At 33.1% G+C, this 72089-nt stretch overlaps 7 protein-coding genes and 1 long non-coding RNA gene across 9 annotated transcripts; 4 read left to right on the top strand and 4 right to left on the bottom strand.

The window, feature by feature from the left end:
* Positions 1 to 7321: 7321 nt before the first annotated feature.
* LOC111031428 (lipoamide acyltransferase component of branched-chain alpha-keto acid dehydrogenase complex, mitochondrial) lies at positions 7322 to 9160 on the bottom strand. Its single transcript, XM_022311350.1, has one exon. The coding sequence runs from the start codon at positions 8973 to 8975 to the stop codon at positions 7467 to 7469; it is 1509 nt and encodes a 502-aa protein (XP_022167042.1). The 5' UTR covers positions 8976 to 9160; the 3' UTR covers positions 7322 to 7466.
* Positions 9161 to 32093: 22933 nt separating this feature from the next.
* LOC111031425 (protein obstructor-E) lies at positions 32094 to 44726 on the top strand. 2 transcript variants are annotated; one of them, XM_022311347.1, is made up of 5 exons: positions 32094 to 32342; positions 36697 to 36909; positions 37405 to 37593; positions 37756 to 37969; positions 44634 to 44726. In XM_022311347.1, exons 1-5 carry the CDS (start codon positions 32294 to 32296, stop codon positions 44692 to 44694), a joined length of 726 nt encoding a protein of 241 aa, XP_022167039.1. In that variant the 5' UTR covers positions 32094 to 32293; the 3' UTR covers positions 44695 to 44726. The 2 variants fall into 2 exon arrangements, with proteins under 2 accessions (XP_022167039.1, XP_022167038.1); XM_022311346.1 differs by lacking the exon at positions 44634 to 44726 and adding an exon at positions 40902 to 41801 and having other exon boundaries at positions 32095 to 32342.
* A 723-nt stretch (positions 44727 to 45449) lies between these two features.
* LOC111031424 (dual specificity mitogen-activated protein kinase kinase 7-like) lies at positions 45450 to 48573 on the bottom strand. Its single transcript, XM_022311345.1, has 10 exons — positions 48438 to 48573; positions 48163 to 48314; positions 47960 to 48073; positions 47660 to 47887; positions 47421 to 47600; positions 47130 to 47344; positions 46926 to 47060; positions 46705 to 46806; positions 46456 to 46641; positions 45450 to 46342 (listed from the first exon to the last, which is right to left on the bottom strand). Exons 1-10 carry the CDS (start codon positions 48571 to 48573, stop codon positions 45898 to 45900), a joined length of 1893 nt encoding a protein of 630 aa, XP_022167037.1. The 3' UTR covers positions 45450 to 45897.
* A 355-nt stretch (positions 48574 to 48928) lies between these two features.
* On the top strand, positions 48929 to 50295 carry LOC111031426 (ADP-ribosylation factor 2). The gene is made up of 2 exons (XM_022311349.1): positions 48929 to 49062; positions 49210 to 50295. Exon 2 carries the CDS (start codon positions 49235 to 49237, stop codon positions 49772 to 49774), a length of 540 nt encoding a protein of 179 aa, XP_022167041.1. The 5' UTR covers positions 48929 to 49062; positions 49210 to 49234; the 3' UTR covers positions 49775 to 50295.
* LOC111031427 lies at positions 50088 to 52371 on the bottom strand. Its single transcript, XR_002604204.1, has 2 exons — positions 51571 to 52371; positions 50088 to 51458 (listed from the first exon to the last, which is right to left on the bottom strand). It is a non-coding gene; the product is annotated as an uncharacterized LOC111031427 (long non-coding RNA).
* Positions 52372 to 53525: 1154 nt separating this feature from the next.
* LOC111031418 (integrator complex subunit 12) lies at positions 53526 to 54920 on the top strand. Its single transcript, XM_022311338.1, has 5 exons — positions 53526 to 53941; positions 54006 to 54202; positions 54281 to 54443; positions 54514 to 54607; positions 54670 to 54920. Exons 1-5 carry the CDS (start codon positions 53726 to 53728, stop codon positions 54819 to 54821), a joined length of 822 nt encoding a protein of 273 aa, XP_022167030.1. The 5' UTR covers positions 53526 to 53725; the 3' UTR covers positions 54822 to 54920.
* On the bottom strand, positions 54854 to 63243 carry LOC111031417 (elongation factor-like GTPase 1). The gene is made up of 17 exons (XM_022311337.1): positions 62544 to 63243; positions 62340 to 62479; positions 62107 to 62238; positions 61842 to 62047; positions 61325 to 61529; positions 61107 to 61242; positions 60612 to 60799; positions 60232 to 60540; positions 60029 to 60170; positions 59756 to 59949; positions 57092 to 57177; positions 56407 to 56518; positions 55884 to 56229; positions 55631 to 55811; positions 55423 to 55559; positions 55173 to 55360; positions 54854 to 55096 (listed from the first exon to the last, which is right to left on the bottom strand). The coding sequence occupies exons 1-17, from the start codon at positions 62785 to 62787 to the stop codon at positions 54908 to 54910; spliced, it is 3135 nt and encodes a 1044-aa protein (XP_022167029.1). The 5' UTR covers positions 62788 to 63243; the 3' UTR covers positions 54854 to 54907.
* LOC111031419 (IQ and ubiquitin-like domain-containing protein) lies at positions 57441 to 59749 on the top strand. The gene is made up of 2 exons (XM_022311339.1): positions 57441 to 58207; positions 58268 to 59749. Exons 1-2 carry the CDS (start codon positions 57541 to 57543, stop codon positions 59611 to 59613), a joined length of 2013 nt encoding a protein of 670 aa, XP_022167031.1. The 5' UTR covers positions 57441 to 57540; the 3' UTR covers positions 59614 to 59749.
* Positions 63244 to 72089: the final 8846 nt, after the last annotated feature.

Here is a 72089-nt window from a genome sequence, read left to right as displayed (position 1 = left end):
CGCTTCCTTATAACTTCACCATGGAAATACGTGCTGGATGCCCCCCCCCCCCTGAAATATCAAACTTACTAAACACTACGCTCAATAAACACCTTCTTACCTCCAAAATGACAGCAACATTTTGCTCCGATTATCAGAATGATTAGAATCCCGAATCCTCGCTCTATAAATCACACTTATAGTTAAATAATAAATATTGTGGGTATAATTTATATAATAATAACATAGTATAATTTAATCTGTGATATTATATTAGTAAAACCATATTGTTATTATTTAATTGATTATAATAAAACCTACCCATTGCCCATTGGTCCCTTGTTCTGGCATCCACTTAGGGCACGATTCCACAACGTGAATCATATAGTCTGTTCCGTTTCCCCGCAGCATCATATCGCACTATTCTTATAGCACCTTTTGAACAAGTGACGGGGAGTTTCGTCGCAGATGAGTGAGTCCCGAGAAAAAAAAAGGTCATGTTTTTACCCAGCCGAGTGCGTCTCAGTTTATTTAGAGTTACCCGGGGTCGTAACGAGTTTGTATGCCGATTAAGATTGTTCAAAATATTTTCCATAATATACCTATGTAAATATATTAGTAAAACTTTTAAGACTCCGAACACAACTTCTTGATCCAGCCACGATTATTGTCGTCGTCGGTGACGCACTATCTGGGTAAAATGTGACTTCGATTTAAATGTTTTGATTTGATATCATAGTTTTGTTGTTTTACGACAGACCTTCGGCGGTGGACCGCGTGCGGACATGCATCGCGCACATCATAATATTATATTATACTGATGGATACGTCAACGTCATATATCAATATTATATCACTCGGAAACACTACAAAGACGATGTGTCAAAATAATACCGTGCCTACATTATCTTCTGATGACGTGCGTATTATATACATATTATAAGCGTATTTTAATAAAGCCATCAATTTCAAATACGCGAATCCGACATATTATATATACGTAGTAGCCCAGCGATATCATATATTGTTATATCGCCTACTTATTAACATTGGCAGTCACAGCATTGTCCAGCACACAGAACGCCCGCGGAGCGTGTTACTATTAGTATTGTTATTATTGTTACGACGATCGTATAATTTATTATTATATCAGTAAATGTATCGTGTGTCCGTATTATAATTGTATTGTAACAGTACGTTATAAATACGGGGTGATCCATTTAACACAAGCCTCTCTCGATGTCATTTCAGTAAACACTAACGTTTTTGAATACATTTCTTATCAGGGACGGAGCCAGGGGGAGCCCAGGGTAGGGGGCCGCCACCCCCCAGACACATTATTTCCAAAATGTATTTAGCAATTCTACAGATCCTGATATTACTATACTTCAAATTACATGTATGTCCGATGATATGATATATTATTATACGGATCATTCCGGGGTGCACAAACTAAGATAGTTCATGGTGGACAGTGATTCCAATGTTGTCATCTTACATTAACAAAAAATTGTTCCCCCTTCCCAGATTTTTGGCCTGGATCCATGCCTGTTTCTTATACGAAATGTTGAGACTTAAGTCGTTTTAAATTATTATTAATGTTGTCTCAACAGTTAAATTTTCACTCTATTCAACGACAACATTATATACATTTTTGATTTCATATTTCGAAGCAGAATATTTTACGGAGTACCTGTTTTGATCGATAAAAATTCAAATTTCAGACAAATAGTTTATTAGTATGATGTAAGTGTTTAGAGCTTCTATGAGCGGTGTAATGGTCCAACATTTTGAGGAGTACCCTTGTACGCTGTACTACTCCATCCATTAAAACTTTAAATAATTACTTATAAGGTTATAACTTCTAATTTTATAAGTCACAAACCCATAGCTCATAAACCACTAGTTAAAACTTCGATTTTTGTATGTCGCAGTTAAGTACTCTAAAAAGTATTCTGCTGGAAATATCCTAGAATCAGGAATTTAAAAATATGAACATTTCAATTAAAAAAATTTTAAATTTAAAAAAAAACTGTAAAACTATAGTTTTTTTTTAACTATTTCAAGTCATGAGAAAAAATATTTTTAAAAACTTTAAATAGTGTTTGAAACAATGAGTGTCTTTCGTTAAATGGATCACCCGGTATATAATACATAGATAGGTATCACAAATTTGCGCCTATTATGTATGACGTGTGATAACATCGTACTATGGACGACGACGACGACGACGACGATAATGATTATATTATATTGATTAATCATGGGATGACGATCTTCATTCGGTGGGAACTTCCGACGGTTAGCGACAAATATAGCGACCATCGGTACATCGGACTCCGCCATCGGCACACGCAGAGTGCCTATCTATGTAGTGTATACTGAAAAAATATATATATATATGCATACTCATATATGTTTATATTTGCACTCGTATGTATAGGTGTATATATATATATATAATGTATATAATATATATACCTATAGATGTAGTGTACCTAATATATCTTATAGGTGCCTCCAGTGTATGCGTCGACCGGCTCTGAGGACTTCGAAGGTCGATGATCTATCGTGACGGGACATTCGTATACATATATTTAATATCATCGTTATTATTAATATATTATTATGATATTGTGCACACACATCAGAGAAACGCTGCCGACGAGACGGGAATATCAAACAAAAGAACATTATAACACGTCCGATCGACGACACGATGACGACGACAAAGTATATACGACGAACGAGCGACCGAGCATTGCGTGTGATGGTACCCGAGCAACAGTGTGACATCTTATGGCAGTTTGAATGTTCTAAATGTTTTAATATTATTGTTTATTTGTTTGTACGATAATAATATAGGTATTATATTATGCACTCGGGAGAAAAATAAAATGAAATAAGAATATTTAATATTTATGAAATGTTGATATTATATATTGCAGGCAAGTATATTTACGAAAACATAATCTTTTTCGGAGTGTCACTTTTGGGCGAATCTAAAATTGTCTTGAGTGGAGTATCCGACTATTTGAGTGTACTCGTATATCAATTGAGCATTTGGTCAAGAAATCAACTGATCGTTTGCTGGGTGAACTTTTTTTTTGTAAATACACCAAACGACCTACCTAAACGTCCTAAACATCCCAAAGTCTACAGGATTGGATCAAATAACGAGTACTCCTATAGCACAATACGAGTGAAAAGAAAATCAAATATAGATTTAAAATAAATCAAGTTGAATTATATGTTTAATTTTACACGCTAAACAGGGTGACAAAATCATCTATTCCGTTGTATCTATTAAACAGTGTTCAACAATGTTTTTTTCCCACCTAGCCGAATACCCCGCAGAGGCCTAAAAGTAGCGTATAAACATATCATTTTTAAGGATGAACTACAATTATTTTTTATAGGTTTATTAAGAAAAAAAATATACTAATACAATTAACATGTTAAGCTAATCTTAAATTGTTGTATGGTTCTAAAAATGGAAAGGAACTTATTGCATAGACATATTAATTATTAGGTGTTTTTGGCCAAACGATATATTATACACATAATAATCTCGCCCAAATGATTTGATCAAATCAAAAAGCTATTTGATTTTTGGTCATTCACAATATTGAAGACCACCTGTTTTTTAACCTCCGTCCAGGTTCCATAGTCAGCAAACCAGGCACCAGGACTACAGAAATATTTATACAATTTTGATATAATAAAGTATTTGATACAATTTCGTTCGAATGTTGACACTCAATACGTCTAATAATTCAAGTATAGCTGAAAACCTGTTCAAGAATATTTAAGAATGGTTTAAAGGTTTATCAGTTGTAATAATTCAGCTTTGCCAGTTCATTTGTCAAAAAATACAATAAGTTGAATTCGAGTTTGCCTTAATACATATTACCTAGTGATAACGTGTACCTAGTTACAAAACTAATTAATGAATTAATTTTTTGCTCAATCGCAGACATATTTCTGGTTTCATTTAATAATTTTATTAGTCAACACAAACGTTAAACATATACGTGTTATAACGTATACTATGTGATTTCCTAAATCATTACGGCTATAGTGCGGAATATAAGAAGGATTTTTAACAAGATGATGATTATAGTTAAATATTTTTAGCTATTATAGTTAGGTATTGAAAACAAATTGAAAGTTGCAGAAACACTATAGTATTGTGTGTGCATATCGAAAAGTCCCAGAAATAGATTATAATATAATATTAACTATAATACATGTCCCATGTGTTAGCAGCTGGTAATTAAAATTATTAATTAGCATTTATTTGTATGAGTGTTAAGGCAATATTTTTTCATATTTTTAATTTTAAATATTCAAAGTTAAATATCATAATGTTTGTTATAACTATCGGACTGTCAACGTTCAACACAACTTAACTTATTCAACTAACTATTTTTCAGCCACCTTCGATGTAGAGTAGTATCTCAACACTTGTTTTTTGTGTGTTAGACGTATGTCGCATAGTAATATAGTATACTTATATATATAATAATAAGACATCAGACGGTGCAAAATTTATTTTAGTGTATGAAATATAATGGCGTCGGTCGTACACTATCGTAGCAACTGCGAGTTATCGGGTCGACAGCAAATGATCATCTCTGAGATAATATTTTATCATCATTGTCTGCGAATGCGAGGACGACCTTGACGAGAACCCTAAAATTCATGGTTTAATCGAGAGTGTATTGTTTCAGTTGTCCTGATGTCAGCTTTAGAAGATTTATAATTATATACACTTTTTTTTTATAGATCGAATTAAGTACCTGTTGATTAAAATCGATTGATCAGACACAAAACGGGCTAAATATTTATTATTTGTCCAATGCTACAGGTCGAGCATCCGACTGAAAAATGCAAAAATGTATGTATAAATGTGAAAAAAGAGACGTTCCTCTGACTTAGCTTTCCATTATCACTTACCTTTTGACATCCAGGGGCGTTGAACAGCTTATTTAATTGTAATGTCTAATACTAATCTCATACTAATAATACGTACAACGTACAAGAGAATCAGTGATTTTTATAATATGCATTTACACACTGTTTGTTCTCAAGGCGACCAGCGAACGAACAATGTCCAATTATGATTTGAAAATTATTTCTCTTCAATATTTCTCTCTACACTCATTGCGGCAATGCTATACATAAAAAAAAATAATACTCAAGCCACGTGCTCTATTTTAAATTCTGCTTCTATTTTGTTGATTAAAATTCATCACCCCATAATTGTATAGTATTTTACATTTATTATTATCTTATCTCTTATAGGTGATTTGTTATACCAAATGTAACTATATGTAAAATGTATTTTTTTTTCTACTTATTTAGTTCATACTTCACACATTATTTATAATTTTACGTTCACGTTGTGTCATTAAGATAATATAACTGTCCTACAGGGCCGGATTTGATTGGTCATAAATGTAAAGAGAAAATGTAATTTGGATGTAGTTTTATTCCCAATGTCCCATCATGTCGTATTCGAAATCTTCAAGTTGTGGTTGCTGGTGTAAATCCTGTCAATATTTGATGATTAAGTAAAATTATTTTAATATTGTTAACTAAATAAGTTCTTATTTTAAGCTGATTTGATTGCATTTAAATCCGAAAAGTTAAAAGGTTATACCCATGATGAAATGTGTGTAAGACCAAGGCGTTTGGAATTTTATAAACAATAACTTTAATAATTAGCGGACATTACCCCTCGAAACCTTCGTTTGATCACCGCGAATGATCCGAACAGAAAATCTCAAAAGTTCATCGACACGTCGACTTCAAATCGTATTTTCTTCGGTGCTCGCGAGCGTTGGCGAATCGGATTATCAATTCGCACACGTCACACACATATATCTAACGACAATAATTATTATAATTATTATACACTTACGTCTTACGGCTATTCGTGCGTGGGACACATTAGAAATCGTACGGGAAGAAATTATATTGTTGAACTCGTTACACTTATTGTCACAGACGGTGTCTGTAACAATAGTTAACCAACACGACTTTTGCCGGGTAGGTGTGTTTGAAAATGGTATACTATAATAAAAACGGTCAAGAACCTCAGTCCCTCCGAGTGAACCTATCACATAACATAATATTATGACAATACGATACACGTATAAACGTGTGAACACGTGGGTAAAAACGTGTAAACACGACACACACGCGGCCACCTGTTGCGTAAAGACTTATTATTAGAGACAGGATTTTGCATTTAATGTTTCGCATTATGAATGCAGTCAATGGATTTTCAACGATCGTAAACGCGTGATCGAATAAAACATTTTTGGCATATTTTCGGTGTTAGTGCAGATTATTTTCATACAGAAATGATGCACATTTCATCTGCACGCTATACGCTTTAAATGAATTATAAGAAAAAATTATAAGAAAATTTCAAGCTAGATCGTAGACCGTTTGTGACGACCGGAATCGGATGATCCGTTTTATGATAATATATTATAATAATTATTAAATCATGGTTTAAGTGTATGTGTGTTTCTGGTCCCGTGACTTAAAATCCACCGATTGACGATAACACCTGTCTGTAAATAATATATTTAGATTTATTTAAATTAAGTTGTACATTGTATTACTATAGCACCGACATTTAACCTTATCTAAGCATATTTTATTAGCCATTCTCATCAAATCCTCAAAATGTGTATGTCTTAACAAAATCACGTCACGTCACAAATCACGTCATCAGCGTAACAATACATTTTTCCATAGGAATGTGTGTATTTAAAAGACAATTTATATATATTATAAATAATATAGGATCAAGAACAATGCTCTGAGGAACTGAACAAGTATTACAATATATAATATATATATATATAATCATCACCGTATTCCATTATTTAGTCTAACTTTCTGTGTTCAATAAGAAATAAAAAATTAAGTATAAGTGGTGTTGTACCACAACAAGAAAACTTTTTAAGGCGCACTTAATGATTAACGGGATTGAAAGCTTTTTTAAAGTCTAAAAATATGCCTCGAACCTTAAACTTGTTGTCAAGATTATTATGTATAAAATGAGATGTTTTGTTCTAAAGGATCAGTATTCGACATATTTGAGCGAAAAACATATTGATTGTTATTAGGTATTTATTTGAAATGTATATTAATTTGAAAACTGGATTAATCTTATTTTCATACATTTTTCAAAAATGTCCGTTGAAGTTAATGTGCACATCATGACAAGTGACATAACATTTTTTCCATATTGATATCAAATACCTGTACGGCTGTAGTAATACTATTATTTTGAATTTTTTAAGTGCATATTATATTAAAATTTAAAGTGCGTGAAGATCCGGTCTTGGTTTATTACACATTATATAGTAATTTATTTATTATAAAAAACACAATAGAAATCAAAGTATTATAATATTACAAAAAAAATATAACAGTGGCCGAGATAACATCGTTAATTATTACGTCTACGACGAAGTGTCAGACTCCAGCTGAACGTCGGCCATCACAAGCGACGGATTCTCCACGTACGTCTTCCAGTCCTTGAAGAACTTGGCCACCGCGGCGCCGTCCAGGATCCGGTGGTCAGCCCCCCAGGACACACCCATGACGGGCGTTCGGACCAGTTGATTTTGGTCGTCGTACCGTGCCCGGTAGTTGATCCGGCCCAACGCGCCGATGGCCACCTCGGGCGGCAGGATCATCGGCTGGAACGCGGAGCCTGCGATCGAGCCCATGTTGGACAGCGTGAACGTGCCGCCCGTAACGTCGGCTGGCGCCAGCTTGCCAGCCGCGGCCTTGGCCCTGAGTTCGGCCAGTCGGCGGGCCACGTCGACCACGGATAGCGTTTGCACGTCCTTGACGTTGGGTACGGCCAGCCCGAGAGGCGTGTCGATGGCTACGCCGATGTTGTGGGTCCCGTTGGGCCTATACGAAGTGAAATCGGGGCTGGCGGTGCTGTTGATACGCGGGTGCCGGGCCAACGCCAGTGAGGTGGCCTTCAAGAGGAACGGCAATAGCGTCAGCTTGATGTGTGGTGCTAGCTGTGCCTTCAGTTCCATCAACCGCGTTAGGTTTACCTCGTCCGTGATGACCAACGTCGGTATCTTGTTGGACGCCTCCATCGTGTTCCGCATGGTCTTTGCGTAACCGGTGAGCGGCACGAAATCCTGCAGCGGCGGCGGCGGCGGCGGCCGGCTGCTGACTGCTGCTTTGACAGGGTCGGGGGTGGGGGCTGACCACTGGTCGGCGAGCCCGAGTAGGTCCTCTTTGAGCACCCGACCGTCTTTGCCGGTACCTCGGACCGCGGTCAGATCGATGCCCTTTTCGGCGGCGATCCTGCGCACCGCGGGAGTGGTCAGCACCTGTGCTGATACGCCTGCTCCGGCGGTGTCCCCGGCCGCGGGCTCACCAGAAGACTCGGCGATGACTTTCTCCCCATCTGCAACTACTTCCCCTCCCGTCGCCACTTGCTCTGCGGCCGCCGTCTCGCCGTCCTCGTTCACCTCGATGTCCACCAGGGCGCTGCCCACCCGGGCCATGGCGCCCGTCTCGTAGTGTAGCTTGGTCACGGTGCCCGAGTACCGACTAGTTATGGTCACGGTCGCCTTGTCGCTCTCCACCTCACACACATCGTCGAATTCGGATACCACATCACCCACGTTCACGTACCACTCCTTGACGGTCACCTCGCTGATGCCCTCTCCGATGTCGGCCAACACGAACGGTACGATTTTTTTGTCGGCGCGGGTACTATAGCCGGCGGTTGCGGAGAAGTCGGTGGCTTTGCAGGGGCCGCAGCTGAGGTGCACGAACGACCGCCTCGGTCTGGGCGCCAGCGGACGGCGCGTAGACCCGACCACGCATTTCCGGTCGTCGGTGGACCGATGACGGACGCCGGCCACGAGGATCCTGCAACGCGGTGTGGCCGCGGCGACGGCGGTGCGTCTCGCCGTCAACACGCCGGCCGGGAACATGGTCGCCAATCAGCCGCTGTTTGCACGCCGTACGCGGAAGACGAAATATGATTTAATTTTATGCGGCTGCGTATTATCGATATGGTGACTATACGGTGTTCGAGTGCAGTACACGTTGCCGTTGTTTACACGCAGACGCATCACCGACCGCGGTATAGACTGATTACCATCGGATTCCGCGAGTCCGGGCCGATGCGTGCGCGCATGTTAATCAGCTGAACTCAAGGTCAAAAAACGAACGCACGCGAGTGTAGGTATAACGACCGCCGTCCGATACGTTGCAGTGCTTTTTAAAATGCGATAACGCGCTTGTTGCAGGTGTCTATCGGTTTGGTGGGCACCTGTATATGGCTACACGTATATTGTATTGGACGTGTACGCTCTGTAGTGCGCATCAGACACGTACAACAGGTACCTATTATAACAGTAAAAACGTCATTTACGCGACTAGACAGTAAAATACTAAAATATACACAACATAAAAACCGAACGTCTATTACTATTGTGTGACTTACATCATAATGCCGTGTATAATATAAATTATTATACAGTAAACAATCGCTGTCGTGTCACAACGCCGTCCGCAGAGGAACAGACTGAGTTCTGGACATCGAAAAATTCGAAATTTCGTGTTTTATCGTAGATCAAATTATAATTGTAATCATAATTAGATACCCACGTATAATAACGGTAGTAGCTTCGAGGGTATTTCAATTATTTCGAGATAACGACGACGTTCAACGTAATAAGAACCTACTGTGTACCTATATATAAATATAGGCATATCGGCATAGGAGTTCGCACACCTTGCTGATAAGATTTGAGGGGGGGGGGAGAAGTATTTTGGATAACGATACGTTATTTATATTTTTAAAGATAATGTAAATTTATTGATATCAGTCACGGATAGAAACATAGTATGCCTTATACTTGCAATTTACACAGGACCTAGCTATTATATTTTGAGAAAAAAAATTTGCCCACTCCAGGAGCTCCCTGCATGTGATCACGCTTTTGGGCATATGATGACTTGTGTACAGTTATAACGAAATGTAACAGGGACTATGTAATATATATATTATAGTTTTAAATTTGTTCGTTTAACTTGTAAAATTAATAACCAATAAAATATAAATAATAACACCTAACAATAACAACATTTCAAGACAGATAAAAATGAAATTTCTACACACGTTTAACATGTCCAACAAGTATAATGTATATGATTTTACTGATTTTAGTACTCTTGTTTCATTCAATATGATTTATGTGTATAATTACTATACATTAAAACTGATATTTATTTCCAATATTACATTTTGTTTCCACCTTAAGACACCTTGATCCAATTTCAATAGGTTCCTATATAGTGTAGGTTCACATGATAAACGTTGATGATAAGTTTATTACTGATGAAATATTAATGTAAAAAAAATAAAAGGTAATAAAGTTTTATCAGTAAAAATGTTATCTCTGTCTCACACACGTAGAGTATGGTACAAATCTCGGATCGTGATTACATATTTGAAATGAACATATTTTCATACAATACGTACAATAACAATGATTAAAGAGATTAATAATATCACCTATCTGTGTTTTGTCAGTAGCTTTTATTAATATTTTTGTTACTTGTTTAGAATTTTTACTTTTTTAAAAATATTTTAAAAAGCTCCCGCAAAGATTGATATGTTATTCATATTACTCGTACAATGAATTGTTTTAATTTCTGTAATTATTTCATAAGTGGTCAATGTTTTCAAAATTATTGATGAATTACCTACTTTGAGAGTTTCAAACTATACATTACAGGTAGGTATGAAAAAAATTGAGAAAACGGCGTACGTTGAATGTTGATGTAGTTCTATTATACAGCGTCCGTCGTCCCCGATAAGATACACATTGACATCGAGCGTTGGATGGACAGCAATGGAAATGAGGTGCTATAAAAGTACAACGCATGGAACATCAAAAATATTAAGTTTGTAGTTTTTAGTGGTTTTACGTTGAACTTTGTTTTTAAACATATTATGGTAATAAACATTAAACAATGACTCAATTATCTAAATCTAATCTTCAACATTATGATAATATAGGATAGTGTTATTACTTATTACTTATTACTCAGCCACTCAGGTACTAAGTTAGGTAAATATTATATTATAATTTTTTTTGTTCATTTTGGTAACCATATTATTGTAGGTATTAGAGATTTGAAGCCATCGAAGGTGGGTAGAAAATGAGGATTGAATATCCATTGAAAAAATTGCCACCTCAAAAATGATGTGATTAAAATTACCTCACTGATGTTGGAGATATTCCGGGACTTTCGAAATAAATACCTAGTTTAGTTATAATACCGATATGCAGTTATAACTGATTCCGCTATAAACGATGTACGCTGAAATGTTTGTTTTCTTTGTTTCTGGTGTTTATTTTGTAGATCAGATTTTGCATTAGCTATATCATATCCACTGTCAAAATATATAACGAAATGCCTGACCGTGCCTCATATTTATATACTGTATATAACAGGGATGGCAAATCCATGGCACGCGAAAATATTTTGTGGGCACCTGAACATTTTAATTATTATATATTATATAATATTATAGGAATTATAATAACCTGAACTAACCTTTTTATACTAATACATTAATTATACAACAAATTATAGTATAACAAAATATAATATTTTTAATATTTTTTTCATGGCACGCTCTAACAAAAAAAAAAGGTAATTTTGGGCACGCAGTATTCAAAAGGTTCGCCATTCCTGGTATATAATATACAATATCCGTGTATCATATTTATTATTATTATTATATCGTACAAGACGCATTATATATTTTTGAATTGTTCATTCTACATTTTATATAATAACGTAATAAACCAGTTTTAGTTCGTCGGCCGCTAATGTTATTACGAATATAGGACATAATATAATTGTATTATATATATTTATATAGGTAGAAGTGCGTCCCCATTTAGAAGCTATTTGCATGCGCCCGACGTCGGCAAAGTTCACGGCGTCTAGATACACCTATTACATACCTACAGGGTGATTCTCGGCAAGCGTTTTCACCCCCATTTTTCGGTAATGCAGCTTTTCAAAATCTGATTTTTGGAATTTTTAAATATACCAAAAGGCTATGTTTTCAAATTCTTGAGAATTTTTGTACTTTTGTAATTAGCGTGTCTTTTGTGCATACAAACTTTTGTTTTTTAAATGAAAATACGCCCCTTCTGTGCTGAAAATTATTGAGCTGATTGTTTTTCTGAAAATTATGACGTATTAAAATCAACATTTGAAAGATTAGTGGTCGAGTCATTTCACTATGTGTACTAAGCCATTAAGGATAGTATGTTCATGGTAATGGGTTTGAAAGATTTGAGGGCTATGGTGAATTGAAATATTTCTTAATATTTGAAAGACAACTCGTTATAATTAGGTATATTAAAATTTAAAAAAAAACATACGTTTAAAGTAAAAATAAGGATTCTCATTTGAAAAATTTAAGTTTGTATCGTCGTTGTAGGAGTGTCCTTATAGTAGCATAAAAAATCTCATTAATTTGGAAATATAGTCTTAAGATGACGCCACACCTGCAGCATGTGTTGGTTTTTTGCGATAGTTCAATTTTTTAGCAAGTTATAAGTAGATTATAATACATCCTAAATTAAAAATGCCCATAACTCACTTAAAAACTGAACTATTGTAAAAAACCAACATAGGAACACCGATAATATTCTTACCATCAAGTTTCATAATGGGTTGATTCAATCTAATTTTTTAACTAATGGATCTGCTGAGCGTAAATTTGTATTGTTATACGCACTTGTAAGACGGAGACAACACACGCAGGAGTGGCGTCCTCTTAAATTGTATTTAAAAATCATTAGATTGGAAAGGAAAAAACGGTGGTGACCATACTCGGTAAATCACCCTGTATAAGGCAATAATTCGATATCATAACGACGAATGATATGTGCGTTGAATAGATGTACCTACATATAAACAACCGCTGTGAAACGCTGAGCACTCGAAACACGATAGTAATTATATTACTGTTCCAAAATCAAACCTCAAAATAAGAAGAAATTTATTCAGTGTGAATGTCATAAATTTCTCTTGTTTATTTTTTTCCTTTCAACTCGGATGACTATGCCACATTAGTGTGCACAACGTTAATAATACACAACTCAGTTACAACACAACGGAAATATTGTTGCAGTAAAAGCTTGCTATACACGAATACCATTTAATTTTTCAGGGGTGGGGAGGGGAAGTTCATCAGGAATGGAATTAAGAAGGCAGGCTATGCGAATATTAGAGGGTAAAGGTTTAAAACTTGTTTCGTGTGCAATCATTTGCAGTAATGACTTGCAAGTTCGGTAACGGTATTGGTTTTTAAAATTCAAAACTACACGTTTGATTTTCCATCACATCACTGCAGTTGCCTGAAACGTCATAGATGTATATAAATTAACAATAATTATTTTATTCCACTTGTGTAGTTACCTATAGCTAAAAAAAAATGTTCGTGTTAAATAATTAAGTCAAATATATGATCGTCTGTTTTAATTAATTAGTACAGTTAAGTAGTAACCATGATGACGTCTGGTAAAAAAGGTAGGTGGAAAAATCTATTTATTATGTTGTTTTAAAACTATCTACATGTACTGGTGGAATCGATGAGAAGCCCCGAAAAACACTTACACTCAAAGATATCACATAAACGAGTTAAACAGTTGATATATTTTCAGCAAATATTCATTGATTTTTTTGATTTTTCTAGCTGTTACTTTATATTATTAAGTAATTTTGGGTAAACATTTTTTATGACCGTTTTAAAGCTTAAATTCCGGAAAAATGAATTATTCATTAAATATTTAAGTTTTCAGTTCCAACACCTTAAATATATTTCTAAGTGGTTAATCATATATTGTATTTCTTTTGATCTAAATTCTATAAAAAAAATTGTACAAATTGTAAAATGTTGAGTAGGTAAGTATATAAACACGTATACAAAGTTGTTATAATTCTAACATAATTGTTTTCGCAATTTTATAGATGGTCATTGCTCTTAAATTTGAAGACACTCGACTCAGCTAGTGACCCACTCAAGCACTTAAATAATATATTATTTGTAATCGTATTTTTTAACCATTACATGAGCGTATTGGAATGTGAAAAATATTTCTTGTTTACCTACTTGTGACGTAATAAAGAAATTTACAATTTATATGTCTATGGATGATATAATGTACCTAATATTTTTTTGATGTAAACGTTTAATTTAATAAGTTAATTTTGAGGATCAATTTGAATTTAACTTATTTTATACACATTTCAAATTACTATAAGTAATTATTTGATAACATTAAAAATAATTAAAATTAAACACATTATTTTCCGGTTAGGTAATATGAAAAAACTTTAACAGACGGTGAAATGAGAAATAAGTAATAACCTGAAACTTTTTATAATAACGTTATAAAAGAATTATAGACAAACGCATATTCGGCTCGGATACCATAAACTATCATTTGTACGTGTCGGAAATTTATTACATAAATCAAAATATATAATATTATTATGTATACTGTATAGGTGCGTTATTCGTTGTAATCAAATTGTATTTATAGTCTTCGAGTGTACGTATCCTGTAATAGGTCATCAGTCATCACCAAAGTTAATGTTATTTTTAATAAGATTAGAATTTTTTACGCTATACATGTTCATTAACAATTGGTTGCGTTCAAATAACAAAGCGTATTATACATTAGCATTAATTAATTATGACGCAATTGAAAATACATTTTTTTTTAAACATCAATATTGATTATTTAGATATTCGTTCTAAATACTAATTAAAATACAGATATTGTGTACAAATCGTATGGATTAATGTGTGCAATATACTAATATATACTTATTAAATCGTACCATCTTGCGTTAATTACGTATCGTATACGGCTTGGTACGTCTACTCCAGTAAAAAGTGTTTGGACAGGAACAGTTTCGTTTAGTTAAGGGTTTGAAAAATAAGTTAGAGCCTTGCGTGGGCTCGTTAAGACGACGTTAATCGCTTATTGACCTATTGACAACAACAACGAATGAATGCCTATATTATGAAAAAAAAGGCACGAAAACGCTCGGACAAAAGCTGCAGGTAGACATCTGTATAACCTAATGTTTAAATGATTGTGAGTGGTATTATATTATTATTTTATTCGTGCACATGGTTGTATCATAACTATGACGAAATCACGGCGCCGTACAGATATTATTTTACTGACCATCAACAACAACGCGTGTCTAATACAATATACCTGCAGCAGTATAATATGATAACTACATGCCGAATCACTGCGGTATAATAACATTTACGTGAATAAGAAGATATATGGACCAAGTATCTCATTCACAAAACAGTGTGTAGAAAATATTTTATGTAAATCCGATGACTAATCGAAATCGCGTACCTACATATTATATATCGTATAGCCGCATAGGAACCTCCTCTCTACAATTTATATTATTGTATACGCACTGCAGAAACGACAAGGTCTTCGAGAATATTACATAGTATTATTATTATTATTATTATTATTATATACCATATTATATACACTCGTTGTTGCAGGAAATCGATGACTATGACGACGACAAAAAATATCGCCACAGTGTACGTCGATAGGACACGTGTCGTAGCAAGTGGTTTTGAAAACTGCGAATTCGCGTATATATTATAATTATTATTATATTAGGTTTGTACAGGGTGATTCACCAATCATGCTCAACCCTCTCTTTTCTTCAATCATCCAGTTATTCAAAATATGATTTTTAGAATTTTTAAATATATACTTAAGACCCGTATCTTCAAATCCTTGAGTTTTTTTGTAGGTACTGTCTACTTAAGGAGTGTCATGTGGAGATACAAACTTCTATTTTTCAGATGATACCTCCTATATTTTCTACTGTAAATTATTTAGTGGATAATTTTTCTGAAAATGTTGACGCGTCAGAATCAAGATTCAAACAAGTAGTTTTTAGTTACCTATTTTACTTTGTATACTAATATAGAATAATAAGATAATAAGGATAATAGATCCATGACAACTGATTCGGAAGAACATTTTAATAATTAATATTAATTATTAATTTATATTCATTAGTAATTTGTTAAAAAGCTCCAAGTATAAAAATACTAAAACCGATATTAAATTAACTTTATATTTAAAAAAACCATTTTGATGTATGTTACCCTTATATATTGTGTACTAACATTTTAATATCTGAGAATTACTCTTTTGGATTTTGGATTTTTAAAAAAATTCTCCATTAAATAATTTACAGTGAAAAACTGGGGTGATCAGGAAAACAGAAGATTGTATCAGAACAGGACACTCTTTAAGTAAGTAGTACAAACATTTTAAGAATTTGAAAATATTAATACGTACCTATATTTAAAAATTTAAAAAATCAGAATTGGAATGAATCCAATATGAAAAAGGGGGTGAGCGTGCTTTGTGAACCATCCTGTATATTATATCGGTGTTAGCATCCATAGTCCTCCACGAATGCAGCGGTCGATGACGGTCGTCCGGCGGACACCCTGCAGTTGTTGTACCTATGTACATAACACGTATTTGAATATTTTCTCCTAACGTCGGTATATTATATATTATGTTACTTTTAATTTGAATATTACGTCATCCACGGCGGATGTTTATAAATTAAATGTATACCTCATTCGATTCGTTGATCGTTCAATCGAATTATACGCTCATATTAATATTATAATATTATATTACGTACGTCTTAAACAATAAATAGATATACCTATATATTATACCGGGGCGCGATTTCAATGAAAAAACTGGGAGCGCTGTTTTATTATTATTTTATAGGGCGGAATCCAACAAAACAATAAGTGCATATATTATGTCAATAGTAACAACACCACAGCGGTGTAACTTATTTAGCTAAAAACCCAAAAATTAAATAATAATATACACGCGCGCTTAAAAAAATAAATTCGAGTTCTCGATTTCTGCAGTCGCATAAGACTTGTTTTAGGAAAACAGTCAACACAATATAGAATGCGACATTTTTCGATTTTCGTCAGATGAGGAAGCACTCTGAAATTAATTCGGGAACGAGGAAAGCATTGGAATACAAACATTACGCAATGAACTGAAACTTCGCCCCATTCCCACACCCTCCACCCTTCATTAATCACATATCGAATGACGGCTTAGTAGTACAGTACATAATAATTTATTAATATAAAATAAGAACTAATTATAACCTTCAGGCATGAATATGGCATGTACATTTTGAGCGCTATGCAGATTGCAAAACTGGGGGCGCTGAACCAAATCCCCCTCCCACGCACGAACGAATAGCACCTATGAGCCGATATAAGATATAATATATTATTAGGTGTCTGAGAGCGTATAGGTTAGATTATCTTGTATGTTATAATGGTACTATGTAAGTGAAAAATAGTTCACTTAACGACATTGGTCGTTAAATACCAATGCGGTCAATATCCACATACAATTATACCTACATATACATACTATACCTATATGCATAAAGGACAGACGAAAAGTCACACGAACCGTTATTATAATATGGGCGTCACTGTCACTGCCACGGCAATAATAATAATATCAATATGGCGTAAATATCGTGACGATTATACCTATTGATAATAGATATATATACACCTGTGTGTATATCCACATTTCGACCTCCATCAAACGCCGCCGCACAAAATGCCCGTTGGTAAAAATGTTTAAATGTCATCCACTTTCACATTCCGACCGAGTACATTTATATGATTACGCGGTATAGGATTTATTTCCGATTCCGCATTTGGATGTTATATTGATTATAATAAATATTGCGCGAGTATATAGAATAAGCGCCTCCCGATAAAACGTTTGATGATACGTTTGATGTGTGTAAAACGATCGGCGAGCCAGCCGCAGTAGTACATCGACGGAAAAACCGAAGTAAAAAAAGTTGTATCCGTGGGCAGGTACTTACGCATTTCCAAAAATGTTTTAAAACATATACCTACCCAGCTGCGGTTACCTAAACGAAAACGCTGGCCTACACGTGAACAACATTACGCATCGATCGGTGTGGAGCACACAACTCCATACACGTGAAATGGATATTATATGGCCTATGGTCATAGATATTCGACGAATACAAATTAAGCGTCCTCTCCTCTACAGCGGTCCTCTCCTCTACAGCGGTCCTCTTCCTCACGGCCGGCCGTGCGCTGCAGATCCGACGCGAACTGTTGTGTGTTTCGTCTATATCCCCCCGCTGGAGGTAGGTATAGGTGTTTCGGTTACCGGCCGGGTACACCTATATTTTATAATTTGGTTACCGTCGATATCATGACGTTAAGTAACGCTATTATATTTTTGGTCCCGTAACAAATATTTTTTTTTCCGTAATATAAACGGAACGCGTTTCGAATAAATAACAATTTCTAACGACGATATTATATACTAAACCCGTTTTCGTATTCACGCGCGCCTGAGAAATAGCTATTTAGTAGTTTATAATACATTAATATTATATGGTATTATTATTATTATTATTATTATTATTATGTACAAAACGACGACTTCCACACAAGACCATACTACACATTACTTTAAAAACTTTATATATACAATATGCACATAATACGACCGTCACTGCAGCACGTCTGTATATCGGCGCGCATACAAACGTGTGGTTAATAATATTCAATTCGAATCGTATACACTGGTATTGAACAGGAAACTGGTCGGTTTTTATTAAATTCTTGTAAAAGTCGCACATTGAAACACAATGGCAGCTATATTAATAACAGTAATATATTTGTTTGCAAATAATTTCCATGTTGTACGTAGATAGCGCACTGTACATAAATAAAATTTAAAAAATAAGGTATTAATAACTATTGAAGTGAGGGCCAGTGAGGGTTTGTAATACTTGCAACCCTCCGATAATTGCTGATAGCTGGTGATAGACTCTATCACCAGCTATCAGCGGTTCCCAACCTTTTTCATTCTACGCCCCCCCCCTTGTGAATTTACTAAATTCTCATTCGCCCCCTTAAATTAGAATTTTGACGAATTATGTTTTTTTTGTGTGTGGTACAAATAAAACATACAAAATAACTATACAATATACAACTATTTACTTTTATTATTTTCATCATTTTAAGAAATGCATTATAAATAATCAACTTACGGAGTAATAATATTAAGTATAAGAAAAAAAATATTGAATATAAAAACAAAAATATTAACATAAAGTATAAATAATATCTTGGTCTATCGACTCTATCGTTAGACCTAATATATTATTGTTATCGATGCAAGATAATCTGAAAACTAATAAAGTGATTTCAATTTTACACATTGTAAAATAACATAATTATTTTCGTAATTCCATCATCATTATATCCCCCCCCTCAGAGCATACTCTAAATTCCCCCTGTGAGGGGGGAATTCCCTCCTGGTTAGGAACCGCTATGATAGAGAAACGTATAGAGTTAGTAATAAAACAATATTTTAGAATCAAAAATGTTATAACTACAAAATAATTTAAATGATGTCTTTCATCATTAAAATCAAATAGGTGAACTATTAATTGAAATAATAAATGCAATTAATATATATTTTTAAAACACAAGGATTTGTTGTTATAAACTTTTAATTCTTGATGCACATAATAATTATTACTTGTATATTTTTTGTTTGTTCACAAAAACTTAATAAGGATAAATTTTAAAGAATCGGTATACGAGTCATAAGCCTGTCTCATCCATAGTTAAAATATTATTGAATACAAGGGTTATATAATTTATACATTCATAATATGAATATAACAACATGTATTATTTTTGTTTATTTATATATTTTTTATTAGTTATTTTAGGTTATTATTTGGTTTGCTTAAAATTTTATTTTGAGTTATACGTCTGTGCTTTTGATGCATAGTGTGTAGAATCCATCTTATTTTTGTTGTAGAACATCTAATGCTCCTTTTAAATAAAGAAAAATGTTCGTTGTTTCACATCTGCCGGGCTTGATATTTCCTGATGACTTACTTATTTTATTCAAAAATATAAATATTAAAAACAAATCAATTTCAATTTAATTTTGAACTTAATTCTTTTGGAAAATTACTACATAACATACTTAAAAACTTACTTTACAAACAACGTCTACTCTGATAATTCTAGTTTATAGTGATGTTTAATGTAATAGATCCTTTGTTTTTTTCTACCTACTGCTAATGAAAATGTATTAATTCTGATATATGAATATTAATAATATACAATATATACATATATTTTTTGTAAGTCATTTAATTGTATATTAAATAATTTGTTCACATCGTTAAGATACAAAAAAATTGACCATAGGTAGTATTTGTTAATGCATTTATAATAGATATAATAATGATTTTGATGTATCATGTACGTATGGTTAGCCTTCGTATCAATAATGGTACTGAAATTATAAAATCGAATCAATATCATTTACCTACCTGTATGGCCATATAATATTATGTATTGCACATTATACAGTACCAATTAGCATAAATACACTTGGTGGGTGTTGTGTGCTTAAAAGGTTATTATAAGCAGCATTTTCCACGCGAATTCTAACCAAACCTTTCCCCGAGGGTGTTCTACATTTTGAGTGTTTTTATTATTTTTATATCCTTGTTACCATTATTATCATTATTAATATTCATAACCAGTAATGATTCATATTATGAATCTGACTTCCTTTAGGAATTCATAATTTTCAACGAATTAAAAATAAATCAAATATTTTTATATTTTTATAACTACCAATTATTATTATTATTCTCGTTAAATCAAAGAAAAATAATAACACTATTAAATCAATTATAGTTATAATTTATAACATATTAACACTTATTATAACAATTTAGATACTTAATTATGATTATAATAATATATACTATACAATGTATTATGGTATTATGGTATTATGTACCATTCACTTTTAAATTTTATTTTTCGTATATTTATATATGTTTTTATTTTTTAAACTTTATTGGGTAATTGGCATGAATCAAATAAATTATGATCTTACCAACACATATTGTACACCTGTTATAACTTAAAATAAATAATTATATTATATTCTTGTTTAAAAAAAACATAATGAAACGCTGATAATAACAAAACATGGATGACGCGATAAACCACTTTTCACATTATTATCTATAAAAATATATTTTGAAAACAGCCAGTATACAGAAAACAGTACCTTAGTACTTAAGTTCTTACACCACCCAAAGTGATCAAACTATATTTGTATGAAAAGGGAACTGTCTTAACTCGAATAATTCTGCACAGATATACAAATCTCAAAGTTTCTGCATTTTATAGTTAAGTGGCACATAGACTGCGGTGTCATGTATCCTATACGTAAGTTTGGTTAGGCTACACAGAAAACCGCAATAGCCATGTCATTAAATTAAATTGCTGTGGAAAACACGAGTGAAAACACTGAAAACTCAAAATCACTTATTACAAATCGTACGAATAAAAAAAATGTGAAAATGAATTATTAGCTAAATAGTGGTTCTTTTTACACACTCAACTAGTTCAACCAAATCGAGATCCAACATTTTCTATTTGTTTTGAAAGCTAATTTACTGTTTGCACTCGATTTACTCTTAATAGGTTGTATACATTTTAAATACAATTATTCATTAGTCTGTATTATTTTATAAACACTTATGACTTATACACTGCAATGTTGTATAATAGTTAGTACTACGTACCGCGATACACCCTGAAGGGGTAAATAAATAACAATGCACATTGGAACGTAAGTAGAGTATCGTTTTAAGCATAGTTCTTATTACGACACATTTAATTTATAAAATTTATAATAATAATAATAATAATAATAATAAATATAACAGAAACTATTAACACGAAAATATGTCAGTACGACCTATTTAATATATAGTATAATACCTAAAGTAGTTATAAATAATATAAAGCGCGCGTGTATATAATTATACTTTCATTATTCTTTTCATTGTTCCGTACCTACTGACATATCGCAGTAAATAATAAAATATAGAATATTGATATAGGGCGAATTATGTTAGGGTCACAGAGTGAATTTTAAAAATAATTTATGTAGATCTAATCGTCTGAGTTTTAAAAATAAATTATAATTTATTACAAATGTATATCATGCGTATGCGTTGCAGCTTGCTAGTCGCTTGCTTGTGCCTACACTGAATTAACAAATATTCATATATTATTATTAACATTTAGTTCCATAAATATTTCAGTTCAAAACTAAACCAAGCATGGGATCACACTGCACAAACGGTTAGTTTAGAAATGTCATCTTTAATTTGAAAAGAAAATAGCCAACCTCATATTTCATATTTTTCCGTCCTCTTTTCAGTCCAATCTCAGAATCAAACTACGCTTGTACAACGCCCGGGCCCGGACCCAAATAATAATAACCTATCCACTGGGGATCCATATGTTATAGGAAACGTACTATCATCCAAGGGCCAACTTATGCCCCCTTGCCAGGGCTTGAATACCGTGATGGCGTGATCTGACCTATATACTCATATATCTAGTATAATATTTACTCATAATATGGTATAGATACAAATCTGAGACCTTGCAAATCATCTGACAATCCACACAATCCGCAAGCTTTTCATAGTAATAGATAAATCACTCTGTATTATTACTGATGCCCCATAGTATTCAACTAAGATAACATCATATACAAAGATCTGAAAAATATGGTGACTGTCAATCACCTTTTCAAGCATCATAATAAATGCTTTCATTTATAATTCATCTCCAACGTTAACCTTTTAATAAAAATAATAATATGACCTCCTTTTCTATTCCTGGTGAGCCTCCTCCTCGCCGGCTAAAACGCTGCGACTTAAATCGATACTATTAGCGATACTAATCAATAAATACTTAAATGAGGTATTATACCAGCCAATAGGTGACTTCCTCCTCGTACCGCTCACCTCATACAATTATTTATCATCAACGATAAAGTTTACATTCTATATTATTATTGTATTCAACTAGTTCAACTAGTCTATACAAGGAAATAATTATATTCGATTCGTTATTATTGTCATTCGTATAAGAACCTACGCGTTACTTATTCGACCGTTTTCCGACCTCCGATCATACGCCGTTTTCCCTAATAATTCTAAATTAATTGGACTTTATATTACATTATCGATCCGATTCGTTTTCCGCTGCTCAGTGTGCCGCATACCATAGACGAATATTCCGTATGTGTGTACCTACTAAACACCTCTTATCCGCGTTATCTTAAGGTCAAAAACGTTACTACGAACACGCAACGCAGTCATCGCTGTGTACATATATATGTAATATACATACGCAGTACGTGATAGTATTATATTCACACAGACGTGGTAGGTAGGTATATAGAAAACACCGAGGCCTGGGGTCGTAAAACGATTTGTGCGCGCCGCAAGTCTTAACAAATTCGTCTAAAGTGAGAGGAGTATCTATATATATATATAATATATACACACATAATACTATTATACAGACCTATATCTATATACCTCCGTATGATTAACGACAAATAGAATAATATAATTATACACATTTACATAATAGCTCGAAAACTACGAGCGTGCTGTAGTGCGTGCTACTCGGAACTGGGTGGGTATGTGTGATGATGTTCGCGGCTCGGATACCTACTCGTATATCTAATATTATGAGTGTATGTGCACATATATCTCGGTACACATAATATTATGTGCACTGTAGGTGCAGCGTTTGTATATGTGAATTGTGTATTTGTGTATACCCACATTATGGGGCAATCTCACTATCTCAGAGGGCGCGAGACACCTCGTCGAGAGTCGTGTACTCATGCAAGTAGGTACACATACAGATATACAGGATGATTTTTTTTCAACTTATCCTATAACTTTTATAAATTAAAAATGTACGATTTAATAGCACCCATTGTTGCTGACCGGTCAAAATCTAATTCACAATGTCTCAGTAAGGCAAAAGTTAATTATACTTACCCATATGGCATTGCGTTGAACTGCATGACAAAATATTTAACTTAAGAACTGTAACATTATATAATACATATTCCTTGTAATGCGTTGCTGCTTCAAACCTAATTATATCAGGGTGCAAATAACTCATGTAAATGTACGTCTATGATCAATACATTTTGAAGCTGTCTGACTCTCAAGGCATTCATTGATGGCTTATATTGACATTTTTCCAGTAGTTTTTCAAGTTTCTGAGATTAGCGCTTCAAACGTGCAAATGTATTTGTTAAACAGTGAACCCCGTGCATCCCTCTCAGCCATGACCCTAAAAGAAGGGCGCAAATAAGTTCTAAATATGACACTGAATGAGACGTTTTAAGGGGTAACCCTGCACGTGCCACACAACTCCACTCACGCGAAAGTTCTAACTATAGTTAACTACTTATTCCATTTTTTTGTATCGAAATACTCCAAAAAATATTCCAGGTCTGAGTACAATATTTAAAAATGTATGTTGTCTTTCAAAAAAAGTAAAAAAGAAACATTTTTAATAAAAAACGAAAACGATAAAAACTTTAACCCAAAAAAATGTTGTCTGGTTGTAGTGACATCGAAATTGTGAAAAAATAACATTTTAAAATCTTTGATTTTTTTATAATAACGAGTGTTATTATTGTGCGATACAACATAAAATAAACGTCCTGTATGGCTGTATATATAGTATATATATTTACATTACATGTATATATTTAAGTATAGGTATAATGAATAAATGACGAATGATCGTTTCGTATAGGTGTTTATGTATACTCGCATATTTATACGTATTAATTTGCAACGAAATATACTTCCTGTAAATATTAAATTGATTATTTATTTAATATACCTACACGTACTATTTATTTAATTTTTTTTCACTTGGCTCGAAACGCTACCGCATTTCTAATAGTTGATCGATTCAAAAAAATAAAAACCGACAAAACCGGTCTTGCTAAATACCTTTCGTCAAAATACTATATTATATCCCGATGACCATAATTTATTGTATATAGGACATAAAGCGGACGGGGAGTCATTGCGGTGGCGTGCGTTGGAGGAAGCGTTTTCGATTAATAGAAAAACACATTTAAAAAAAAATATATTCGAATGCTCCGAACGAGAATTGACCCAACATATAATATATCACATAACCTGTACGGCTGTACCCCTTTAACCTACGTAACTGCTGTCGTCGTCGGTACATGTCAAACATAATATAGTACATTAGTATAGGCACACTTAAATACTCGTGACGGCAGACAACCTCCAATGCACTGGCTGACGTGTTGTTGCAATCGCCAGCTACAATGGTATATGTGTAGGGTATAGCCAATTTTTTTATAATATTCAGTTATTAGTTACCTACGACAAGATAATACCTAATGCGCTCATCATCAAAGTTTAATAGATAGGTATAGTATAATTTATAAGTGTAGTTAATTACGATATCATGTTTTTTACCATTACTTTCGTCTGTCCGTCCGACAACTTTATTGTACAATTTACTCGAATTAACACTGCGGGTCAGGTGGATCGCTGTTTCTTCTACGGAAGTAATAATTATGATTGCGAACAGAAAAAATTCCATACAATATTATGTGTATATTATTACGTGATATCATACATATTTAAATATTTATATAACATAATATATATGTATAATACTATAATGTATATACAGGGTGGCTACTACCACTTGCATCCTTTAACAATATATGTTATACTTACACTTGTTAAATATCATATTCTCAAATACTTAAACATTTTGATACCAATGACAGAATGTCCTGTTGTGATACAAACTTATTTTTTTCAAAATGAGAACAATTCTTTTTACATTTTAGATTATTAAACAGATTAATTGTTTTTAACGTTTTGATGTTTGGAAAAATAAACTTTAGCGAACAGTTTTAGAGTTATTTACTTTAAAAATTCTATACTAAGGATAATATAGGTCCATCGTCCATCATAACAGGTTTGGGACTTGGGAGATATAAGAAGCCTTGAATCTTGATAGTATGAAAAAATTATAGTAATTCATCTATTGCCACTTTATAATACGTTAAGTTATCTGAGTAATAATAACACCAAATTAATGTTTCTGTCACCTATTTTATACTTTATAAAAAAAATTACTAAAGATTATTATTCTGCAGAGTAATGAGTATAAATACATTTTATTAAGTCAATAACTACTCTTTCAAATTTTGATTAAGATACATAAGTATTGTAAAAAATCATCTGTTTAACAGTTCTCTAAAAAAAAGGTTACTGCAGATTCTTATTTGAAAAAAATTGTCTTATATCATCACATAGAAATAAACTGCCTCTAGCTGTATCACGTGACACTATACTTAAATTATATAAATAATCTAAAACCTAAGTAGCTTAAAATTTAGTCATGACTCCATTAAGTAGGAAGGCATACTTAAAAATAAAACCAGAATAAGATTTGAACAGATGCATTATACTACATTTTAAAAAATGAGGGTGATGAGTTTGATCGTTGCCCTGATGTATACTTATATATATTATACATGCGTATCAATTGTGTGCGGGCGACGCTTAGAAACACATTCTTAAAGTGTATTATAAATTATAATACTATCATTTGTTACCCCATTTGCCGGAGGGCTTGCCATATTATTTGTTTACCCGGTATAACATACGCTGCAGAATACGTGTTTTTTGACATTTCCTACGCTGCGATCGACAACTCGTTATGTATCTACTGAAACAAATCCGCATACATCGTTTATTGTATGAACCTACATAAATATATGATAAAATACTGCACCTGCAGCCGTCCGTCAAGGTCGTCTCCGTCAAGTCCTGTACACATTATAATATACGAAAACGCTGCAACATTATCTCGTGTTGTTATTCCGCGTCTCCTACCTATATATACCTATATGTTATAAACTTTTAGGCGGAAGCGTGAAAATATATAACACGCGGACGTAATTACTAGATGACTTAAACGGCCATAATATAGTGTATATGTAAAATATTGTAAATACATATAATAATAATCATAGGTAACGATTCGGATTGTCCTTGCGATATATATAGGTACCTACTTACATATATTATAAGGTACCTATTTGTATGATTCACTCGTTGTACGATATTATGCAACAGTTGTAGGTATATAGGTACAAAAATTTGAGTACCTACCGATGTACCAAGAATTAAACGAAAATGATCGATCGATCGATACAACTTTATGTCTCTACATTACTTTTTAGGAAGGCAGTATTATACTACCAGTATATAATATATTTCGGCCGATTATAACTCACGTATCCGTTGAATAAGATTTGGGGTGGTATATATATATATGTGCCTATTGTGCACCATTGGGATTATTATTGATTGACGTAGCGCGCGATCGTAGAAAGTTTCTACGCGTTAGAAGAAAAAATAATAATTTTCCGAATCCTCTTCGTGCTGCGTTATATTATTATGTAATATTCTATAGGTACTCATACTCATATATAATAAAGTGACCATATTATATTATTTTTAAACGCCGTTTACGTCGTATACCTATCATGTAGTGAGAAGAAACCATAACGCTAACGTGCTCAGCACACACGTGTGCAGTGTAGCGTATGTGTGTGTTCAGGTACATACCGTATACCGTATACACCTAAATAGTTAATGACCTTCCACGGCGAGCGCGCGCGCGCACGTAGAGTCGGTCCACTGCACCGCTGCACTGCGGTCGTTGGGCAGCAGAATAGTAATCGGATGCATTTTGCACTCGAGTGCACACGAAAATCATATTACTTTAAAGTACCAACGACAACACGCTATACAAATACAAACGTCATTATAATGATATAGCCATACAAGACGGTACCTATGTATATATATACCTGAATTATATTTTAGGTAGGTAATATATATATACTATACATACTTATATACATATAGGTAAGTGATATTGTACACCGCAGCGGACGCGTGTCCGCCTTATATATATATACACGTCCGGTAACCCAACTTCGACACGATATCGCGATCAGAAAAATTATTCAAATGCGCGCAAAAATTACGGGCGGCTGCGCGCTCTCGATATATATCGATCACTTTCACTGGTCCTGCTTTCACCCGCGCGGTTAAACGCTAACACACACGCGTACGCATATCATTACCGTGTGCCGCACACAACACCTCTGCGGGCGACGAAAATCCAAACGACAGTAATAATGATAATAATAATAATATTGTTGTTACAAGCACATGCATAACGCGACATAACAATCATAAAGCCGCAGTGGCGTAATTTGTTGATTTCTGAGGTGTTGGGAGGGATGACATTTTTGTACATTTCACCAATAACCCACCAAAAAAAACGGCTAAAAGTTGAATTGGCTATACTAAAAAAGTTTGACCTAACCCTTTAAACATGTCTTTTTTCATAACTTAAAGTATACATAGTATATACTATCATAAGAAGCCGGCTAGTCACTTCTTCAAGGTATGGTGAGACACGTTGTATATAATATAAATAATGGACAAGATCTAGATCTAACAACGATACTGATAATAATAGCGATGATAATGATAATATAATATTAATTCGAAAGAATCTTGCGAGCGGTTACCAAACGCCTGTAGACACCGAAGAATCCTCGTCGAGGATACACATTAGGAAGTATATAATATTATAATATAATTCATAACATGTTCGTCATTTACCACCGTTTTTCATCGATTTTGTCCCATATGGTAACGATTTATTAAGGTCCTTACTCCATATTCGAAGAAGAATGAGACTTTTTAAATGAATAGAATTCCCGTTACCAGTGTTTCTTGACAACCGTTTTGGAGGAGAAAAGGGAAAAGGGAGAGGGTTATCTAACGTAAGTTGCGTCCCGATAACAACATAGGTAAGTTGCGAACCATATTTCTGTCAGGTGCACGTTAATTTAGTCAAACAAAAATGCTTTGCTATTTTAGATTCTGAGCGAAGCGATGAATGTATTGATTTTACAATAATATGTGTTTTTTTTTTGTGTCTGTCATCGCCTTCTGGGACAGTAAAAATGCTTAAAGTGTCTTTAACATCATCTTTTCAGGTAAGAAATTGAATCTAGTTGGAACTTTGAAGGGGTCAGAGGTAAAAACATCCAATAATTTTCAAAAGCGTCAGGACTAACAAACAAAAAATTAAGGAAAAACAGATTTTTACGCTAAACCAGTTTTCGATTTTGTTTAAAATTAAAAATTAAAAACGTTACATTAAAATACATTTCATAATTTATTATTGATAAATAATTACGAAAAAAAACGCACGTACCTATACATCTATAATATCATTAAATTCCCATGCGTCACACTCCACTCAGATACTCCGACTGAACGATTTTTCACACGGATTATATGGCTGTTCCCCCGTGTGCATGTGCTGATGTACTGTCAAGTGGCCACTCTGACTGAAAGATTTGTCACGTACGTGTCCACCAGTATATTGTCTCTCGCGCACACGACTTTTTCCGCCATAAGTGAATTGGTTACTTGGTTCATTTGATGCCATTAATTCTACCGCAAATGTCACCGTTGTTACAAGTTTTTTCTCTCATCTTGCTAAATAATAATTATGTATATCGGTTAACGGGTTATGAAAGTTTGACTTTATTGTTTTATGTTATAACAAACACTTGTTCTTTTGGTTACTAGACTATTTTAGTATTCAGTCTACAGTAAATTTGAATTTATTGATATAAAGTTAGGTTTGTTCTACCATTTAAAGTTATACATTTTAGGACCAAAAGTTTGAATAGTAGTTAAACTATTACCACGCCTAAGGTATCTGCTTAATGGTTAATCATCACCATATAATTTGAGTTTAATGGTACCATAACAATTATATATTACATCGTTACATGACACCTATTTAAATATTATAATGTATAACTATATGAGCTTTATATTGCACACAATAATCACATCTAAATACCGTCATTGAGATATAAGTGCACGTTTCATGTATGAATATTTCACACATTATACTTCCTCGCTTAATCGCCGAGAAGTCCGTGCAGTTGAGTCGGCGGCACGTGACGAATTATTCAGCCAGATGAGTGGTCCCGGTTAGGGTAGCGTACCTCACAATACATTAATTGTTGTCGTTCGACGAGTACGACCAGTCGAGTATTCAGCAATCTAATATATTATTAACACTATGGTCTATGTTGATACTCCGAAAAAAATTACAGGATAAATAAGTGCCAATAATGCAAAAAAAATATACAGTTGATAAATTATTTCATTTATTACATTATTTATTATATCACTACCGGAATCTGACTATTTCACGAGTTGTACTACAAACACGTTGGAGCAGGCACCCTTAGCAATTTTTTTTCTTCAAACCGTTACTACCATTTTTCTATTGATAACAATATTATTTATATTATTATAATAAAATTACTATTATGGGAGAAAAAAGCGTCTTCAATACTGAAATTTGTTTACCAGTGTTATAAGCTAGTGCTCAACTCTTGACTAATTTATTGTGATACATAAATACACACATATATATAAATATGGTTTAAAACCTATGTACATTGGCATAATCCAGCACATAGTACATTTTAATGGAAGAATACAATTGAGCGTACCTATATATACTTATTCAACGCAATAATACGATTAATATGTTGCGGTATACACGCTACGAGGACGTGAAGAAAACTCGACGTCGGTGGAAAGGATGGTAAAAGCCAAGGGAACTGAATAATATTATATATTATTATATTATTGTTTGAGCACGTGAAACAACAACAAGGAGAAAAGAGAGGAACTTTGCAAAACGAAGCGGTGGCGTAGGAATCCTCTGGAGGACGTCGCGTATATATATTATGTAGAAACTTGTTGTGTTATTTTTTGAACGATTTTTCGGACACAAAATACGATACAATATTAAATTAAACACTATATATACGCGTGTATACGTCTTCGCGTGGGAAAACCAAGGACCTGTCGCCGCCCCGCGATGGGATGTACATCATATTATAATATATGTATATGATATCCGTCGTACAGCCTTGTGCATAATACGAATGTAATACGCTACTATAATAATATATTCAACGTACTTTCGGACGACGACTGCGGCACGGACGACGACGAATTTGTGCAATATGTACGATTTTATAATAAAAAGAGAATATTATTATATAAATACAATAATATATTATTATTATAGACGTATAGACCGTTTTCAGGTCAACTGAGCGGTGTATATGCGCTTAAAATATAAATTCTTGGACGAGCTCCGGCGAGCGCGATACCCGAGGACGATGACGACGACGACAACAACGAAACGACAAGTCGACAACGAAGGATCCCAGTCGCAGGCGACGAAAAATATGTAACGTATAGAAAAAAAAGTAAGTCGTATACAATCGACCGTCAAGGACGATACGTCGATGACTATACGTACAACATGTATATGCAAACGGCGTAAACGCCCTACTCAACACCCCATATACGACTACGTGAACTATACAGCAGCGACGACATTACAGCGATATATATTAATAAAATGCATTTAATCGTATCGTGTGCGCTTTACTATAAATTTGTTATTGTCTCTTTTCTTTTTTTTCTCGCAATAACAATCCGTAAAAAACGTGTATAGGCGGTGAATAAGCAAAGCTCTGCGGCGGCGGTCCCGCTGGGCGTAGTCCAGATTTTAAAAAAATCACGTATAACAATACGTGCGTATGTGTGTGTGTGTGTGTGTGTGTGTGTGTGTGTGTGTGTGTGTGTGTGTGTGTGTGTGTGTGTGTGTGTGTGTGTGTGTGTGTGTGAATGCATATACGAGCGCGTGTGAGCGTGCGCGTTGTCTCTTATTATTTTTTTTCATTTTGGATTTCGAATCTCACACGACTGGAATACTCAAGTGGGGCTGAGGTCGCGCCGGGTAGGACGTGCATATAAAACAAGAGGCGAGCACCGGCCGCTCACCAGTGCCGATCATCGCGTCACCGTCCGCGAAAGTGAACTCGATTTTATCATTTCATAATACTATTACACTATACTATAATTGTTGTATTTTTCTAAAGTGGTTTACACGTCTCCGTATCTTAATAAAACACATCTTGACCAATATTAAATTGTATTAGACGCGGTCCTCGTCAAGATGAAGATCTATCTACTCGCTTCCGTCCTGCTCATCGCCGCATACCAAGGTAACAACTGCGCGCCGGTACAAATATTATAAATAATAGAGTAAAATAATTTAATGTATACACCGAATAGTCTTAATGTGCTGTAACATCTCTCCCTATATATGAAATCCTCCGAAATAAAATGTACTGTTCGTCGTTTTATTATGTCTTAAAAATCGACGAGAATTCGATGAGATATCGACGAGAAAAAAAACTTCAAAAGTTCGAATACAATTACCGCGTCAATCGTTTGATAAAGAGTATTTACTTCGAACCGTACCGAAGTCTTGAAAAAAATCTGCTCCGCGCATCATGTAGTCCGCTCGTATATACGTATGTATATGTGACAATTACGAGTATCCTAATAATATTATACAAGCTATACGACGAGTATACTGCGATTGGTTATGTGTTTTTCGACATATTATTTTCCTCGGTTCATGTAACAATAAGGAGTTCGTTGTGTTCGTGTTCTCAAAAATCCATCGGTATATTCAACGCGACACATACGATGTGTTACATCACGAAACCCGGACACGCAGAGATCGGTGAAGCAATATAATATACGCGTATATATGGGTAAATAATACAATATAAAATAATGCGTTCGTATATTAAATTATACGTCGCGGCGGTTAATGGTGTGCCTTATACATATACGTCGCGCGTACCGCAAATTATGGCGCATTAAAATAACACTATACAGGTAACATTGTAATGTACCCGACATATTAATAATATATTGTATACGTAGTACCTGCCTATACAGTAATACAGTATCATTAATGTGTGTATCGCGCATAAGAACGGGGAAGAGTGAAAGAAAAAGAAAAAAATTTCAGTCCGACTGGTGGCTATAATACCTATATATAATACCATGTTTGTGGTCTGCCGGCGGTGTGGGAAAAGTGAAATTTTGACAAGTTTCTTCCTCCTATGCCTCGTTATATATATATAGGTACGTATAGAAAATTCCGTTACCCGCGCGAAACGTATTTCCACACACGCGTAACGCGCACACAAACAACCCGTCTGTAACGTACAGAAAATGACGGATTGATTAAGTAAATGTGTATAAAGATTAAAAAGATAAGTACGTGTCATAGATTTTTATATTTTTTGCAGTAGGAATGTTTGAAACATTTTCCTAATTCTGAACTACATGCATACTCCGTGTATTCAGAATTTCCTCAATCGAATGCCAATTTTTATTTTTGCTCACACCCCCTTCTTATAACTGAAAATTGTTGATAGTAAAAGTTAATTTCATTCATTTCACAACTTGATAAGAAAATCAAATTCAACAATGAAAAATTTATCATAAACGCATGTTGCCCATTTCAAAAAGGTGACGTAGAGGGCAAACGTTTCATCTCACTCTACTCAGCGAGGCCCATAAAAACTTATTTGCCAATAGTGCATGCTTTTTTTCCACCCGGGGTAGTTATAAATTATAATAATATGTGACTGCACATATATGTGGCGCACTTACGGTCTTACGTCCATCTGTATTCTGTATAGATCGCATGAACAGGTCATCAGACGCCGTTCGCTTCCCATGCACGTAAAATATAATGTAATATTGTAATAACAAACAGACGAGCCATTAAAATCAAGAAAATAATAAGCAAATAAATAGCTCTCGGGGTGCGGTCGGACGAGAGTGAGCACGTACCTGCTATAATAGGTTTATACGCGTGTGACCGGTGGAAAAATGACGATGGAAGATACGATAATTAAAAGTGGCCACATCAAACGAGGGCCCGTGTAGACGTTCAGTGACTTGTGTGTAATGTTTGTGAGGTAACCTCCAGGCGTGATGAAGACGCGGGGTGGCAGTGAGAGGGAGAGATTTAAGACTTATAAACACGCGTATTCCTACTCGATTTTCATGAACCGGAAGACTTGGTGTGTGTTGTGTGTGTGTTACATAATTGCCTAGACGTTTTCGAACCCAAAGACGGAGGAAACGTAACGCCGCTGCCTAACCCTTTTTTCTCTCTCTCGGTCACTCTCTCTCTCTTCTCTCTTCTCTCTCTCTCTCTCTCTCTCTCTCTCTTACTCTTCTCATTTCTATCTACTTATACACCGACTGCAATGGCACGGCCACTCACCTCTAGCGACGACGGCCACTCCAAAATGTGACGGCGTCTAATGAATAATGGATCGCCGATAATAATAATATTAAAACGAGTCGAGACACGATCGGTGAGCTCACGGAAAACGCGCATATATTATCAATTACGCAACATAATACCGCTCGCACGCTGCAGTATACATATTATGGTATACCTATTGATATACCTATATAGGAATAATACTAATAACAGTAATAACTAATAAGCATATAATAACGCGTACACCGAGATAAAGAGTTTTGTCAACTTTTAGGCACGCCCAAGGACGGCGATAACCTATATTTTTTTATAATAAGTGTGTTTTGTGTGTGTTGTGTGTATGTGTGTGTGTGTGTGTGTATTGTGTTATGCAGACAAATAAATATATATTATACGACATAACACAGTGGCTGTATGATATAATAATAATATAATAATATAATTCCGTTTTCTCTGCCGAAGAATGTCGTATGTAACGAGATTATGCAGCGCGCGCGTGCGTTTGATATTATTATTATTATATATTCGCACCCATTGCCTAGGACCATAAAAACGAGTTCGCTTTCTATAATTGACGATGGCGATGCAGCCGTATTTGCTTGGGCTTGGTCCGACCACAGTCCGGTTTTCGTCTTCCTGTAATACTTCCATCCGCGTCGTATCATATGATATAACAATATATAATTTTATAAAATATTTTATTATTATAATATTGTCGGACGGTCACAAATTGCAAATTGGTAATACATTCGCACTCTACAAACGCATTTGTTGACTAATGTCTAATACTGCTATTAACTACTACCAACTAGGTACTAAGCACTCGGGGCAAGGGTCTTGTGCTTACGTATAGTTTATACGTTTACGCAATGCACGACGAGGGCGATCGATAGTCGGAGATCCATAAACGCGCGTGGTTGCAACACTTCGCAGACACATCACAATATATTGAATATATTATTAATTATAATATAATGTACACAGAGAAAAAGAGAGAGAGAGATTGTGTATCTGTCGTTTTTTATTATTAATAAATTGTCCTTCTTCGGTTTCGTGCGTAACACAGGTGACCTATACTGCAGAAACTATACATTATTACATATAACAAACTAAAATAACGAGCTGGAGTGTGGAAATAAAAACAAATTCGCCTATACGGCTAAAACCGGCTGCGATCTTCATCTGATCCGCCGGCGGGACACCGCGTGCGTGACCCACACGAGTGATCGCCGACACCGCCGGTCGTACCTATATAGTCAAAACCGGATACAACTACGTATATTACATATTATTATTATTATATAGCGCGCACGTATTAATATATTATTATTACCTATATACGACGTATGTCATAATAATAATTATCATCATCATTTTTGACCCAGAAACCCGGGGCGAGTTCCATTCCCGGTGTTTCGCAATCGCCGGTGGTTACAGAATATCTACCGCTACAATGCGGACACCATAAAAAAAGTACTTATATAAAATACGCATTTATTGTACTTACGTAGGTATACATCCGTCGCAATATAATGTACGGACGCGTTACGCGTACAAACTCGTAGGCGGGCTAGGGTAGTGCGACAATTGTTTTCGTACACCATTGTATGCACACGCCAACGGACACGTTCAACTAAAATATAATATAACGACGGAGCATAGATATGGGGAGAAGCGAGATGGAAAAAAAGCTGCAGAATCATACTCGCGATCATACCCGGCTAAAGGTCATCAAGCGATAGAATCCCACGACTCCGGAGGCGACTACAATTGTATAGGTACGCGTTTTCTGTATACATCGCGATACGCTGCAATGGTCCGGCCCCGGCGTATGTGTTATTATTATTATTAAATACAATACGCGTATTTTAATAACTCGTGTGAGGAGGCCCGTGCACTTGTGTGAGAGCTCAAAAATATTATAATTACATAACGTCGTCGGCGGCGGTGGCTACCATGTTTTGAATACCTCCGCCGCTACCGCCGCCGTCTTCGCGACGCGTTGCATAAGACGACCGGACACAATGGGGCGCGCCCCAAGGTCCTGGGAAATAACTATATAATAATAATAGTAAAGTAATAGTAATAGTACCTATAACAAGCGCCGCGGTATGTTTATTAACATCATAATTGTCGTCATCGTTATCGTCATCGACCACCGTCGTCGTGCCTATATAATATATATATATACCTATATAGTAATATATAATTATTATACTTGATAAATAATAATACGCTCTTCGTATTTATATGCGCAGTTCAAGGCCAGAGAGAAGAGTTCAAGTGCCCAGACGACTACGGATTCTACCCGCACAGCATATCGTGCGACAAGTACTGGAAGTGCGACAACAATGTGGCTGAGCTAAAGACTTGCGGTAACGGTCTGGCGTTCGACGACACCGACCCCAAATACCTGAAAGAGAACTGTGATTACTTGCACAACGTTGACTGCGGCGCCAGATCACAATTGGGTAAGAATCGGTTGACAATTTTACAACAATTGCAAAGTATTGACTTCCACAAAGTTTTCTGCGACTATAAGTTTGCATTTTTTGATATATATATTATCTTTTCTTTTTTCCTTTACTTACATAAGACATAACTTAATATACTACTATCAATGAGTTTCCATCTCGATAACTACGCTTTTCCACCTGTATCTATAATATCTTCAACTGCTTCTCCAAAATGTTCGATTCCCAAACTTCATAAGCGTTCTTCCATTATATCAATTCATATTTTCCTTGGTTGGACTCTAGGTCTTCTTCATTTGCTTTCTATTCTATTGTCACAGCCTTACTGTTTCATATATTTTCCTCTCCTTTACTCCTCGAATGAAGCCAATTACAAGTGCTATAGCTTGTAAATGAATGTATGGTTTATATATATATATAAGATATAACAATAATTATTATATTATATTACCTCGTTTCTTGACAATAACTCGCTTAATTTACGCGCTGCAGAACCTGCCGTCGGTGGACCCCACTGCCCAAGATTATACGGAATCTTCCCGGACGATGTCAAGTGCGACACTTTCTGGAACTGTTGGGGAGGAGAGGCTAGCAGATACCAATGTTCTCCGGGTCTGGCTTACGACCGCGAATCCAGGGTGTGCATGTGGGCCGACCAAGTACCGGAATGCAAAGTCGAAGGTTAGTATATTATATACTAGGTACACTATACAGTGTATATTATATAGTATTTTGGTCAAGCGCGTACAAATAAATTATACGCAATAACGATATGAATTTTGCAATCAAGTGGATATCGATTTAAATAACGGAGTGTTTATTTTTTTTCGTGGTCCACCGTAGAAGTAGCAAACGGTTTCAGCTGCCCGGCCGCCGGTGAATTATTGGCTTCCGTTGGATCTTTCAGTAGACACGCTCACCCAGATGACTGCAGGAATTACTACATTTGCATGGAAGGCACACCCAGAGAATACGGTTGCCCGATCGGCACAGTTTTCAAAATCGGAGATTCCGAAGGTAGCGGAAGCTGTGAGAACCCCGAAGACGTTCCCGGATGGTATGCAAACACTATATTTTTATTTTAGTTTTTATCCATTAAGTATTTCGAAGCGTGTACTCACTACTCACTCTCTGCAATGTGGGTAATAGTCGTGAATTAATATGAACGAATGTAACACTAATTACGTTTGTAATACATACATCCCATAGTAGATATACTGCAGAGTGATTTATATTCAAACACAATGATCCCTATTTCCGACTATTTTCAGTAGTAGCAGTAGTAGTCGTTTACTGCAAATGAAAATTTTATGATTTGTCTTGTATTGATAGTTTTCATTTCGTACGGTTCTACGCTACGATATATTTCTAAAATATTTTCCCTATAAATCTGCATTAACAGTTTTACGATCGCGTAATGTAATAATATGCAGAAATATAGAGCACAGATTTTACATTTTGCTCAGATGTTTATTAAATACTTGATATCCATAACAAACCATTAGCGATTAGAACAAGATCAATTTATCTTACGGAGTCTATTTATTAAGTTACAACTTGAATCTCCAGCACATAAACGCATTAACGTGTGCATGTGATCATCTGATAAATGAATTTTTCGGTTAGTTCTGCGATGCCGATTTGTCATTATTATAACCACCTAAAACCCGTAGACCGGATAAAGCCCCGATATAAATCGTAAGGCCTTTCCCAAAAGAGTTTGTGAGTACGCGTGAAAAAATTACTTATAAACATATTATATACCTACGATTAACATCTCGGCGTGCATGATGTGGCTGCATGCGGTCTTCAAACCGTTATCGTCGTGAGGGTTGAAGCGTGGTGAAAACCGAAAACGCACTAGTGCATGGGCCAAGCGACGGACGAGGGTACTTCTCGGACGGTTTCTTCTGTATAGTACACATACGGATAGATATAAGCCGTTATTTTACTCTTTCGATTCGTTTAAGTCTCCGAAATGCAGATATCGCAGTTACTATACTCTGCGTATGCCGTGTACACACAAATTATATTATATTATTATTATTATTATTATTATGCCCATTAAGTTGGTACGGAAAATATCGGCTATACAAAGGTGCCACCCGAGTGTTTAGTATAATAGTATAATTTATATTATCCCATCGTTTAATATTTTAATGTGTATTCTTTCTTTCTTTTTTTCCTCTTGCGAAAGCGCTTTTACGAAAACAAACAGTATACAACAATTAACAATTATAGTATACAGGTACAAACGTGTGTAGGTACGAAATTATAAACCACCGCAGCAGAGAGAGGCATATATATATAATATATAATCATTATCGCGATAGTCGAGTATGAAAACGCTTTTTAGTGCGGTGTATACCTACTAATTGTTATACATAGATAGTTTCACGGGCCAAGAGCTGCGTTCCAGACGCACCGGTGAGAACCAAATATCACCACCGTAATCTCCGCTCCACAAGATGTTAGATATGTATAACACGTCGTTTCAATAATGATATATAATATAATATAATAAACACGCACACAACACATACAGCATAACTATATAACGACCGGGTGAGTGCGTGCATAACGATATATAGGTATAGGTTATAATCGTACAAATCCCTGTATAAATATACGTGTGTGTGTATGCGTGTGTGTGGGTATACGCGTGTGTATAAACTGCGTGGTGTGCGCCTACGACGTACATTATATATATATACATAGGTGCACAGACGTGTCTATACAAATACAATTATATATTATATCGTCCGAAATCGTAAAAAAATGTAAATGTGTATTTGAACCACACAAAAAGTGAAAGCGATACTATGCTTCTATAATTCTATATATTATACTACACGGACCACTGTACATATAGATATATATAAGATATAACAGCCAACAGTATACAAATATTTGTTGTCCCGCTTACCTACCGATTTTAACCCGCGGCGGGTCTGGTCTCGTATGCAACGTATACATATTATAATCTATAATAACAATAATTCAACGATTTTACGACCGCGTGATATTCAAATTTAAAATACTACGCGATAATTGATTGCGATCCAAATGAAAAAAAAATGACGCCATACCGAGGAGTAGGAAAATCGTCTGTTCTAGGTTTGTACTCTAATGTGTACCTACCGCCTTACATCTTAAGGTAAAAAATTTAATTTAAATACCTGCAGAATGAATGCCTCTGAACGATGTGTATATTATGTTGCACGCGCCGCGTGTCTCGGCCATCTTTCCGGTGATGCAGGTTTATCGCCCAGGGCTAGATTTTTTATGTGGTTATAATGAAATTTCTCACAAATTCCGTTTCATATTTGGCCCGAGTTCAACTGCAGTCGTGCAGTGCTCAACACCTAACCCACTGCAATTTTTGTTTGATATGAAATTCAATAACGTATATTAACATAATAATATATACGTGAAATTACATAATATAAAGTATACCCAAGTTCCGAAGCGATGTCGCATATTATATCCGCGGCCGTTCTTGACGACGCGGCGGCGGTCCTCAGGACCAAAACCTGTTAAATCAATAATTATTGTTGTTGCAATTGACATTTCGACATTTATTTTTTCAATTCTCACAACCGACAGCCTCCCCGCTCACCTACCTTGGAATCATATAATCAATGACGCCGTGTACCTATGTATATTTATATTCGTATCACAGATTTAATGTTTTTCTTGATATCGTGCGGAATTTCCTGTCTCCGCCGCATCCTTCAGGTTTTTTTTGACTATTCGCAAGACACGCACACAAAATGTAATATGCATGCCCTATGATATTATACACGTAAATGTTTATGTGTACGTAAAATATAAGTACATACCTAGGTTGACTTTTGTATAGGTAGTGAATAGTGATACTTTATACATTTAGTAATATACATTGGCATAATATTAATATAAACGACTCGGCGACGACCGTGAACGGGGTAAAAAAAAATCAAAACCAACCTACCTATATGTGTACGCAGTGAGGACTACTACGGCGACTTGGACCTGAAGGCGATCAGGAAGAGCGAACTGTTGTCCGGGCTGGACAACAAATCCAAGCAATCGTCGTCGGCTGAATCCAAGTCAGCACCCGCGGCACCCAAGCCACAACCCCAAAGGCAACAACAACAATCTAACAGGCCACAACCCCAACAACAGCAGTCCAGCAGACCACAACCCCAACAACTCCCGGTCTCCTCGCAGTCATCCAAAGACTACGAAGATGCTTAGACGAGAAGACAACGGCGGCGGTGTAACTCGCCCTCGGTGAAGGACACACACACACACTTACACACAAACACGCTTTTGAAAGTTTTTTTGTATAACTTACGGTTTTTGAATTGCGTGAGCACCGTATTTGCTCTTTCTCCCCCTACCCCTCTACTGTATACTACCCCTGTCCGACACATATAAATATAAAACAATTTGTATGTGAAGAGGATTTATACACAGGTGCTCACACAATTTAATACGTTTTTTTTTTAATTATTATTATACCTATTATTATTTTGTTTCCTTTTTTTATACGCTTTTTTTTTTTAATCAACGTCGTATTCGAATTTGATCGATTTTCCGTCCGATCCCCTATGTAATTTATCCCTGTTCCGTGATTATTTTCGAAACAGTTACGATAAAAATATATAATACTGCAGGCACATTAATGCGACGAACGGTATTAGCTGCAGCCGCAATTTACTGTTTTTACTACTGTGTTAAGTGCACCTCCATCACTAGTACACACACGTTTTTGTTTGTATAATTATTTTCGTATTTAAGCGCAAAAATCAAAAAAAAAAACTTTTAAATTACCCGAATGTTCATTCACGACACAATCAATACAATATGTGCATTTATTATATACTTCGCACATGTATTAAAATCCCAACCGCAATAGGTGAATCCGCAATGTCGCATTCACTATATATATTGCATTTTTCAAATATCTATGTATAAAATAATTAAATCAATTTATATAATGAACTATATAAAAAATATTTTGTACAAATTACGCTTTTTAATTTTACAATGTGTACTTATCTTTATAATAATTATGTTTTTTATTATTGTAAGTTTATTAATAATTCATCATTTTATTATGATTACCTAGATTAAAAACATAGTTATTATATTAAATATATTAATATATATACATATATATATATATTTGAATACATACATTTTTATATTGTTCATCGCTCATCGCTACCCTCGTCATAATAATTATTCCATCGCAATAAAATAGAACTCGTCCCAAAGTTTCCCATACCTAACTAATTACGTCTATAAAAATGTTAAAACGCTTCGAATGCTGAAGGACAATACTATATTCATAAACAGCAAGTGAAACGTTAAAACGTACTGTAAAAACTACAGAATATTATGTTCATAAAATAACATTATATAAATACTTATTAACATAACATAAATATTATTTACCTACAGGTTACACGTATCTTGCATGCGGCTAACACTAGCGCTTTTTTCATATCTACCTACTTATACAAGTATCCGACTATGGACATTTGTAGCTTTCAATTTTCGTTCTTCGCAAAATGATTTTTAAAAACTTAAGACTTTTCAGTTTCCAGAAAATTGTTTAAAATATCCATCAACTCATTGTTGAAGTTATAAAGCTCTTAATTATATGAGCTTAGCATAAACTTGTGAATTCTGAAATTAGTATTTCCTATTTCCTATATTGTTATAATTCACGTTTGTCATTATATTTATAAACACACCTCTGTCTGGAACTCCAGATTGTATTAACCTACAGTGAGTGGTGTTTTGAGGAGTAAACCGACCACGAAAGGGGGACGTGGGTACGGCGTGTACCAATATTAAAAAAATATTGGCCCCAATTATAGTAATTGGCTTATACCTACCCTGTAAAAATAACAGACATGCGGGTATACCTTAAAAGATTTAAAATTTAAGTAATCTGTATTTTGTATTAGGTACCTATTATTATTTACTATCATATGACATCTATCAACTATTTATAAGTTGAAATTGCGTAACAAATAATTAAGTTTGATAATTACCAGTTACCACGTATAACATATTGCTAATCATGTTTCGTGAAGGCGCATTCACAGCTATGTCGAGTGATCAAATCACCAATCGCATTTTGTAGTAGGACGTTACTTTTTTAGCACCGTGTAGGTAATACCCAAATTGCAACCCAGTACACAAAAAATTTACTACAGCTCAACTTTTAAACCAATAAAGTGACCGATTGTAACCGTAAAGTTCCACCACCTCGCACGACACGACACACTACGACGTAACTGTGAATCCGGATTGACCGTGATTATTGCAATATGCTTTTTATTAAATGTTTAAGTTGCCGCCATAGTAATAAGAATTTCCAAGAGAATTATCAAGTTAAATCGGAGCTGTGAAATAGTTTTAAAAATAGTTTAAATAAATGTACCACTTTTTGGAGGGTTTAATACTTGAATCAGATCAGTTTTGGGCTTATACAATTTTAAAACCACAATATTAATTGCATATTTAAATCGTTACCTTAAATTAGCAATTATCGAATAGTACCAACCTTACAGTTATACAAGTTTTTACGAAAACACCACTGATTACATTTCATATATAATAACAACAATCTATTCTGTACTGACCGTATTGTGATTGAACAAGTTAAAATAAACTAAAGTTACTATATAAGTACCAACCTATACGGCTACACAACTAATATCTTAACCAAATTGTCCGAATCTGGTTGATCTCGAAAAGAAGCATTAAAACAATATGTGTTGAGTATCGCAAAACAGTGCAACTTGAGCAGTTGAGCGTAAACACGTGAGATAAATATAATACTTACATATTGGATATTATACAAAAATAATCATTGCGATCATAACCCATCAATGAAATTCCTCAGAAATAAATTGATTTAAAAGACAATACCGTTTAGACACAATAATTAAGGTGATTGGATACCAGTAAAAAAAAAACAATTTTATGCGACGGGAACAATAATTTAAATTCAGTCGGAAACAGCGGATACCTACAAAATTGGATTAACACACCCACCCTAAGACGATTTCACACACAATCGCAGCTGTTATGTGATGTACATCAATATGAAATGTTGCATTTTTATTAATTGTCTATTATAATGAATACCCTTATAATGGATACCCACCGTGTTCGGGTTCAGTTATAGCGAGGTTATATTATAATGTGATTCATGGTCTTAAAAATTACCGTATGATAGGTATTAGGTAGGTAGTAGGTACCTAATAAACGAACGGACACATATACGCGACCAGTAATCCTAACGGAAGTTTTGAGTATAGCTCTACTAGGACGACGGTATTATAATAATTATAATATACACTTACGAGAACATAACTATGCATGAGGAAGTCGTCTATCACAGCATGTACACAATAAATTTAGTTAAGTTTAAGTAATTGTGTTGCTGCTTTAGTTCTTTGGTCAAGTAGAACAAATCTATTACCAGTATAATGAAATCTTAAAAATATACAGACGCACGATGCTGCGTTAACACAAACCTAACATAGAATAAAAAAAATAAGTATGAAATATTAACACATTAATAATTTATTTAAGTATTGTTTTAATACGATCGTTTTTAACTCAATTTAAAGTTAACAAATTATTAAGCCAAAAGATAAATATTATGAATATTATGGTTGTTTAACATTTCAATATTTATTTTACGTTTATAGTGAAGACTACTACGGAGATGTTGACCTCAAAGCACTGCGAAAAATTGGATACAGACGTTGATTGTGAGATGCACAATTCCTCAACCTGAACCAAAGATATTTCATACAACGGAAGCCAAATAAAAATGGACATTGATTAAAATACCAAACATGTCGTTATTATGTAAAAATACATATAATACATACATACATGAGCTTGCCAAAAAATAAATGCTTTTTTTATATATTTGTATTATATTGTTTTGATCAAATAACATAATTTCTTAACTTTATACAAAATATCATTCTGAAACAATAATATTTATATATCATGACTAGAATGTAATATATATAAATATATATATATAGGTTATATATTGCTTATATTATATAATGTTTAAATTTGCATAGAAATAATGTAAGCTAAAATATTTAACTATAAAACTTGGTACACAATGAAGCAAAAGAAAATGTTTAAAAAATCACAGTAAGATACATTATATGTGGGTAATATAATAACCTGAGACATTTCGGTTGTGACACCGTGACTAGTCACATAAAAAAAAAAAAAATAATAAACAAACAAATTGAGCAAACAATTTAAAACAGAACACAAAAAAAAATATTAATACACAAATGTAAGTAGCAAAAATAAAGTAATAATAATAAATAAATATGGCTGTCAACGTTTTGATTTTACTACACTAACAAACTTTGCTCAAATCAAAGTGTTTTACACAAGGTTTCTTTTTACAAATCATATAAATTATGTTGTAATATAATATATATATATGTATAATAATGTACTCACTTTCTTAATAATAAGAATTTAGCGAGTAGATTCACCAGTTAATAGACAAATAAGGAACTGGTTACCAGTTAAGTTTCATGTTCATGTTTGATAAACATTCCCATAAAATATTAATATTATACTATAATTGGATCTGAATTGCTAGTTGCAATGGCACAACTGTTCAACACATATAACAATAATGAAATGTGCATCAAGTAAAAAAAATTAACAGATAAAATTAAAAAGTAATTTTCAGCGACTTGAATAGTAACTAGATCTGTCATACAATTAATTAGGTATAATATGTTTAACATTGTTTTTCATAATTTAATATTATATTATTATGTATAAGTTGTCTTTTTAAATTGCTAAATTAAATATTTATATCGAACATGATTTAATAATTTATGTTATAACGTTATGATTAAGCCGTTTGATTCACTCACTGTTTTTGGGAACAGATTCTTTACGTCTCTGCCCACACAGTCGTTGTCATATATCGTTGAACTGGCAAACGACACGTCTACGTGGTTGAGGTGTGTATCTTCGATCTTTTTCTTCCAATTTTGGTTGACCAAATAATCGTTGTTGGTAAAATTTATGTAAAGGCGATGATCCACTTTCTGATAAGCGACGTGGTGGTGGAGTTGGTGGAACAGGAGATACATATCGCCTAGATAAGGCTGGAGAACCTTCAAATGTCTTACGTACAGGCGCTGGAGAGGCAGGGCACACCTCACGCCTTGTTACCAATGGCGACGAAATTGCTGGTGTGTTTTGGTTTCGTGGTGGTGGACTAGGAGGAGTTTTGCTCCATGGAGCGAATTTGAGGTAGGTAGATATTAGACTCTTCCTTGGACTAGGTTTGGGTGAATCCGAGGGATTAATTTCTCTAGGAGTATTTCGTTCAAAACGGCTTGGAGATACAGAAGATGACCTAGAAAAAGTTTAAATCATGTATCTATAAACACTAACTCAAAATTGTTTTAATTAGTTAAGATCAATCTCAACTTATCTTAATTACTTAAATCTTAATTTTACTATTCTCACCTTGAATGGTGTTGGTTTTGTTGATGATAAAACCGTTGCAGCACTAATGGACTAGTATTGGCAGAAACATTTCCACCATTTGTCAATTGTCCCGTCAATTGTTTATACGGTGACAACAACACTGAAGGAGGCACTTCCATACTTGGGAAGCGTTTCACAGGTTTTGGAGAGTCCATTACAAAGTTTCTAAACACAAGAGATGACAAAATAAATATTCATTTGAATTAAAATTTAATTGTTTTAACAAACCCATTGATTTTGTTTTTATCTATTAAACTCAATGAAGGAAATTGATGATCTGAAATCTTACGGACACTAATAGGAACGTTTTCTACAGCTGGTTTTGCTAGTCTGTAAATTACATAATTTATTAATGACAACTTTTCTTAGTTATTTAATGAAATATCAGCAACATTGCTAAAATATTAACAACAATTAAGTCCATAAACCCTAAATGTGGTATAAATTACTTGAGTACTATATTTTGACTTGTAGCTTCAGCATACCATTCAGCAACATTAACTGTCTTTATCATATATTTTTGTAGAAATGGATGTTCCAATAATTGCTTGTATTTTGGCCGTACTTTGTAATCTTTGATCAAACTAAAAATAATACATTTAAATTTAAAAAAAAAATAAGCAAAATTGTTCAATATATTTTCTAATACACACCAACTAGATACAAAATTCCTAAATTCTAAGGTAAACTCTTGATCTTGAGGAAGTGAAGGAGGGTCATCATTTAAAACTCGACTCAACACTTCAAAATCACATTTACAATCACGGTATGGAAACACACCCGTAGCCAATTCAACCAATGTAATACCCAAACTCCAAATATCCGATCGTATATCGTAATCCAGTTGCCTAGGTTCAATTCTTTCAGGCTGAAAACCCAACATTTAATTAGTACAATAAAATTACTTCTTACTTGATTTTATATCTTAACAAATAGATACATACAGCCATGTAAGCAGCACATCCAGCATTTTTTGTACGAGCTTTAGAATCAACTAATCTACCCGAAATACCAAAGTCGCATAGTTTTACATTTCCCCTTTCATCTAGCAAAATGTTTGATGGTTTGACATCTCTATGTATAACATCATGAGATTCTTTTAAATAGCTTAACGCTTTCACAGTCTACAACACAAAATTTGAATTATTTAAATTATTTAATTTCAAAGATTTCTTATACCTACATGTAAAGCGACTTTCCCCAGTACATCTTCGGGAATTGGTGCCTTGAGTCTTCTCAAAAGACGATCAAAACAGGTAGCCATCAGTTCCATGCATATACACACATCTGATTCAGTGATAAATGCACCCAAACATTTAACAATATAAGGACAGTCATGAGACTTGAGTACAACCTCAAGATCAGTTGTAATACGTTTATTTTCTTCGCTATTACCAGACCTTCTCATTTGCTAAATAATATGATAAAAAAATTAATATATAAATAGTAATCAAATTAATCAGTTCAAAAAAGTCCCACTTACTTTGACAGCTATTTCAGTATTACTAGGTTTGTGCAACATTCTCACAACGTGGCCGCATGTACCACTTCCTAATTCTCCGAGATGTTCTAAATCTTTTAACTCAGTTTTATATTTCTAAACAACAAACATAAATAAATTAAACAACAAAAATAAATAAATTAAACAATAATAGCACATTTTTCAACATAAAATACTGTACTAACAATTCCATTGATTGTAAGTAAACCACTCATTTTCATGATTTGTTTCATCTTGACTTCAACTTCAGAAGTGTCTTCAACCCGCGGCTGCATCAGTACGCTTACCGGTAGGTCGATGTGCTTACGAGTTCTAGTCGGAGTACCCATGTCACCAACTGAAATTTAAGGAAAAAAAATTATGATGTAGCCATCAAGGTCATGATGATCTCCTTTTTGGTAGGTATGTTACACCACAATTACTACAGAAGAAAAAACCGAACTGGGCGTTGCATACTCACGTTGTTTGGGTCGTCTTCCCGATCCCTGTCGGGGACTGGAGAGTGATGGAGGTGACATTTCCTCGATGGTATCGCTGTCCGCCTTCAATCGGGCTTGTAGATTCAAAATTTTGTTCTCCAGAAATGAAGTGGTCATTTTCGACGAGTCTCGTTGAATGCGTTAAACGTGTTTTCATCAATTAAACTAAAATCACTGATGACAAGCAACACGTCCCCGAACTCATGGTACAACTATCAGAGACTTGAAGAATAAAGACTATTTTTAAACACAGTTTTCGGGGAAAATTTATCAATTATTAAATTTGATGTTATTTTTATTGGCAGCGAAATCGTCCGTCAATGGTATTCTTATCACGGACCCTTGACAGGTCTATACAGTAGGGCCGGTGCTTAAAGAACTAAAAAATCAATATGATTTCAGCATAGCCAACCTGTTCTAGGCGCCTTATCACCGCCACTGTACAATGATAATACACGTACACGAATGATAATACGAGATGAAAAACAAAGACGATTTTATATAAATGTGGCTATTTGGTGCTTGTTTAAGACGGTTTTAACTGCGTTCTTTCAACTCCGCCCGGCTGCAGTCGATAGCACCTCACTGAAGTTTCTCAATAAATGGGTAAATTATATTTGTTATTTTGTCTATTATTCATCCAAGATTGATTTTAAATTACATCCAATTTGACTTAAAATTTACTCATTAATTGTTTAGCCTAACGACCGAATAGTAACAAACTAACACATTTTTATGTTAAAAATTCATCAGGTATATTGTTTTTAAGACACACACGATGGGCTTAACATTGTCAACAGTTTTCACCCGTTTGTTCGGTAAAAAACAAATGCGCATACTGATGGTTGGTTTGGATGCAGCCGGTAAAACTACCATACTTTACAAGCTAAAACTTGGCGAAATCATCACAACCATACCAACTATAGGATTCAATGTTGAGACGGTCGAATATAAAAATATTGCATTTACAGTTTGGGATGTGGGTGGTCAAGATAAAATCCGTCCTTTATGGCGGCACTACTTCCAAAACACCCAGGGACTGATATTTGTTGTAGATTCTAATGATCGAGAAAGAGTAGCAGAAGCCGAACGAGAGCTACACAACATGTTGCAAGAAGACGATCTCAGAGATGCTGTATTGTTAGTATTTGCGAACAAACAAGATCTTCCTAATGCAATGAATGTATCGGATCTCACAAACAAACTTGGACTGAATCAACTTCACCAGAGAAAGTGGTACATTCAGTCTACGTGTGCAACTCAAGGCAATGGTTTATATGAAGGATTGGATTGGCTATCAAATGAACTAGCCAAATAAAATATAGCAAATTATGCCTACTGTAACATCCTTTAATCATTGTTTAAGATTAATTCATTCATAGGTTTGATCTTAAAAAATTTAAATATTTTATTATTTATTTATTTCCTTGTTTCTAAGGACATTATTTTAATATTGGGATAATATAGTGCAGTATTTAATAAATAAGTATAAATCATAATTCATATGAACGGTGTAAAATGTTAACATGTACAATTTATAACTCAAAAACAAAACAAAAAATTAAAACATGTGAAATTGTGTTATCATTTTATTGATGTTACTTGTTATGTAATGTTTAATGTAATATTAATTTTTTTTCTCTCAATTTCACTTGCATTAACTCTCTCATTGTTACAAACAATATTATTGGATTCAATCCATATAGAATAATTTAAACCACCAATAAATGAGCCGTTGAATTGTTTTTTAGGAGTTGGTTATTGGTTATACTTATATACTAATTTATTATTTTATGATTTATCACAATAATAAACTGCCAACATTTGTACGAAACGAAGCATATTATTTTTTTGTTTTTTTTCATCTGTGATTTTAAAATTTTCTCATCAACACGACAGAAGACCAAATAGCCAAGACCTAAGTTTGAAAACGTATTGTTCTAAAACGAAGTAGCAAACAACTATAGACAATGATTTCTCGTACAATGACATATTTAATATTAATATGTGTATGTCTGTGCGCTATATGCAACCCGGACAGAGATAGCATCCGTCGCAAATACGTAATTATAATAATTGTATTTTATAAACTGTATATTGTATACGAAATACAAATATATAATACAAGGTGTAGACAAAACTGAAGTAGGTAATCAATATGACAATTTCACGTATTATTATTTTGGATTTGTCAAGTCATCATATTATAATACACTCAGGGTGGTGGTCATTCCTTAACCGTTCCGAGTTTCGTCGAGGTAAGTACGCATCGGAAATCACAATTCGAATAGATTCGCAGTTTCGCACGTACCGGAAGGAACGTCACGGAAATCGGTTTTCAATACATAAGATCGTGCGCCGTCAATCTGCAATCCTTCCGTCGACGTTCCATTCTCTAACTCCCATGGACATATATAAATATGTTTATATGTCTATGCTAACTCCCAGAGTCTATCTCAATAACGTTCTTCGTCTCTCTCGCCGAATAGTTCATCGGTGCGTCACATAACAGACGTGTTTTTACAATTATGGTCTCGAGGCGTGTCCCGGTCGCCCGCATTATTGGTTATTACTCGCTTAATGAAATCTAATATTATTACGACATACTCACGTTCGGTTACAGCAGAGACCGTCTGGTTTTGTTGCACTCTTCGAACGGTTGATATTCGCATGCCCATATCTTTTGACGGTTAGGTTAGGCCGCCGAACGCCGCTGTGTTTTGCGAGATTAAGGGCAACGATTGACAACTGACAAGTTTTAAATTAAACAGATACATAATTTGCATTGACCGTATTGTATTTAGTTAGAGCTTTGAGACTACCGAAGTGCACAATATAATGCACTGCCTACACCCCAGCCTTGACATTTCTTTGGAATTGCTTGATGGTTGGTAAATCCGTTGCAAGCAGCAAACAACAATAGTGGTTTTGAGTTTTTGACCAAACTTCGAGAATGGGTAGGTTAAATTGAGTGAAATCGTCTCGTCGAAGACTGTTTCGGACTGGGTAGTAAAAATATACGTTTTAATGTTACATTTTAAAACTTGATAATATTTAGTGTTTGTAAAATACACACGTACCACATATTATATTATAATGTCATCTACGACTTACCAATTTTGCAAATTTACGTTCAGCTTTCAGCAGTTACAGACAACAGACTACAGTTTAGGTAGAGTTAATTTTTAACTTGGATTGAACATACCTATAAAGTATCAAACTTACAAGTAAGAAAGCTATCGGGTTTTACAATATCTTAACTCTTATGAGAGATATGAGATATATAAGTTGAAAATTGAAATATTGAAAAAACAGACATTACAAGTATTTTGCAATGTTGTACGTGTAAAACACGGACAACACATGCGGTTGTGTCGTCTTCAAATTTCAAAAGGAATTAAGATTAATAATAATGATTGATTATTTTCTCGTTTGATAACTTTTTTTATGAAAGTAGTAGCAGATTATGCCATTGAATCATAGATATAGGAATATAGAATATTATATTATACTATTATCAACTATAGCATATAAAATTATATTGCTTTTAAATTACGATCAAGCGGGGTCGTAGATAGGCCACTAAAGGTACAAGTTACTCCACCGATTTTCCGGTTAAACCTATCAATTATTAAAACTGAGGCATGTAATGAGTAAATAAGCTGACCCGTCGTGAAGTTTATAAGAACTGAATTAAATATTAATGTCTTCGATATCCCGATTCTTGGCCGGAAGCGCCTTGGTGTCTACGGTTCTTGAAAATCGATGCACCGTCAAATGTTAAAACACCCAAAAAGCAACGGAACTGCGCAAACACAATCTCCGTTACCTGAAATTGGTGAAATGAAATTGCCGAATTTCGTATTTTGTCCCGATCTCCGGCGACGGTCAAATATTAATATATTATGTCATTAATCATTATGAATATATTGACGGTTTTGTCACAACCTAAAGTAATAATGATCAAACAATATTAAATTGTCGAAAATAATAGTTTCATAAACAATGAATCTGCTTGTAGTTTTTATTTTTACAGCTTAAATGTAACATTGTGATTTAAGACATAAATATCAATTAAAAAGATGTGTACAGTGTACTCAATATCATACTATAGTTTTTCATGGTCATACCGGATGTGTTGTCTCCGCCTTGCACACGTGTACAATACAGTAATACACCACAGAAAATTTTCGTTCACCAATACATTCAAGGGGTCTGTGCAACAACCAAACAGCTCCATTTTTCGTCAAAATCGGGTCTTAATTGAATTTGACTGAGCAAAAAATTACGAATTTTTCTGTAGAAGAACGAGGCAAATCTGACCAACCGAGTAGGAAATAATATAATGTAAATGGGAGCTGTCTGGGTTTTTTTTCCATTGAAAAACTAGATGGCTCCATAGGTTTTTTGTGTTTCTTGAAAAGTTTACAAAAATGAAGCTGTCTGGTCCTTGCACGGGCCCCTTCAATTTCAATAGTGTGCTGTTGATTTTGATATTGGAGTAAATTGGTCTATTATCAAACTTACGGTTTGATGGCGAGAACATTCTCGATCAGGAATTTTATCTGAACGATTTTTAAATTTATAAGGCAGTTACGAGTAAGTATGTAAAATATTAATAACTGTAAATGCTCATAATTCACTTAAAAATTCACTCTAATGTCAAAACTAATCAATAGCACATTATTGAAAGTGGTAAACGAAAATTTGCCGTGTCTAACGTGTGTACAACATACTACGTGGGTATAATTAACCAGTTTTATTAAAAAGTTTATTAAGTGGCGCATAACAATAATATTATAACTCATAAGTTGGTCTGGAAACAAATTGTTTTGAATTCAAAATTGGTGTTGCTGCAGTTGCAAAATTAACACCAATGACCAATACACCATTAAAGCATAATATAATTTATTATTCTATTCTGTGATTAAAGTTATATTATTATACGTTTATTTAAAAAAAAAACAGTTCTCTTGGTCGAGATTCTCATACGGAATCGTTATAAGTCTCTATTTTTCCATACATCTTGTACGATTTTTTACACATTTTATTTTGATAAGGGTACCGGGGACTGATAACAAGTATAAATCATAAAAACGAATTAGTTTACAATTCATGATTTATTAATTTGCGTGTTGCAATTTGTTATGGACACTGTATAGTATATCCTTACATCGATTCTGAATCATTTTCTATTTCTACATGTTATAATATCGGGTTTTTTTTCACTTATAAATATTGTTAAGACAGAAATCACCCAACAAGCGTCATGGAGGCCCCTGTAGAACTTGAACCATTCATGAAGACCGGTTTTAAAATTGTTCGTCGTACTAAGGAGTCAAGTTCCGTTAAAAATTTGCTAAAACATTTCGAAGACTCTATACAGGAGTTGTACGGAAGCAGTCGGCGGCCCTCAAACGCTGCTAAAAAATTACCCATTCCTACTGCTCTGCTATCAAAAGATCTGGGTATTGAACAAGTAGACGTAAGTTATAATCATTTTTGTAATATTATATTTATTGCATAATATACATTTAAAAACTTTCTAGTTAGATGACGAGTCTAGCAGTTCGAGCTCCTCGTCCAGTCCGATAGCAGGAACATCCAAATCTATCATAGAAGTACGCTCTTCCCCGCCACCCACAATTACATTGGAACAGGCTAAATCTGATCCTGTCATAAATATTGACTCAGATTCTGAATCAGAAACAGAAAAGGTAGAACCATATTCCTGTTGTACTTGCAAGTATGTGTAAATCAATAATCATTACCCCTGAAATTTTGAAACAATAAATAATTTGATTTCTTTCTATTTTGTTTTTAGAGAGAGTTACGTTTTGATGGGAAATAGTCTGGTAGAATGTTTGGAATGTCATTCTATGTACCATCAGAACTGTCATAACCCACCAATAATAGATATAAACTTAAATGACCCCCGAATTGTCTGGTACTGTATCAACTGTAGACAAAAAGACTATCAGAAATCTGTTAGTATAATAAGTCACATACGTAATTTCTTGTTTTTTTATGATTTCAATCTTTTTTTTGTATGTGAAGGATTCACGTTCATCGGGAAAGGAAAGCAAGAAGAGCTCTTCTAAAAATGCTTCTAAAGCTGAAGGATCTAAGTCCAGTAGCAAAAACTCACAACGTAAATTTTATAAATGTTAATTACAAATATTAACATTATTATAAGTGATTTCTGTTTTTCAGCCAAATCAAGTTCGAGTAAATCTAAATCGTCTTCTGCCAACAGCAGTCCTAAACATTACCCACCCACTTCAAGTACTATGATGTCTGTTATGGAAAAGAGAGTTCAAATGATGAAAAAGAAAGCTGCTAAAAAAACTGAGAAAAAGAAATAAAAACATAACAATGAATATTATATTTAAAGGAAAAAAAGAATACTGTACATTAATTCTTTGAAAGACAATTTAATAAATGGCATTATTTATTTATTTTTTGATAGAGTACGTTGTTTTTCACCAAATTCTACAATTTTCTCCTCTACCGATAAACCTTTGCGCCTACGAACTGCATTCATGTAATTTAAAGCTCGATTACCAGAATCAGCTTTTTCTCCAAACAATTCCAATTCTTCATCAGTGTTTGGTACCCAAAATGGATCAATATCAATAACCTATTGTTGAAAAAAATATTAAAAATAATTCATACAAAAAGTTCTATTAACAATCATCATTTTTAATATTTATTACCTCCCAATGACTAAAAACTAGTTGTGGACTAGCCAAACCAGATGTCTGTTTTCGTATTTCTGCAGAAAATGAAAAGCTTTCGATAACTGGTAACAAAGCAGTTATATTGAAAGTGGATGCTGAACCATGCGCCATATCAGAACTTATAACTCGACCATGACGTCTTCCCAAAACTGCATACATTTTACCTGAACGACAATAAGTCATAAAATTTGAAAAAATCTGTTAAAATCAAATATTCAAAATTCACCTAAAATTTCGGCATTGGCTTGAATAGAACAAGAGTACATGGCAGCCATAAGTCTTTGTGGTTGGGCTTGGAAAGCTTTTCGACATCCGTCTTTCACAGCTGACATGATTTGCCCAGACATTGGTCCATAAGGATCACTATTTTTTAATCAATATCCAATTTTAGAAATGTATATTATATTAATAAAATGAAGAAATAAATTATTCACCAAGAAGTTTGTTGTGAGACATCAACTGTCCAATCTTCGACTACAAAACATACTCCCGTCATTGGTTCTTCACATAGAGGACCGGCTAAAGTTGCTATTTGAAAACCATTCATAAAACTATTTTCGTACTTTGTCAAATCGTTCACATTGTCTTTTGGATTCCACACTGACCTTGTGTAATCTGAAATAAAATATTATTTACATATTTTACTCATTGAAACAATTTTATAATAAACATTTAATAGGCATTTACTTGGAATTTTATTCAATAAGATATTTGGACCACATTTTCTAGGTCCAAAAGCCCAAATTTGAGACACATCCATGGTATTTCCGAGCGCTTCTTGTAATTGGGACCGAAAGGTATCTATAGCAATTCTAATATTTTTAGAAACACTATCTTCAACTGTCAAACGTTCTAATGCGTCCGAAATATTTTCAGTTTTTTGTTCTGACAAAGCTCTTAAAATGTCCGTTGATTTCTCTAGCAGATTTGTAACAGCTATTGGCAAAGGTTCCGCTCGAATTTTAATACAACACAAATGATTTGAAGTATAAACATTCAAAAGACCAGTTTCATTTTCTTCAGTTTCATTTTTCTAAACATGTGCAAAAGATATTCTTTAATTACAAATTAACTCAACCTACCACTCAAACAAGATTTTATAATCCCAACATTATATTTTTTTATTTAATGAACACTTTATTACATGATTAATAATCTATGTATTACATAATTTTCAAAGGTCCAACTATATGATTATAATAATAATTACTTGATTCTGGGTTTCAACAATTTCATGAGCCATGTCCACTTTAGGAGGCACCACAACAGTCTCTCGGAAAGGCACTATTGGAGCTGAAGCAACAATATCGATTTTAGCATACCTTACGAAAAAGTTACAACTGATTAGTATTTTAGAATTTTGTTATAAGCAATTACAAGTCATAAAAATGTGCCATGGTGTGCTGCAAGGGTTGACAGTGCTGAAGCTGCATTGAACCCTGCGTCACTAGCTCCCGGATGGATGACCTCCCAAGTTTTTAGCAACAATACTTGGCACACATGCACAATACCATGTGTTACAACCCTACCAACTCAAAAATATACAAAAATAACCCACTACTGTACCACCAGACACCCAGTGGCCTATCTTGACACAGGTTTCCACCAATAAAAAAAAAATAAAATAAACATTAAACACATACATTTAGCTTCATGTAAATCAATTATTTTATAAATTTATAATCTTTACAATTTATAAGAAATATTTTCAAATGGGTAAAATTGATATTTATAAATTAAGGGACACGAGTGACATGACTTACATGGAAGAGATAAAACCTTAAGTTACCTAACAAAAATCTTTATTTAATTTTAAATTTTAGGTTTAAAGTTATTTAGCTTTTTAATTTTACTTTTTATATTAAGTTTTGATTTAAGTTTTTATTAATTTATACCTTTCCCGAAGGTCTTCTAAACATTTTTGAAGATGTACTTCTCCTGCAGTGACAATTACATGCTCACCTGTTTCTTGCATTATTACCTATGACAAAAAAAAATCAATTTAATAATGTTAATTCATTCATTCATTTTAGTTTGAAATTTCGTAGCATGATTTGAATGGTATAGACAATATAAATCAAAAATAGATTTGGCCAATAAGAAATTGTGTCTATGGAAAAACTTAAAATACCATAAGTACCGAATTGTATAAATAGTAAATATCCAACACAAAATGTTTTTATTTTCTATAAGTTTCTTCATAAGAAATTTAATAATAAAAATATCTGCTGGCCTGAAAATACAATATAACAAACATTTTTTTTTTTTAGTGAATTTAATAAAATCCCTATATTGTAAGTCAGTATATTTTTTAAGTTAATAAAAGTATTTATAAGTGCAAATCATGATAGAAATTACAACACCAGAGCACGTCAATATTGATAAAGATACCAAGATGTACTCAGATTTGTGTATTCCTCCAAATCAATATGTTTTTATTCCCGCTCAAGTAACACTACCCAACAATAATACTTTGTCAACTAATTTTGCTTTGTCGGATACAATTTTGGATGTGAAACGTTTCATTTTACCAGCCTTACAACCAAAAATAGAAAATATACAACAAATAAAATGTGTTATGCACGAGGGACATAATGTATATGAAACAAGTGACTATACAGTGCTAAAACAAAAATGGAATAACTGTCCCATTCAAATATCAGTAAGTATCATACATCATGAGGACATTGAAAAGATATCTCAGGAACCAAATGCCTCAGCACAGCCCATGATACATCCAGAGTATGGAAATATACTTGACACTAATGCCACAATGCCAAAAAATAAAACAGGATATAGGGATAAAAATACTGGTAATCTGTATAGAAACATAATAGTACAAACAGTATCTGAAGATATCAGCTTTGATAGTCAGTACTATGAAAATAAAATGTCAATGTCAACTCAAACGATCCAAACGCAAGACAAAAATACTGAATCTGTTATTGAATTGGGTACTCAAACTGAATCAACGGATATTCTTCGATCGTTAAATGTTATAGGAGAAATAAGTAATCATCATAAAATAAGAAAATCATTGTATATTTAATTTTTTTCTTATCTAACAATAGCTCCTCGTCAATCTATTATACTTCCTGATGCAAAAAGAATAAAAAAACTTGATAAATATGCTCGTATAATACAAAGGTCTGTGCGATTATGGATAACAAGGAAGAAATTTAACCGTATCCTGGAGTACTATTACTACAAAAAGCAACTAACATGTGATGAAGAGAAAAACTTAAAAAATATTATCAGGTTTGAGCAGTCACAAAATAAATTAAATCTACAGTATCCCACTAAAACTAAGGATTTTGAAGCTCTTTATTCTGCAATTCATTACCATTATAAAAACATCAAAAGTAATGTAGAAAATAAATCACCAACATTAATAATAAATGAAAATAAAGAACACTTAAAAAAAGAATTGGAATGCTTTAAAGAAATAGCCAAGCAAAGGAATCAAGTTAATGAAATAGCAAAAGATAAAAAAATATTGGGACAACTATATAAAATATCTAAACCAATTATCATGACAAGAAGCAATGGAGAAACAATTTCCATCAAAACTCCAGAAACATATCAAGCCAAACAATTGATGGAATTTTACATCGATCTAAAGAGAAATGATCTGAGTAAAGATGAAAGAACTACATTGCTTTTAAAGTTGAAAAAAACTTTAGAGCCCTTTAAAGAAATAGATTTAACAAAACCGATTATTAATTTGTTGGATAGAGAGTTGACTATGTTAAATGTTATTCAAATTGAAGACGACAAATTAAAAATTTTGAGGAAACGTATTGAAATATCTTTTCAATGGATTCTTAAACAACCAGATATAAATCCAGCGATCACATCAAAAATGTCAAAACCTATAAACTTCATTAAATGTTATAATTGTAGGAAGTTAAAAACTTTGAATAGATTTGTGATGAAATTAAATTTAACAAAAGCAGCAACATGTAATGATTGCAATCATTTATATAGAATTACAATAGACAAAATAGTTTTAACACCCCATGAAAACATATTGAAAAACATTAAAACAACTGAGGCACAACTGTGCACAAAAACTTGTTTTGCGTTTTTCTTAAATGCAGAAGACATATATTATCTCGTTACAATTATATGGAAAGGAAAATCCGCTATTAGCGACTGCAATGACATAATACAATTAAGATTAGTGAGATGGAACAAAGAACTAGAATGGTCCCCTTCAAATACAATATTATTGAGTATCGAGGAGGCTTATTTTCATTCCAAAATCCGAGACATAAATAAAATGTATTCATCAACATTTATTGATAGCATCAATTTTAAACACATAGTTGCAAAAAAATATTTCAAAGGTTTAATAGAAAAAGCTGAAGAATGTGATCGTAATATAAAGAGGCATAAACATTATAGAAACAATTAAATAAAAATGTGTATAAATCTTTCTATAATTCAATAACAATTGAACATATTATCATTGATTATAAAAATTAAAAACTAATGATATTATATAATATGTTTATTGTTTATCATGTATAATTAAACCAACACAATTTGTACATTACCTGAACACAAGCATCTGCTTGATTAAGTAGCTTAAGACCCCTGACAAGTTCAGGCAAATCCATTGAATGTTTTGGTTCCAGAGCAACCCTCATGATTGGTGTAGCCATAGCTTTAATTTCTGTAAATGGCGGGCAAGCTAGAGTCGTAGACAAAGTAGCACTCTTCAAGATGTATTGTTCTAAATTACCGGCGCCTTTATAATACATCAGAATATTTATGATTAATATTTTATAAATGAAAATATGAAAGTATGATTTTCAAAATATTTTTACCAAATATATTGCCAGCAGGAACTTCATCTACTGGTTCTAAATCTCTACCCATTAACATGTACAAATCAGTTATGGTAGTTTTCATAATATGTTGGTCAGATTTTAAAGTAGCCAAAGTGCATTTTTCATCAACATAAAAATCCTATAAAACAATATTATAAAACTTGTATTTATAGCATAAAAAATTACTCATAAAAACATACACTATCTGTTATTTTGGATGGATCATGTTTAGGTCCTAAGACATACATTTCTTGACCACGGCGAATTGTCCCACTATACATTCTTCCAAATGCAATAAACATTACATCATTTTCATTTAATGTAGGTTCTTTAACTTCCGGTTTATTTTCTTCATTATCAACTGTAACACCACATTTAGTTTCTGAACCTTCGGTTTTTAATGCACTGCTTTTTAAAGCATGCTTAATTCTTGCCAACTCTCTTCTTTTAGCTATTTCCTCAGCAGTCAATACTTTTGGCTTATTTTGAGGTAAATACTTTCTTTTAATCTAAAATTAAATAACATCAATAATTAGATGATACAATTATTTTTTTTTAATTTAAATAAACATAAACAAACCGGAAACATTTTAGAAACAAAAGCTATAACCGGGACATCATCATCAGGAGAACATTTTGAAAAATCAGTTTTCAATGCTATGGTTTCTTTAGGCATAAGGTTGAATTCTTTCATTGGAGGACAGAGTAAGTTTTCAATTTTGACATCAGTAAGTTGATTAGGTGACGGACATTTATCACATACCATACCTGGAGATAATTTAAGATTCAATTAAATTTTCTTGTTCAAAACAAATATAATTTATATAAGAAATACAAATTGAAAATTAATGGATTGATCTTAACACAATCAATCAGAAAATTAAAACAAGTGTCAAATAGCCTTAACTCAGTTTTTTTTATGAACAACTTTTGTTATAAAAAATATTGGAATTCAAATTGATCATTTTGATATCCAGTGGAGTTTTTATAAAAGTTAAAAAACATGTAGAGTAACAAATTTTAATAATATGTTCATCATTACAGTTATATTTTACATGAATCAAAATATATTTACCTAATACTGATAAAGATAAAGGAATCCATTGAGATAAAAAAGATTGGAGTAAAATTCTTGTATCTGTTTGACGCAAATCTCTGGCGAAAAGTGTCACATTCATACTTTCAGCAATTTTTGTTAAACGCTCTTTGTCCTAAAAAATAAATTATATCGATCACATTGTTTAAAAACACAGCTTACTATCAAGTATATGGATTTAAAATTATTCAATTTACTTTTTGATTAATAATGACATCATATATAAGCCAAATGTTTTCAAGTATCATTTGAACAAAAATTGGCTTCTTGGCTTTTTCTTGTGCACCTTTCATGATTCTTTTGGTCTTTGAATGTAAATAGAAATCTCCCCATAATGTCTTTTTTAAGACATCTACATTCACACCAAGTTTGTTTGACACTAAATTTGCAAATGTTTCTATACTAAAATCACTTAAGTAAGTATAATTTTCAACAGTAGTGAAGATTAAATATTAAAAATAAAATTGTTAAAAATAAAATAAAATTAACAAACTATAGAACAACATTGTAGTTATAACTCAAATAATAATTGCTGTATTACAATTTTTAGTTTTGAAACATTAACATATTTTATTCTCTATGACATGACTGGTTATTTATCTTATACATATATTGCTTACAGTCCTAATGATGTATAAACAATGTCAAATTATTTTTTTCCAGTCATATTTATCTCTTATATGCACATAATATTAATGTAGGAAAATAATATACCTAAATGCCCAACCATCAGCAGCGGATGCAAAAACTACATTTCCTTGTTGCGGTGAAAAATATAAATCTGAATCATCAGCGGCCTCGATGGCAGTGCTCCACTGATTATACAAATCTTCACCTGACTGAACGCCAACTTGCTCTATAGTTTCAGCTTCTTTTTCAAATACGTCTTTTTTAAAAAGTTCTCCCACTACTGCATTAATCTAAATATTATAAAATTAAAAAAATTAAAAACATTAAATTAAATTAAGGCAACACTTACTTGTTCAAGCACTTGAGTTAAATGAATATAGGCATCAAGTGGTGTCAAATTTAACTCCAATATCAGCCTGTCAATCTTATTCAGCACCAAAATAGGTTTAATATTTTCTGTCCAAATCTGCTTTAAACAAGCCTACAGCCAAAAATTACAAGTACATATCAACAAAACTGATCATTTGGTGTTAAATTACTGGTGTAAATCAAAAAATGGTCTATTAGGCAATAATACTTTACCTGTGTTTGAGGACAAACACCTTCTACAACATCAACAATAATAATAGCTCCGTCACATAATCTTAAAGCAGTAGAAACTTCAGAAAAAAAATCTACGTGTCCAGGACAATCGATGACGTTGATAAGGTATTCTAATTCATCTGTAATGATGTTCATACACTTAAATATAATGACATAATTCACAGAATAATTAATTAATTATACTTTTGCAATGATACAATGATATCGATGAGCTTTTCATTGTTATTCCACGTTGTTGTTCGTCTCGTCTACTGTCCATATATCTCAATTTTCCAACCATCTTCTGAGATATAACACCGTTACTGGCAACCAAAGAGTCTGCCAGTGTCGTTTTACCATGTTCAACATGAGCCATAATACAAATATTACGTATTGAACTGGGATTATGTTGAAGTTCAATCAGTTTATTTTGAGCAGTGTCCCTCATTTTATTTTTATTTTTAACAATGTGCAAAAATTAAATTAAATGTAATACCCAAATCAATTGAAAAACAATTTTAAACTGTGAATAAATACATGTGACAGGACGTGGCAAAAACTTCAGATGCAACAAGTTATCATAAAAACGTAAAAATTATTAAAACATGTACAACATTAACTATATTACAAAAATATAAAAACTATTAACTAATTAGTAAAAACGTTGATACTGAAATTTATCAACAAGAAACAAAATTGACTGTTAAATGTCGAAAATATTAAGATTTAAGACAATTGCAATTTCATCAAAACATCAACGTTTTAAAATCAAACTTGAAAGACCCATATATCGCTTATCAGTTATTACTATATCACTATCATCATACTATCATTGTTAACCTTAAACCATGTAAGATATATAATGAAAAACGTTTTATCTTTCTAGAACATAACCAAGTTCTACTACAATATAAAACCATGGTTTCATATTTTCATGGAATTATCTTATAGGCACAGATATATAGAATATAGAATATTTATTCTATATATCTGTGCTTATAGGTTACAGCTTTATCTCTGCGGTAAATAATAAATATTGTATCTAAATTCCAAATTTGTTCCAAATTCGTTCCAAAATGTTACCATTACCAATAATAATAATAATTTAAATTGCCAATGCAATCCATTTATTTCAATGGATTCTGCTACAATCACCATTTACTTCGAAGGGTAAAACGACGTATCAATTATTATTTCATATTTGTTTTCATCACAACTAACAAGTTCTTCATTTCACACACGTGACTCATGAAATATCTGATGAAAATACGTCAACACTCTTATGTCTTCAGATCTAGCTTCGGATAAGTTTATGGGTCTATAGATATTATTTATGACACATACAAGATTTTTAAGTAAAGAATCTATTGGTACGATCAATATTGAGCATTCAAGAAGTTATTAGAGGGTATCCCAATTCCCAATGATACGTAAGTACGTAACGACACGAGTCCGAAACCGGTAGTCGGTACGTAACTATTCCGTATCCGATATCGATACATATCGAATTATCCTTCTAGAAAATCTTGACTTTCGTGATTTAAAAAGAATACATTTAAAATTGACCCTAACAGCCGTATACCGAATTCAACAAAGTATATTCCAATTATAATTAATAACATTTAAAGGCATGTTATGATAGGTATAAGGACTTAGGTTAAGAAGCTATTACACTGTCGCTGTATTCTATGTAAACTGCGTAATTAACACGTGACCACAATATTCCAAACAGTTGAAAATGTTCAAGGAGTCAGTGTAATAGCGTCTTAACCATGTTGTTGGTGTTCAGCATTTTCTTGTTATTCCCCAAATGAATTAAAAAATTATTTATATCAAACTATTTTACTTGTCTTTAAAAACTACATTTAAATAATGATCTAACCTATGATGTTGGAATAAATTAATAGGTATTTTTAAACGTATATTTGGTATACTGTGATAACGGGTTAACCACACAGTTTACACAGAATACGGAGAACAAATGCTTGATACTCACCTCAGATTATATACTTATATACTGTATTATAATGTTACACACTAGTACCTAATAATGTGGACAGGTTTATTAAAAAGATAATCAAAGCATTCAACCAATTACCAATTAATACACTGAGATTTCAACACAACGTTTTAAATTATGAACAAAATAGAGTGTAAAATCACCTTTATCCGAAAACGGTAGAATTGAAATAGCATCTTTACATTACTCTTTAACCTTAGTCACTCCATACTAGTCAATGAGCAGGGCTAGCAGATGAGCTGTTTTTATTCCCAATTACCTCTTTCAGTTATCTTAATTACACCTAACATCGATCAAGATACTTCCCTGTTATAAAACAAAGCATACATTTTAATTTTTTTAAACTATATATAGAACTACTGTTGATCATTCAATTAGATTGCGTTAATTGCATTCTAACGATAAATAAATCGAACTATCTAAATTCTAAGCCATAAAATACGTATAGATAGGCACTATAATAGGTGTGTAGGACCGTTTAAGGGTAAAAGGAACAGGAACAGAAAAACCATTGTTTCTAGACTTCTAGTTATACGTTCAAACATGGCAAAAAAGATAGGAATCACGCTCACTCCATTCAAATAATATTTCTTTACTTCGCCTATAACGCAGATTAGATACCTAATCAAAGTTTTACGTTTACATTCAAAGCTTTGACACGACACCAGTATTTCATGAAATACATATCGGACAAAATAAAATTATTTTTTACAATGAAAGAATTAACTACTAATAAGTAATGACTTATGAAAATATAAACGAATACTCAGACATGAAATATTTTTAAGTTCCAAGCATTTTACATAATATATACTTTGCACAATTATCAAAAATTGTAATGACGTCGTAATAAGTCAGTTATAAGTACTTATAACTTATACATTTGTTTGAAAATGCTTTGACACAAAAACATTATTCAACTATTTAAGAAAATTGCCTATATAAACCCCTTAAAATCACACAATGACACTAAAGTACTTATTATACCTCTAGTCTCTTACAGCTCTAATTTTCTTATTAGATTCATTTTATCATAGTTTTTTTTTTGAACCACAGCTATGCCCTCCTAACATGGTGATGTTTATTTTAAAAAATGAATAACATAATACTATGGGCATATTTTATCAGATTATTCAATGTTTAATACAATTAAAGTTATTATTTGTTTTTATAATTTAGGTAAATAAAGCTTACTTTTAAAATATTACAATATCTAGAAAAAAACATGCCATTGAACTGCTTAAATACCTACTGTTATCCCTGACTACTGAATACAACAAGAATATTTTAGTGTGATTCAGAAAACAGATAAGCCAAAATTAAAAATTATGTCAGATATTAAAACATATTAAATTATTATTGAGTCCTCTTTCTTCGTGCGTATATACTTAAACCAAAACTGAATTAATAAAAAGTATTTAGAGTTCAGAAATAACTATATTTCTAGGTGGCAAAGCCATAGTTTTAATTTCAAATAGATTGTTTTGATGTACATAAATCTAATATCAAACTAACTGTTTATTATAATTTTAAATTATGTAGTATAATGTATGTATTAATTAAAAATAGTTTAAAATCATTAATTGCAAGGACATAAATTGCCTATATATGTTTATATTATTATCCTCAGCTATTGCATGCTAACTTTTAAATAATATAATTATTATATCAATCTGAGGTGCCGAAAGTTAATTTTGCTTATGATAAATGCCATAGATAAATTAATAGTCGGAGAATTTGTCTGTTAGAACTTGTGAGGCTTGAGCTTTAAAAATAATTGTATCATTGGTGGTAATATCGAACATCATTAGAAATTGACACTTTCAAATCAATATTGACAATATTATAATATACATTTTGTTATAGAGAAAGGGTTAATATTTGGAAATATATAAATAAGAACTAGCAAGTGCACTAAAAAATATTTAAAAATTAGAAGCCCTCACTTTACCCACACTAAAATTTACCCTTACTCAGGTCCCTAGTTCAGTCTGAAATTAAAATAATATTTCAATAGGTACCTACGTATTATTTCCACCAATAAGTGAAGTGTTATCAATAATGAATAAACTAAATATATCAAAATACCAAGTATGTAAGCCATGTTTTGTGCACTACTTACAATCTTACACCTCACTTATAATAAGTACTTCTAATAAACAGACATGCAACCAAAGGAAGTGTCTTCGTGTCTCAACCTCCCCCACTTTGAACTATAATTCAGTATTCATATTAGGTGATAAATTGTATTCGTTAATAATGTATATTGTACAAATAATAATAAACAATCAATATGTACACAACAAAATAAATATATACAATTATATGGACCCGGGCCCCTCAGGAAATTTTTAGTAGTGCTTCTGTTACTTATATACTTTTACTTATCAGTTATCGTACTACTATACAGATTGTAAATATTTTTCTTTGGTTTAATAAAAATATATATTTGTACAATGTTCGCTTGTGTTTAAATAAAAATACGTAATACGTTTCGTCGAAACGATAATATTATTTATGACTCATATATTATGTTACATCTAGGTCATAAATATAACGTTGATAAGCCCATTTTTTTCTCCTTAAATTGCCGATTTCTTATAAACAGACAGCAAGGGGTGATAGCTCAATATATAGCTCATAAAATAAGAGAGGTAAATATACAAATCATAAATAAAATATAAAATTCAAAATTATAATAATTTGTTAATATAAAATAGTACAAAATCAAAATATAATAATTTGTCAACATATAAATAGTATACAATTCAAAAGTATTATGTTTTGTTATAATAATTAGTAATTACTAACCGATTTTACAAAATCTAATCTGCTAATATTTTTGTTTTTATATTTATTTTATCGGATACAATAATTGACGGATTGAATTCAAGTTCAAAGCCAGAGCATTTTTCTTTTAACATACTAAACAACAATTCATACGTTTTCGATGATTATATCCACTCGGACGCATCTAAAATTACATGTTATGTTGACAAATTATTATAATTTTGAATTTTATATTTCATTTATGATTTGTATATTTACCTCCCCTATTTTACGAGCTATATATTGTATTGTGTATATATTAACATGTGAGGGTAACTGGTACATTTGATTGGGGGCAACTGGTTTATTTTTAAAATCCCGATAATAGCCTTGGGGGGCAACTGGTAAACACCCAAACCGAGGCCCTTAGGAAACGCCCTCACCACGCCACTGTATTGTATACAAATAATGGTAAAATAAAATTTCAAGATGTATTATGTATTAAATAATTTAATAATTATTATCATATATCAACCCTGCAATATTATATAATTCGGACTATGTATAAGATACCAAGCAATATTTGTAACGTACCTATACATAAAATATAATAGGAAACATATTATAATACTTAATTATTTTTGATATGAAATTATTGTGTATTTGTAGATTGTCTTGTACCTATAGTTATTTTGTGATAACTGATGAAGTCTATAAAACACAATATTATATCACAATGCGAGCCGTATGTTTGCGCGTGATGGATGTAAAAACACGTGGGTGTTTAACTCATCGGAATTATATCGTCGCACGACAATGTTGGAAATAATACAGATTGCATACGACTGTGCAACGAGTATAGGTACTACCTATAATAGTTGTATACGAATTACGAACCTTCCATCAATTTCTAATTCTAATTCCAAATGTCGAAGACCCCACCATGGCAATTGGCACTTGTCAGTGAATTGAGAATTTTTGATGAGGGGGACCTCCCCCCCCCCTCTGGCTGGCTGGTAAGCGTTAACCCCATAACGGATAAAAAATATCCTATTGTTTAATTGGGTACATATATCATACGTGTATTCTTTTTTTTTTGTAATACAATTTACAATTATTTTTATTGGAGTATAAATGTTTTATTGAGATATATATATTTGATATATTTTATCTACAAAACTATAACACTAAAAATGGGGAGTGCAGATAAATCATTATTTCATAATTTTTGGATCAACAATATACCTAATATCCAGAAATAAATTGAATTAATACCTTAAGTTATGGTGTGTGCACATATAAATTAATTTTTGTTAAATGTTAAAACAGTTAAAAACTTACTCGGAACTTCGAAGAGTTAAGATTATTAACATTTATTTAAATAAAAAGTCAAAACCTTTAAGTTGACGTTTCAGTGACTAGGGTAACTGAAATGTACATCTATATGTAAGTCTTAGGTTATATTATAATGTCTGTATTCTACTATGATATTATGTAACACTTTTTTTTTAGATATTCAATACCTTTTTTTCATTTATTCAATACATAACTTTAACTTTAAACTATAGGGTTCCAAAAAAATATGTTCAATGCACGATAATAATACGACTCGATTACTACAAAATGAATAATGTTATTAGCTACTTATTAAGTATAATTTGATTAATTTTTATACAGAAAAAAACTTTGGCTTGTTTCCCGTGACTTTATTTTCTTTGATTCGTATTGAATACTTTAGTATGACTCCCTACCCCATTTCCCAATTGGTGATTTCTGTGTACGCCTCTGGCAGTCCTGCACTTCGGACGACGGAGGAGCGAAAAAAAAGCATCAGGTGAGGCAGGTGAGAGACGAGAAAATTACCTCCCACCACCGACCGACGATGAACTTTCCGTGACAATAATTAATGTAGGTACGGCGCGGCGGCGATGGTGATATAAAATCTTAAATCTACATAATATAATTATACACACCTACCCGTCGTCACTCGTCACTGCGTATTAACACGATGTAAATCATCATAAAGACGCCGGAAGATCTGGTTTTCACCAAATTGCGTTATTACCGCAATTGGGTACGACCGGTGACCGCACGTTACCGCCCGTCCGACCATCCTGCGCAAAGTACACGTTTTGACAAGAAGCCACCGCCATCGCGCGATTTTAATCTCTTTTTTTTTTCGTGTATTATACTTTACGCACATGTTTTCCGACGAATTGCGTGTGTGTTCAGCAGTCATTAGTCATTACTCATTACGCTTAATGGCGTACTATTACGCTGCGCGCCGGCACAACGATTCGTGTACATTTGTCGCATTACCTACAAAAGTACCGAACCACCCACCCACCAGGCACGTAATAAAGTACACAAATATTAGATGTTATTATCTCATTGTGAACGTCGATGACGATGATGAATGACTACGATACTGCGCTTTTCCGTAATTCCCCAAAGTCTTATCAGTATTTGGATACCACATCAGGGGCGACCACCACTTAAATCATGCAGATACATCAGCTCTGTTTACAACGATTGTAAGTATGTTATGAACACACGTCAGAAGTAAATAAGGCAACAATTAGAATAGCAAATTGTAGGTATACTCGTTTGTTTTTTAAGTTAATTTCATTTAAATTATGTATTGTGCGTATAGGTAGTTACGATAACAACGCAAGTGAGTATAAACAGTTACGGTTGCCAACTTCACGCGGGGTGCCCACGATTAAAACCCACGATTATATTATGATTTATAATAAGATCATAATATTCATCATAATATGTACTTATACAATATGTAATTATTAAAATTGTTTTTCTTTAATTTTTAAATATTTGCATTTTAGCGTCTTTTGGGTGTACACTGTTGTGCATTGACCCTGCATAAATACCTACATAATAATATGCTACATACAGGGTGTTTCAACAACTCTGCACACCCCCCACCTCCAAGGCCTCACAACTCCCATATTTTCCTCTAATAATAAGTTTATACTAATTATGATTTTAGAAATTTTAAAGTTTAACTTAACGTCTTAACATCATATTATTCTCAAATAATTAAATTTTTTATGCCATATGAGGATTTTCTTGAGACGACACTGATATTCTTTTCAAAAAATTCACCACTATTTTTTACTGTGTATTATTAACTGATTATTATTTTGAAAATGTCCATTTTCCTCAAAAATAAAAAAGGTTGGATTCCATTTTTCTCCAAACATTTTTTGGGACTAAAATAACGGCCATATTCCTCCAAATATTAAAATATTTTGTGGATTTCCTATATAAAAAAAACTCAATATATTTACGTGGCTCAATATTGTGAAACAAATTCAAACAGATGTAAATGTAAAATAAGAAGTTTTCATATTCCAAAAAAATCTAAGGACTACTGAGCGTTTACAAAAGGCGTAAAGCAATCGACAATGGAATGATTACATTTCAAAACGAAGATACTTCAAAGTAATATAAAAAGTAAAATAATTATAATAAATACCTATAGGTACCTACCTACAAAATTTGTTATTATTCATAAATCATAAGAACATTTTTTCAAATGTTTATTTTTATCACTATTATAATAGTTGTATTCAATTATATAAACATCATTTTTATTCTTAATTCCTTATTGCAAGAAAATTGTCAAGATTTATTTTCTAGGAGAATGAACGTTAGAGGAAAACGGCCACGGGTATACATGCATAAAAATCAAAATTTTAAAATTTTTTTTCTGAACTATTAATTTACAACAAATGCAATAGGCTTAAAGATAATTTGAGATATATTAGTAATTACCCATAATATTAATTCAATATTAGTTTTCTTGTTTGTAAAAATTGTCTGAGCATAATAAACTGAATAGTTAATATTGCCTATATTTTATATTTTGTGTGTAACAGCATAAGCATCCTTTTAATTTTGGTTCAGATGTTCGAAAAAGTTTTAAAAATAAATTCAAGTTGAGCCACTGGTGCATTGCCCGTATACAATTATACGCATGTAAGCTTTATTGCCGTATTAATACATCTTAAACGACGTAAGCATCATAACATTTTTAGTTTGCAAAAACCGTTTTCATTTCTTTATTGACAATCTTCTGGCCGCCTCCTCGTAAGACTTTGAGCGGCCTGTTTGAAAATGATTTCGATGATACTCAGTGCTCACACACAGACACACATAAATAGCATACGCGAGGAAGATTGCAGCTTGTCTAAGGACACATCGCGCGCCGAGATAATGACAAAGGCACGATTGCAAGCGCGTAAGACAATAGAATAACTAGTTTTATTCAGGTACGTTGTACGCACACGCCGATAGAATTCTATTGATATATAATGTGAAAAAAATTATAGGCTAAGTAGCAATGATGTATTCTTGTGCGATAATATACCTACTATTTATACTAGTAGGTACGTATATGTAATATGTAATAATGTAATATAATAAATACACATTATATATACATTGTGTAGGCTGTGAACGCGGACTGAAGGTTAGGTATGCACACAGTACCTATATAATACTATTATAGATGACTTGCGGAGAAAGGCAAAACTTTTATCAGTCTTTATACACGTAAGATCCTTGACGCCAAAGTTATTGAAATTTGCTGATATAGTATTTTATTTATTTATTTATTTATTTATTTTATTTTTATTTATTCTCCAAGAAGATAATGTGCCCCAGTGATTATGTTCGTGTATACTTGAATAATATTTTATAATGACAAGTTACAACTTATAAGTGTTTTTTAGATTTGAATGTACAACATGTGGTATACTTATAGTACTTACCTACGCTTAATTATCTGGGTTTCGATTTAAATTTTAATTCATCTTGGTTTACACACATAATATATGTAAATATGTGTAATATAGTATATAATCATAATTCATAGTGAATAATTAATAATAATAATATATACAACAAAATACTATACATTTATAATATATATGCACCAT

This window comes from Myzus persicae, unplaced genomic scaffold (assembly GCF_001856785.1).
Source record: "Myzus persicae strain clone G006 unplaced genomic scaffold, MPER_G0061.0, whole genome shotgun sequence".
Classification (NCBI taxonomy): domain Eukaryota; kingdom Metazoa; phylum Arthropoda; class Insecta; order Hemiptera; family Aphididae; genus Myzus; species Myzus persicae.
Note: the sequence above shows the minus strand (reverse complement) of the source record. Positions and strands in the feature narration are given on the sequence as shown.

Bases quoted from the DNA above. Each gene is read 5' to 3' on its own strand.
- LOC111031417 (XM_022311337.1), bottom strand. From the start codon at position 62,787: ATGAGGGACACTGCTCAAAATAAACTGATTGAACTTCAACATAATCCC. The intron at 61,530-61,841 runs GTATATTATTTT...AAGTGATTTTAG, and splicing joins GCTGATGGTTGGGCATTTAG to TATAGAAACATTTGCAAATT. The intron at 60,541-60,611 runs GTTTGTTTATGT...ATTTAATTTTAG, and splicing joins TTGTTTCTAAAATGTTTCCG to ATTAAAAGAAAGTATTTACC.
- LOC111031426 (XM_022311349.1), top strand. From the start codon at position 49,235: ATGGGCTTAACATTGTCAACAGTTTTCACCCGTTTGTTCGGTAAAAAA.
- LOC111031424 (XM_022311345.1), bottom strand. From the start codon at position 48,573: ATGACCACTTCATTTCTGGAGAACAAAATTTTGAATCTACAAGCCCGA. The intron at 48,315-48,437 runs GTGAGTATGCAA...CTTAAATTTCAG, and splicing joins GGGAAGACGACCCAAACAAC to TTGGTGACATGGGTACTCCG. The intron at 47,601-47,659 runs GTAGGTATAAGA...TTTGTGTTGTAG, and splicing joins TGGGGAAAGTCGCTTTACAT to ACTGTGAAAGCGTTAAGCTA.
- LOC111031425 (XM_022311346.1), top strand. From the start codon at position 32,294: ATGAAGATCTATCTACTCGCTTCCGTCCTGCTCATCGCCGCATACCAA. The intron at 32,343-36,696 runs GTAACAACTGCG...TTATATGCGCAG, and splicing joins GCTCATCGCCGCATACCAAG to TTCAAGGCCAGAGAGAAGAG. The intron at 37,970-40,901 runs GTATGCAAACAC...ATGTGTACGCAG, and splicing joins CCCGAAGACGTTCCCGGATG to TGAGGACTACTACGGCGACT.
- LOC111031428 (XM_022311350.1), bottom strand. From the start codon at position 8,975: ATGTTCCCGGCCGGCGTGTTGACGGCGAGACGCACCGCCGTCGCCGCG.
- LOC111031419 (XM_022311339.1), top strand. From the start codon at position 57,541: ATGATAGAAATTACAACACCAGAGCACGTCAATATTGATAAAGATACC. The intron at 58,208-58,267 runs GTAATCATCATA...ATCTAACAATAG, and splicing joins AAATGTTATAGGAGAAATAA to CTCCTCGTCAATCTATTATA.
- LOC111031418 (XM_022311338.1), top strand. From the start codon at position 53,726: ATGGAGGCCCCTGTAGAACTTGAACCATTCATGAAGACCGGTTTTAAA. The intron at 53,942-54,005 runs GTAAGTTATAAT...AAAACTTTCTAG, and splicing joins TGGGTATTGAACAAGTAGAC to TTAGATGACGAGTCTAGCAG. The intron at 54,444-54,513 runs GTTAGTATAATA...TTGTATGTGAAG, and splicing joins AAAAAGACTATCAGAAATCT to GATTCACGTTCATCGGGAAA.